This window comes from Pleurodeles waltl, chromosome 1_2 (assembly GCF_031143425.1).
Source record: "Pleurodeles waltl isolate 20211129_DDA chromosome 1_2, aPleWal1.hap1.20221129, whole genome shotgun sequence".
Taxonomy (NCBI): domain Eukaryota; kingdom Metazoa; phylum Chordata; class Amphibia; order Caudata; family Salamandridae; genus Pleurodeles; species Pleurodeles waltl.
Genome location: NC_090437.1, coordinates 44,109,812 through 44,181,900, shown reverse-complemented (window position 1 = coordinate 44,181,900; position 72,089 = coordinate 44,109,812).

The following is a 72,089-nucleotide window of genomic DNA, read 5'->3' as shown; positions in this document are numbered from 1 at the left end:
GTTCAGCGGTGCTCTTCTCCACGGCGGGCCCTGTTCAGCGGTGCTCTTCTGCCCCGCGGGCCCTGTTCAGCGGTGCTCTTCTCCACGGCGGGCCCTGTTCAGCGGTGCTCTTCTTCACCGCGGGCCCTGTTCAGCGGTGCCTATCTTCACGGCGGGCCCTGTTCAGCGGCGCTCTTCTCTACGGCGGGGCCCTGTTCAGCGGTGCCTATCTTCACGGCGGGCCCTGTTCAGCGGTGTTCTTCTCCACGGCGGGCCCTGTTCAGCGGTGCTCTTCTTCACCGCGGGCCCTGTTCAGTGGTGCCTATCTTCACGGCGGGCCCTGTTCAGCGGTGCTCTTCTCCACGGCGGGGCCCTGTTCAGTGGTGCCTATCTTCACGGCGGGCCCTGTTCAGCGGTGCTCTTCTCCACGGCGGGCCCTATTCAGCGGTGCTCTTCTCCACGGCGGGCCCTGTTCAGCGGTGCTCTTCTTCACCGCGGGCCCTGTTCAGCGGTGCCTATCTTCACGGCGGGCCCTGTTCAGCGGTGCTCTTCTCCACGGCGGGCCCTGTTCAGCGGTGCTCGTCTCCACGGCGGGGCCCTGTTCAGCGGTGCTCTTCTCCACGGCGGGCCCTGTTCAGCGGTGCTCTTCTTCACCGCGGGCCCTGTTCAGCGGTGCCTATCTTCACGGCGGGCCCTGTTCAGCGGTGCTCTTCTCCACGGCGGGCCCTGTTCAGCGGTGCTCATCCAGCAGGTTAAGGGAGCCAGACCTGGCCTGGACTCCCTGCTCAGTCGCCCTCGGACCGTGACGTTTCTGGACCCTTCGGGGACGGACTCCTGGCCTCCTTAGTGTCCTCCTTCCCAGCTGGGATGTGGCATGTGGGGTCCACCTTCTCCGCGCTCATGCTGCCCTTCCGCTCCTTTGATGGGGCTCTCGGGCCCTTCCCTCCCCTAGATGGTGTGGGTGGTGAAGTGGCCGCACATTGCTCCTTGGGGGCAGCCCTGTCGGTCCTCGCACGGCGGCCCTTGTTTTTGCGGGTCCTCTTGCCGGGGGGGGGGGGGGGGCTGGACGTATCCTTGCTGCTGATCGATGTGTCACTGCTGGCAAAGGGTGGGCTCCAGAACCCATGCACAACAGTGACACCCGAAGCTGGGTTGGTGGTGGCTGCGGTGCTCTTGGGACTCTTTGAAGATGGATGGGGGAGCTCATCGGGGGGAAAGAGGTCAAGGTTAGCCATGAAAAGTTTTTTAGGGCCAAGGTAAAGGGTAGGAGAACTGGAGATGGAAGTGGAGGTAGAGGAGGTGGTTGTAGGAGAGTCAGGTGTGCTGTCATTGGGTGAAGGTGCTGGTGCTGTAGGCTGTCGTGAGGTGGATGTCTGTTGGGTGGGTGGCTGCCTGCGTTTGTGTGTCTTGGAAGAGGGGGTGACAGACACAGTGGGAGAGGACACAGGGGACGTGTAAATGGCAGTGGGGGTGGTGACTGCACGAGTGTGGACTGTACTGGAGGGTGAGGTGGTGATGGAAGCACTGGCTGATGTTGGGGTGCATGCAGGTGTGAGTGTAGACGTCACAGGGAGGGAGGAGGGAGACGAGGAGGAGGGGGCCACAGGGGTGGCAGTGGCTGTTGGCATGTCTGCATCTGGGTGTTGCTTGGGTGAGTGTTTGTGGGATCTGTGGTGCTTGTGTTTGGATGAGCTGCTCTTGGGTGTGGAGGTGTGTGCAGGCTGGTCTGATGGTGTGGATGGGATAGGCTGAGGAACAGGAGACAGAGAAAGGCTGGAGGCAGTAAGAAGAGGGAGGCTGGAAACAGGGACAATGGCTGCCGTCAGTGCTGAGGCCAGAGCAGTGAACGCTCGTTGATGGGCAGCCTGACCCGAATGAATGCCCTCCAGGTACGCATTGCTCTGTTGCACCTCCCTTTGCACACCCTGGATGGCACTCAAAAGGGTCGTCTGCCCAACAATGAGCGTCCTTACCAGGTCAATGAGCTCCGCACTGAGGGCAGCAGGGGCAACAGGGGCAGGGGCTGAGGTGCCTGGGGCGAAGGAGACGCGCGCCTTCCTGGGCGAACGGGCACGGAGCGAAGACTGAGGGGCTGCTGGGAGGGCGGGGCTGGTGCGCTGGGTGGCGGCTGTACCTGTAGAGGCGGGGGGCACGGATGTTGCCGCCACCGCTAGGGAGCTCCCATCCGAGGACGTGTCGCTTTCGCTGCTCTCACCAGCGGTCCCCGTCGTGGTGCTCCCCTCGCCCTCCGGATCACTGGTGCCCTCGGTGTCTGTTCCTGGGCCCACCGGGGCCTTGTGTCCTGCAGCTCCCTCGTGCTCCGATGCCAAATCTCCTCCGCCTGATGATGCTAATGCACACATGCACAAGAAGATGAAGAGAAAGGGTGGGGGGAGAAAAAAGAAGACCAGGTTGAGTGCATGCAATGTCAACACCGTTGGCGGAGAGGACAGACACAGGAGCCTAATGCACTAAGCCGCGCATTCGGGGTACACTACTCAGTACTACTGACTAGGACAACAGGCCAAGAGACGTCAAACGCGCACATGGGAGATGCTGGACCTTCAATGGCTGTACTTGTCACCCTACCGAGGTGGGGGCCGGGGGCACAGGGCCATGCCTAAGGGAGAGGACTACACTACAGAAAGCGCCCTGGCCTAATGTCACCCACAGCCCTCCTCCCCCACCCAGACGCCTCCACTGCGCAGAAAGATAGGAGAATGTGCTGATACTCACCCCCTTGTGTCTGCTGTGATGTCTTAAAGCGCCCATCCAATTCTGGGGTAGGCCACCGCCAGGATCCGGGACATCAGGGGGGTCATGGTGCGACTGGCACCCCTCCTAGGTTGGGAGGCCATCCCCAGCAGTGTTTCTGCGGTCTTCCTTGTTCCGCGGCGGATGTCCTCCCACCTCTTGCGGCAGTGGTTGCCCCGTCTGTTGTGGACCCCCAAGTTCCGGACTTCCTTGGCGATGGCACACCAAATCTCGATCTTCTGATGGGCGCTGACCTATTTGACATGTGCAGGGTGGAAAGGAGGAAATCATCAATGACCTGCATGTTAGATGTGATTGGCCCCCCCCACCAACTTTGCCCTATGGCACATGCTCTCATCTGTCGTGCGTTGCACTCCTCATTCGCCCCCCACCCCACCAACTTACATCCACCCCAATCCACACAGGCATAGCCCATTCCATGTGCACCCGGTGTACTCACTTGTTGGTCTGGAGGACCGTAGAGTAGCGCATACTGGGGGAGGACGCCATCCACGAGCTTCTCCAACTCTTCAGACGTGAAGGCAGGGGCCCTTTCCCCAGTCGCAGCAGCCATTGTATCTTCCAGACCGAGGTCACAGCAGCACTTGCAGTATAGGTCCTCTCCTGTGGATGATCAGGTCTCGAGATTAAGCAGATAGAAAATGGCGGTCACGCCCGCGGCGGTCCGTACCGCGGCGGTGCGTACCGCGACCGCCGGCGCACTTCGTCATTGGCTCCTGAAACCCATAGGCTTCAATGTTAACCAATGCGGCTTTGCGCCGCGGTCTTCGACCGCCTACCGCCACGGTGTGCCCCGCCAGCGCATTGACCTCACATCCCATTGTCCCACTTCACAGGTCAGGCAGCCGCCATTTCAAGGGCCTACATGGCTTAATTTTGACTGCAACACACAGGCCTAGGCCTTGCATTGCCACACATACACGCCTTTCAACCCATTGCCATTCTTTAACTGTGCAAGCTGTCTGTACGAACCTGTGGTTTGGCTGACTCTGTGCTCCATGTTGTCCTTCCTAGGCACCGTCCGCTGGGACTTGGGATGAGAAGGAGGAATCCTCGCGTGTACCGACCGCTGGTGGACCTGTCGACAATGGAAGAACGCCATATAATACTTCGATACAGACTTGACCGTGCCACTATCCATGACCTGTGTGCCCAGCTGGAGCCAGCCCTGATGTCCCCCTTCCGCCAACCCACAGGGATTCCCCCTCTGGTGCAGGTTTTGTCAGTCCTCCATTTTTTGGCAACTGGGTCATTCCAGACAACAGTGGCCATGTCATCTGGAATGTCTCAGCCTATGTTTTCAAAGATTTTGAGCAGAGTGTTGTCTGCCCTGAAGAAACTCATGCGGAGCTACATCATTTTCCCAGAGGAGGGTGACTTGCCTACAGTGAAGGGTGATTTCTATGCCCTTGGACATATCCCCAACATCATTGGTGCCATTGATGGGACCCATGTGGCTTTGGTACCCCCAAAAGACGATGAGCAGGTGTACCGAAACAGAAAAAGTTATCATTCGATGAATGTCCAGGTGGTCTGTTTGGCTGACCAGTACATCTCCCATGTAAATGCCAAGTTCCCAGGGTCAGTGCATGACGCGTATGTGATGCGAAATAGCAGCATCCCCTATGTGATGGAGCAGCTACAGAGACAACGTGTGTGGCTAATAGGTGACTCTGGTTACCCCAACCTGCCTTGGCTACTGACCCCAGTAAGGAATCCCCGGACCAGGGCAGGGGAACGGTACAATGAGGCCCATGGGCGAACTAGGAGGATCATCGAAAGGACCTTTGGCCTCCTGAAGGCCAGGTTTAGGTGCCTGCATATGACTGGGGGATCCCTGATGTACTCACCAAAGAAGGTGTGCCACATCATCGTGGCCTGCTGTATGCTTCACAATCTGGCATTGCGACGTCAGGTTCCTTTCCTGCAGGAGGATGGTGCAGATGGTGGTGTTGAAGTAGCTGTGGAGCCTGCGGAGAGTGAAGAGGAGGAAGACTCAGAGGACGACACAGACAACAGGGACAGAGTAATAGAACAGTATTTCCAGTAGCACACAGGTAATAATCACCCATGCCATTTTACATTTCCTGAAAGCCTCCTGCATCTCAACTTTGTCGGTTTCCCCCCAGACCTATGAACATGATGTTTGATTTTCCCTTCCCTTTTCTGTGCTGTATGAGCCACTGCGTGACCTCGGCTTGGTTGGCCCATGGACTAATGCTAAGTTACCTCTGTATGTGTAATTCACAATGTTCACAATACGTAATTGATATGTAATGTGTCATACATTTGTAAATAAGACAGGCTGAGTCCTGATTGATTTCAGTGCAATGTGTGATTTATTATTAGTGCATAGATATTGGTACATGATAGTGAAACAGTGATGGGTGGGGGTGGAGTAATGTCCATGGCGGAGTCCAGTTCTCAGTCTCACAGGTGCATTGTCCATATGCCTGTGGCAGGATGGAGCAGGGGCAGTTCAAGGTTTGACAGGGTGGCAATATGGGACAGTGGGAGGACTTCAGGGGGTATGTGATGCTGGCGGGGGACTTGACATCCTACTCTGTCGTTTTTTTTTATCTCAGGCTCCTTTTGCGGGCGGTTGTTGTTCAGCAGGAGGTGGGGTTCTGGTGGGCTGTCGTTGTGGTGGGGCCTCCTGTCCACTAGCGCCGGCGGAGGTGGTAGGCTGTTCCTGTTCCTGGCTAGTGACAGGGGCCCTGTGTGATGCCACATGGTTCCGAAACTTGTCCTCTATGCGGTTCAGGGCCTGGACTATGCTCCCCATAGCGGTTGAGATTTTGCTGAGTTGGTCGCTGAACCCCATGTAGCGTTGCTCCTGCTGTGCCTGGATCTCCTGGAACCTGGCCAGTACCGTCGCCATCGTCTCTTGTGAGTGGTGGTAGGCAGCCATGATGGTGGTGAGGGCCTCTTGGAGAGTGGGTTCCCTGGGCCTCTCCTCCCCCCCCTGTCGCACAGCAGCCCTCCGAGTTGCCCTGTTTCCCTGGGCCTCTGTCCCCTGGACGGTGTGCCCACTCCCACTGCCCCCAGGTCCCTGTTGTTGTTGGGTTGGTGGGTTACCCTGGGGGCCCTGTAGTGGTAGACACACCGCTGCTTGACCTGTCCTAGAGACAGAGGCATGGGCCCGCTGGGTGGGAGCTGTGCTGTTGTTCCCAGAGGGGGTTGGGTCTGCAGTGGCCTGTGTCTGGGTGAGGGGAACCGACTGCCCAGAGGTCCCCGATGGTCCGGGCTGGTCGTCAGGTTCCAGGTCGACAGAGCTGCTGTCATCACTAGTGGCCTGTTCCGGGGGTGGGATGGACATTTCTGGTCCCTCCTGACCGGTGTGTTGTCGTTCGGGTCCTGCATGGGGTAAGAGGGTATAGTTATTGTTTCTGTGTGTGCATTAGCTTGCGTTTTATGGGTGCCCTTGTCCCCCAGTGCTGGCATTCCCTTGGGGGAGGTGTTGTGAGGGTGTTTTGTGGGGGGGGGGGTGATGGGTATGTGCAGTGGTCATGCTTAGGTGATGGGTGTCCATAGTTTGGGGGTGGCATGCAGGGGTTGGTGTTGGGTGGGTTGTGCTGGGGAGACATTCTCAGGGAGGATGTGTGCTGGGGGGTTGGGGGTGAGGGTGGGGGTTAGCATGCTGGGGGGGGGGGGGGTGAAGTGGTTGGCCTTGTACTTACCAGAGTCCATTCCTCTGTGTACTCCAGCGAGGCCATCAGGATGCAGGATGTTGAGTACCTCTTGCTCCCATGTTGTGAATTCGGGTGGAGTGGGTGGGGGTCCCCCGCCAGTCTTCTGCACTGCGATGTTGTGTCGCGAGACCATCGAGCGCACCTTCCCCCGTAGGTCGTTCCATCGTTTGCGGATGTCCTCTCGATTTCTGGGATGCTGTCCCACCGCGTTGACCCTGTCCACGATCCGCTGCCAGAGCTCCGCCTTCCTTGCTATGGTGGTGTGCTGGACCTGTGAGCCGAAGAGCTTGGGTTCCACTCTTATGATCTCCTCCACCATGACCCGGAGTTCTTGGTCCGAAAAGCGTGGGTGCCTTTGTGGTGCCATGGGGTGGTGTGTATGAGGTGTGGGGTGGTGTATGTGATGATGTGTGTGTTGGTGTGTGGTGCTTTGTGCTTCTATGTGGTGTGTGTGATGTTGCGGTGTGCCTCTGTGTGTCTGGCTATCTATTCTCTGATGTGTCTCTCTCTCCTTCGTCTCTGGTTTTTGTTGGTAGGGGTTTGTGGGTGATGTGGGTGTGTGTTTTATATGGTATTGGATGTGTGGGAGTGGTGTGTGTATGTGTTTCAGGTGTGTGCCTTTCAAATTGTCCAATGTGGTAGGGGTTTGTAAAGGTGTGTGTATTTTGACCGCGGCGGTGTGTACCGCCAATGGAATACCGCGGTTGAATGACCGCCGCGTCGATTTGCCGGTCATAATGGGATGGGCGTATTTCTGTTGGCGTGGCGGTGGAGGTTTGGTCTTCTCCAGTTTACCGCTGGCCGCTGATGTGGCGGACTGCAGTGGAGGGTGGATTTTCAGAGGGTTTGCAGTTGTGGGTCAGAATGTCCGTGGCGGCTGACCGCGGCTGCGGCGGTATTGTGGCGGCCTTCTGACCGGCGGTAAGCGGCTTTTACCGCCGAGGTCAGAATGACCCCCTGTATGTCCTGAAAGAGGCTAACAAATAGTCTCACAGTGAAAATCTTCTATACTTATGGTTGCCAAAGATAGTAACCACCACCCAAGCCCTTTCCTACTACGCTAATCTGCGAGATTCTATATACAAAAAATAGTGATCTGTAGAGTTTAATACAGTGTAATAATAATCCATCCTTAGGTTCTTATTGCCTTAAAAACATTGCTTTTCACAACAAATAAGTCAGGCCTCCCACCTTTAGCAAAACGTTTTTCATAATAAACAATCCTACTGTGCTGGACATAAGCGTTTACACAAGGCAACCATCAGGTCGCCCATAAGAAAATTACAACTATGTACACAATTACAGTTGTCAAAACAATATAAATTCCCTCCTATGAGAGTCTAGTAGGGGTTATTGTAGTGCATCTGCTCTATCCACGTGGTTTGTTGGGTGGTCCAACAATGCCAGAATCCTTCCCTCCTGCAGTAATCAGTTAGATTTTATTCAACAAAAAACCTACTCACAGGCTTTAGCGTGGTGAAATAACAATCCCCTCTTAAATGACTATTGCCTTTAACACATGCTTTTCACAAGAAGTAAGTCAGGCCTACTGTCTATGTCATAATGTTTCCAAATAAACAGATCAACCCTATGGAATTTTGCACAACTTTTCACAAGTGAACCAATGAGGCATATAGCGTTTACCATTGGCTTGACACCATAGCCAACATAGGCCTATTCAAATGCACATAAACTGACAATTGTGCATACTGTTATAAAATTACAAACGTAGAAAACTTCACTTTGCAAAACAATATACTACCACTCGCAATATAGGCTAACAAGAATCATCACATTGAAAACACTCAAAGTTTGTCAGAGTGGGAACCTAACACTGAAAGCCTTGACTACTATGATAATCATTGAGATTACATGTAACAAAGACCTGTTTTTAGCCTCTAACATAATGTAACAAAAAGTCATCAGCTTTAATGAAAGATTTTCCACAAAAATAAACCAGGATTCTGTCTCTGTCTTAACATTGCATAATAAGCAAATCAAACCTATGGCATTAGACATATTTCCCAGTGTACCAATCAGCACTATAGGTTGTCACCATACCCAAATCAGGCCTATTGTTTTTAGCATAATCTTTCCTGCATGGCAATCATCAGGCACACAGACATAAAATTACAAAGGTATTCAAAATTACAGTTGAAGAAGCAAAATAATATCTCCCCTAACAAGGGCTCCTTATATGAATTGATGTTAACATATTGTGTTCACAATAAAGAATTCAGGTTTCATTACCTTCCCATAACATTTCTTAACAACCAGATCTGGCCTTTAGCCATGATCATTGCTTGCCACCACAAACAAATGACTTGCTGTATTGAGCATAACCGCGACCACAAGCACTCTTTTAATTGGAAGTACACACCTTTACCCAATCAAATCCTGTACTCAGGTGAACCAACATGTGGGTGAACCTCAGCCCCTCTCTCAGTAGAACTCTAAAAGCTCTTTATTCTCTTTATTGTTGGTGATAAAGGTTAGGCAACAGCTGGTCTGTCACTCCAGTTGTAAAAAATTACCATTTTCCCACGCTCCCTCCTTCTAGAAAGAGCTTTTCTACGTTATGTCTCCTACGGCTGTTTTGAGTGTTTACATGAGGTGTTAATGCCTTTATGTAGGCTTCCAGAATGATAGTAACTAGCTGTTAAATGTCTGATACAGAGAGTGGCCTCGGTGTATCAGATTTCCATACAGTATTTTGGTACCAAATTCCCATACAGTAACCTTTTCTGATGAGCCAGCACCACCTTCTGAAATTCAACCATCCAGCTTACTTTACAAAAATGAAATATTAGCTAACTGAAAATTTGCCATGACATATCTAAAATGTTGGACGTGTCAGATATTAATTCTCTACTTTGGCAAAATCTTTGGCTCTAACTGATGCTATAATAGCAATGTGGACAGAGAATGAATGACATGGTGTATTATTTGCTTAAATGTCTTTTTGAATGACAGCAGGCTCATCTCTTTTGAAGAATTGAGGAACTGAAGCATGACTATGAAATAACTTATTTGTGGCTGCTTAATTAGTGTCAAATTCCATTACCCAACCCTCAATTGAATCCAGTTTTCTCTGTTTTTGTAATGGCTGGCAGAAGATTTCTGTTGATACAAATACAGGAGAGCACTATGCCTATTTCATTAGGGGGTGGATGTTGGGAGGGGGGAAATGAGGCTTCAAATGAGAGGTAGATATCTTGACCATCAAGTGAAGCAAAGAGTTCAACACTAAAGTTACAACCAGTAGCTGCCCTATTGGCTCTAGCTGAATCAATATTTTTACCCGATAACCTACAAACTAAGCGTTAGTAGATTGTCTGCTGGCTATATAAAGCAACACTTAAACCTTTTGAATGAAGGATCAGGGTGACTTAAACAAGTAATAGGCATACCTATATCCCATGATTTAGGCATGTGGTCTACATCCAGAACTTTTTGGACTGAATCATTTACAAATTAATGGGCATGTATGAAATTAATCTATTTATAGTCAACTGCTTGGCCATTGCCTAAGTAGCACACCTTGACACCAGATCAAACCCTTTTAGGTGGAGCATTTTCTCTGAAATGGCTCCCACCATGTTGTCATAAGCACTTCATGTGAAAATGGCCTTAAAAAAAGCAGGGGGTGCTTCTAAAAAGCAAATGTCCCTGACCTTCAGAAAATCTTCTCCCCCTGCATTGGGGACATTGTTTTTATTTTCCTACCCAAGCCATACTGATTTGGGTGGGGAAAAAGAAGACAATCCCTAAAAAGTGCTGGTCATCTGATGTTCAGAAGCCTTCATTTCTGCCTTATGTTGGAGGGGACGCAAACAAAAGGTTTGTGACTGCTTAGCCAGTTTACCCTCCACCATTGAAAACTATGCAGTTCATTCACCTTTCTATGGCTCGGGGAATCTGTGGGTTTGATGGAATAGGAAAACATCTAATTTATAACAAGGGTTGTCCCATTTCCGTCAGACCCTAAATGACTCTCAAAAAATATATTTAGTACCTATACAAGTTGTTTGCTTTGTTCTATGGTTCCATCACATATGTAAATTGTAATCTCTCCTTTCATTAAGAGGCATATCTTATCATCAGGTACTTGTTTTATTGTTTGTACTGTTCTCATTCTTACCTCAATCAAAAAGGTATACCGCTACCCGTATTATGACCCACACATAGAAACCCGCCACTATACAGACACACACACAAGTCCGCCAGACCAAAGATCAGTGATAAACTGGCAGTGCCAAAACCCACAATGTAACGCCAACAGAAATACATCCACAGCATCATGACCCACAAATCACCACGACGGTCATTCAACCGTGGTAAACCATTGGCGGTACACACCGGTGCGCTCAAAATACACACACACTATCAAAACTACACCATATTGGACAATTCAAACTACACACACCTTACACACACCACACCCACACACCCACACCAATATAAAACACACACAGACACTACCCACAACCCTTTACAACCCAAAGCTTTTGGCAAGTGAGAGAGAGACAAGCCAGGAGCACCCACTGAATCTGAGCCACAAAACACCATCACCCATACACCAGCCACGCACCTCACAGCACACATGCCAACACATCACCCCACACACCCTTACACATACCACTCACACTATACCCATGGCACCACAAAGACACCCCAGGTTTTCAGAGGAGGAGCTAAGGGTCATGGTGGAGGAAATTATCCGGGTAGAGCCACAGCTATTCGGATCACAGGTGCAGCAGACACTATTGCAAGGAAGATGGAGCTATGGCGTAGAGTTGTGGACAGTGTCAACGCCGTGGGACAGCACCCAAGAACAAGGGATGACATCAGGAAGAGGTGGAATGACCTACGGGGGAAGGTGCGTTCCGTGGTTGCAAGACACCATATAGTTGTACAGAGGACTGGCGGTGGACCCCCACCTGCTCAACCACAACTAGCAACAGGGGAGGAGCAAGTCTTGGCGATCATGCATCCCGAGGGCCTGGTAGGAGTAGCAGGAGGACTGGACTCTGGTAAGTCAACTCTTTACTACTTTATCCCCCACCCTACCTGCATGCCATAACAAACAACATCCCCTACCCACACCCCATCACCCCATCACCACCACCACCTCACATATACCCCACCATCACAACCCACCCATCCCAATACCAAGCCCTAAATGCAACAACAATGCATGGACATCAATCACAGACCTGCATGGACACCCATCACCACAGCATGCACACTAGTGACAATCACTTAGCCAAACCAATCACAACTCACACAAGCCTAAGCTGCCTTTCCAATGACAACAATAGAGGGAAACATACCCATGCACCAGATGGCACACGCAGAAACAATAACACTGCATTTACATCCCCACAGGACCCCCAATCAACGTCACCGGAGAGGAGGTGCCAGCCACATCCAGTCCACCCCCAGCAGAGGCCCACAGTGATGACAGCAGCTCTCCATGCCTGGATCACGATGACCAACCTGGCCCATCAGGGATCTCTGGACAGTCGGTTACCCAGGCACAGTCCCAACACACCACAGAGCCTCCCCCCTCAGGAAACACCACCACAGCACCCACCCAGCTGGCCCATCCTTCTGTCCCCAGGACACGTCAATCAGCAGTGTGTCCACCACTACAGAGACCCCAGGCAACTCCACAAACACAAGACAATCAGGGAACTGGGGTCAGTGGCAATGGGCACACGGTTCAGGGGACAGAGGCACAGGACAACAGGGAAGCTGGGAGGACTGTTGTGCGACAGGGGGAGGACAGGCCCAGGGAACTGACTCTCCACGAGGCACTTACCAACATCCTGGGAGCATACCACCATTCCCAGATACTGGCCAAGTTGCAGGAGGCCCAACGGCTGCAGGAGGGACAGTATCCGGGAATCAGGGATGACCTGAGGGACATCCACACCACCCTGGTCATCATTGCTGGCAGACATGGCCAACACCATGAGGCAGGCAGTGGCACACCAACGGGCCCCTGACACTAGCCACACAGAAGAACAGCCCTCCACCTCCGCTGACGCTGGTGGACAGGAGGCCCTGCCACAGGAACAATAGGCCACCAGCACCCCACGCCTTGCAGAAGGAGAACCACCACGCAAATGGTCCCTGCGATCCAGGCAGAAGCAAGAGAAGATTGCCAAGACCCCGCCAGGAAATAAGACTCTCCTGATTGTCACCCTTGTGTCCAACTCTGTCACCCTGTCCACCTTGAACTGCCATTGCTCCACTTCCTATGCCCCCTTGGACAATGCACATGTGATACAAAGAGACTGGACTCTATCCTGGACTTTCCACCATCAGCAACCCAGCCCATTGCAATACCCCCTCCACTTATTAGCACCTAAATAAACTCCATTGTAACAAAATCAAATATGGAGTGTCAATTGTTTGACAAATGTATTAGTTTCACAAACTGTAAACATTGCAATTCAATTGTACTGTAATATTTACATAGGTATGACCTGTAGTGGGCAGCAGTAAACACACCAGGAGCCAGAGTGGGGCACAGAGAACTGAAAATAGAGATGCCAAAGGGTACAGTAAGTGGCCATAGAAATAGGGAAATCAGGCTGCCATGTTCAATGTCCAACACAAAACTGCAATGGAAGGTGAAGTTACAGTGTCTTACCTGTGTATCACTGGAAGTACTGTTGAATTAGTGTAGTTCTGTTGTCTACATCTTCTTCCTCTGCCTCCTCTTCGTCACTGTCCACAGGCTCCACCGCTGCCACACGACCATCCCAAGGCTCATCCTCTTGCAGAAAAGGCACCTGGCGTCTCAGGGCCAGGTTGAACTACATGCAACATGCAACATGCAATGATGATCTGGCACACCTTCTTGGGTGAGTAGTACAGGGATCCACCTGTCAGATGGAGGAACCGGAATCTGGCCTTCAGGAGGCCAAAGGTTCGCTCATTTATCCTCCTTGTTCGCCCATGTGCCTCATTGTAACGTTCCTCTGCCCTTGTCCTGGCATTCCTCACTTGTGTCAGTAGCCTTGAGAGGTTGGGGTAACCAGAGTCACTTGCAAAAAATCGAGGGATACCTGTTAGCCACTCACTCACCCTTAGGGCCAAACCCACACCCATATACCTACATCAACTGGGTGGGGACCATGGGCTCACCTATTTGACACACCTGGTGCCTCTGGAGTTGAGACATCACATATGGGATGCTGCTATTCCTCAAGATTAAGGAATCATGCACAGAGCCAGGATACTTGGCATTGACATGCGAGATGTACTGGTACGCCAAAAACACCATCTGCACATTCAGAGAGTGAAAGCTTTTTCTATTTCTGGACACTTGTTCATTTCTCCGGGGGGGGACAAATGCAATATGTGTATCATCAATGGCACCAATGATGTTGGGGATATGTCCCAGTGCATAGAAGTCAGCCTTCACTGTGGCCAAATCCTCCACCTGGGGGAATACGATGTAGCTACGTGTGTGTTTCAGCAGGGCAGACAACACTCTGGTCAGCACGTTTTAGAACATAGGCTGTGACATCCCTGATGCCATGGCCACGGTCGCTTGGAAGGAACCACTTGCCAGGAAATGGAGCACTGACAGGACCTGCATTAGAGGGGGGATACCAGTGGGGTGGCAGATGGCTGAGATCAGATCTGGCTCCATTTGGGCACACAGTTCTTGGATTGTGGCCCTAACAAGTCTGTAGGTCAGGATAACGTGCCTGTCCTCCATTGTCGCCAGGTCCACCAGGGGTCTGTACACAGGGGCATGTCTCCATCTCCTATTCATCCTCAGTGGTTGAACTCTAGGGTGAAAAACGGTGAGCAGAAGGTCATATTCACACATATTTGAACATTAATATGCAATTTTTGCTTTACAGAAACAGTGTGTGAACTCGTAAGTCAGTTGATGTGCCAGTGTCTGCTGTGACGCAGTTAGGTGCCGTGGCCTGTGCCCCCCTGAAATGGCGGATGCCTGACCTGTGAGGAGGGACAAGTGGAAATGAGGTAATTCCACTGGCGTTGTGTGCCATTGCGGTCGGCAGTCAACGACTGCCGCGCAACACCGCATTGGTTATCATTGGGCCCTATGGGTTCCAGGAGTCAATGGCGATATACACCGGCGGTGATGGTATGCACCGCCGCGAACGTGACCGCCATTTTCTATCTGTGCACTCACTTGCTACCTGACCTTCAACAGGAGAGGACCTACACTGCAGGTGCCTCTGTGGCCTGTGTCTGGAAGCGACAATGGCTTGAGTGTCTGATGTTCTGCATCCTGGCGGTGGCCTATCCGGAGTTGGATGGGTGCTTGAAGGCATCACAGCAGCCACAAGGGGGTGAGTACAGATTCAGAATCATGAGTTTGCGTGCATTAAGGTATTACCTGGGTGGGGGATGTGGGCTGTGGGTACCCCTAGGCCATGGCGAAAATGGCAGGGTATGTTCAATGATGGGCAAGCTCAGATGCACTCCAACCCCAATAATGTTAATGGCCATCTACTACTGGGCAGGGGCCTGTGGGTTTCAGGTGTGCAGCTAATGGCGTTAGGCATTGTATCCCATGGGCTGGTGACTAGCATAGTAACTGGTAGTGCATGGCCTAGTGCATAGGGCTGTTCCCTGTGAGTTGTGTACGCTAACAGTAGTGTTGTTGCTGGCATTGACCAAGTGTACCCTCTGTCTCTCCCCCCACTTTTTGTTTTGTCACCCTGTCCTTGTGTGCATTAGCATCATCTGGCGGAGGAGCAGAGGCACCAGCGACCGAGGGAGCTGCATCCCACATGGGCCTGGAGGCTGAATCCACCGACAGTGAGGGCACCAGTGGGATGGAGGGCGAAGGGAGCATCACGATGGAGACAGGAAGGCACAGTACCGACAGCGACACCTCCTCCGATGGAAGCTCCCTGTCGGTGGCAGACACCTCTATGCCCACCCCAACTACAGGTACAGCTGCCACCTCTGTACCAGCACTGCCCTCCCAGCAGCCCCTTAGCATGTTTCCCGTGCCCGCTCACCCAGGAGGGTGGGCATCTCCTTCGCCCCAGGCACTTCAAGCCCTGACGAATCAGCCCTGCTGCCTTCAGTGAGGAGGCTATTGACCTCCTGAGAGCCCTCTCTGTTGGGCAGTCAACCATACTGAATGCCATCCAGGGTGTAGCAGGGCATTTGCAACAAACAAATGCATACCTGGTGGGCATTCACTCTGGTGTAGAGGCCCATCAGAGAGCATTCCAGGCTCTAGCCAACTCACTGATGGCAGCCATTGTCCCTGTCCCCAGCCTCCCCCCTCCAACTTCCTCTACCCAACCCCAATCTCCTCAACCCCAGCTTATCCCAAGCACACCTTCATACCAGCAGTCACCCAAATCAACACACAGAAGTGGCTCAGGCAAACACAAGCACCACACGTCATCTCACAGGCACTCACACAAGCACCATCCACATGCAGACACACCAACGTCCATTGCCTCCACTGTGTCCCCCTCCTCCTCCTCATCCACCTCCCTCCCAGTAGAGTCTCCACTCACACCTGCATGCACTACATCCTCATCCACTACCTCCATCACCAGCACGCCTATCACTACACGCCCCTCACTGGCAGTCACCAACCCAACATCCATGCATACGTCCCCTGTGTCCTCTCCCACTGTGTCTGTGACCCCTCCTCCCAAAGTACACAAACGCAGGCACACAGACACCCAACAGCCATCCACCTCACAACAGCAACCAGCCCATGCATCTGCACCCAAACACAGCAGATTGACACCTGCTACAACCACTCCCTCTTCCTCCACACCCAAACCTTCACCCTCTTCCCGCCCCAGTGTCCCTAAGAAGCTTTTCCTTGCCACCATTGACCTATTCCCTACCCCGGCCCCCTCCCTCATCCTTCACCTCGGGCCAGGGTGGCCAGAACCCAGCCCAGCACCTCAGCCACCCAGTCCAGGCAAACTGTGGTTTCTGCAGCAACTGCAGGTGTGAGAGGCTCCAAGTAGTCACCCGTCAGCCCAGCCAGTGTGCCTGCACCACCTGCAAAGTCCAAGAAGGGTCCACCACCTAGCAAGGACAAGAAGGGGACACCAGCCAGCAAGGGGAAGGAGGCACCACCAGCCAGCAAAGGCAAGAAAAAGACACCAGCTGGCAGAAGCAAGGAGGCACCACCATCTGCCAAGGCCAGGAAGGGGCACTCCAGCCATGGCACTTCAGCCATCCGAGGCCGCAGGTAAAGGCCTGGAGGCTACCACCACCACTGCCAGCACCGCCACCTGCACCGCAGCCAGCACTGCCACATGCACCGCCACCAGCAGCACCACTGCCAGCAGCAGCAGCCCCAGTGGGCAGCAGTCCGAGGCTGCAGGTGAAGGCCTGGAGGCTACCACCATCACTGCCAGCACCGCCACCTGCAGCGCAACTGGCATCCCCTGAGCAGCCGTCACCGCCTGCGAGCGTTGTGTTATGGTCACTACATGGGCTGCAGTACGTACTGGCCCCTGCAACACCTGTCGGTGTGACACTCAGGTGAGAGACTGTGACCTTGCCCCATCCAGGATAAAGCACACTGTGCACAAGGCCCGCTCCAGAACCAGTGGAAGAAGCCATCCACTCAGCCCCTCCTTGCCAGAATGAAGAACACTGGGCACAAGGCCCCCCTCCAGAACCACTTGAGAGACTGTGGCTTTGCACTCCCCAGGACCAAGCAGTGGGCAAACCACCCACTTGAGAGACTGTGGCTTTGCACTCCCCAGGACCAAGCAGTGGGCATGGAATCCCCTCCAGGCCAGTGGCGTTGTACCATCTTCCGGCTGAGGTGCCCCCCCATTCCCTGGCCCCCTGAGGTGCCTGTGTGTTTTCGATCTGATCCCCCTGCAGTGTTCTCTCCGTATTGAGGCAGGAGTCAAGTGTGGCCACGGACATTTTGGAGTGGGCATTGTGCCACCTTTTGTATATATTGTATATATTGTACATACTGTTTATTGTTTAAAGACGTATTTCTCTAAATTTGTACTATTACACTCATTTTACTCACTTCCTTTTGTCCTTGCATTATTCCCGAGGGTTGCGGGGTGTATATGTGATGTTGTTGCATCTGTTTGTGTGTATGGTGTAGGGGGTGAGGGTGGGGGTGGGGGTGTTCCATTTTGCGTGTGTGTGTCACTCTCTTTTTCCTCCGCCGCTCCCTTGTGTGCTAGGTGCAGTACTCACCGTGGTCGTCTTCGCCGGCATTTGTGTTCCTGGTGTATGAGAAGGTACACCTGCTTTGGGAAAAAGTGCAACTCAGGCTCCATGGTGTTGTGGTTCTTCCTTGAGTGTGGAGAGGTGAGTCGTTTCCCTTCAGTGTTCTGTTTTCACCGTGCTTTTAATGGCGTTGGTACTGCCCCGGAAAATCTGGCGGATTGGTGTGTTGTAATGCTGTGGGCGGTACATTGTCTTCCACCTGGCTGTTGGCGGTTACCGCCGTGGTGTTTGTTGCTACCGTGTGGCAGTCGGTGTGTTAAAGTGGCAGTTTTTGTTGGCGGTTTACGCCGTGGTCATGATTCCAATTTTTTTACCTTCGGCCTGTTGGTGGTGGTACCGTCGCTTTATCACCGACCGCCAGGGTTGTAATGAGGGCCTTAATTGACAATTAGCGTTAACACTACTGTCACTTTTTTCTTTTGATCTACATTTAAAACACATATGAATAATCAATTTACAGTGATATTTCACATAGAAACATTTGGGCTAATTATTATAAAGTTTAATAAACATTTCCAATTTTCCCTATACTCTACCCTAAGGAGCCTGAGAGTGGAGTCTTCTTACAGTAATGTGTACGAAAAAGTAAAAAAGCTTTATTTAAATCAAAAAGATTGCAAAAATATTTTATTGTGAAACATAAATATATATGAATTTATATTTTTATTTTAAACATAAAATATAATAAAAAATGTTGCAGCTCTATTATCCTAAATTTGAATTAAATCTGAAATGAACTGAAATATATTAGACAAAATTAAAAATATTTTCTGAAATGTAATTTAAAAATTGATTTTCACCTACAGTAAAACAAAAACGGTGTTTTATTATACATTAATAATCAATAGAAATGATGCACAGAAATAATCTTATGGTACTTAATTATTTTTTAATGAGAAATCATGTTAAACTAATTTAATAATTCAAAACATTTAGTAATTTTATAATAAATATATTTTATCTTTAGTTTTTTAAAGTTTACTTATATATATATATATATATATCTCCACAAACAAAGAATAATCGAAGCCCAAATCAAGTCTTCCCGGGCATTTTATTCAAGATACAGCATGCACTGATACACTCCTAACGCGTTTCGGCGAAATGCCTTGTTCACAGGAAATTGTTTGAAGTCATTGCGTTCAGGTGCTTTTAAGTTCAAATGTCACGTGGCCTACATACATTTCCTGCATGTTCCATAATGCACCGCACTGGTTCTTAATCATTCATATAAACACTGTAGTAACTTCTCATATTGAAAGTGACTCTGACAACTCCTTTTGTATTGCTGAAATAGCGTTTCATGTGTCAGACACTCTCTGATCATTTATAATACTACTTGCAGTGTCTATTAATAAAAGTTCGAAAAGAAGGTGCAAAAACAGCAAATACAAATGGCCTTGTGCAAATGATGATCCCAATCTCATGACGCTGTTCAAAATTAATCATTGCTGCCATCAATTCCAGAATGCCTCGGAAACTAGATAAGCAGAAGGAGAAAGATATCTCCTTCATCCCTTTCTTGTCGTCGTAACATTAAATAACCGGTCAAATACCGTGTTCATTAGACAAGCGGGTCGTCCCCCCATCTCAATAAATCATCAACAGTCTCTCCATCGTCGGGGCTCAACCCTGCAGGGCGGCTTCAGCGGCAGGGACGGAGCATCCTGCCAATAAATCTCCACAAACAAAGAATAATCGAAGCCCAAATCAAGTCTTCCCGGGCATTTTATTCAAGATACAGCATGCACTGATACACTCCTAACGCGTTTCGGCGAAATGCCTTGTTCACAGGAAATTGTTTGAAGTCATTGCGTTCAGGTGCTTTTGAGTTCAAATGTCACGTGGCCTACATACATTTCCTGCATGTTCCATAATGCACCGCACTGGTTCTTAATCATTCATATAAACACTGTAGTAACTTCTCATATTGAAAGTGACTCTGACAACTACTTTTGTATTGCTGAAATAGCGTTTCATGTGTCAGACACTCTCTGATCATTTATAATACTACTTGCAGTGTCTATTAATAAAAGTTCGAAAAGAAGGTGCAAAAACAGCAAATACAAATGGCCTTGTGCAAATGATGATCCCAATCTCATGACGCTGTTCAAAATTAATCATTGCTGCCATGTCTATATATATATATAGGTGTATTTAACTATTTTAAATACTTTAATTTAATTTAACCTTATTTTCTATAGTGTTTCATTTTAAATCCCTAAGGTGCTGCAGTACCAGTGGTTGACCATGTGTGTTGCTGGACTTACACCAGCTCTGACCTAGTGAAATTTACTATAGCTTCGGTCACTTTTTGGCTGTAGTAACTTTAAAAGTGCAGTTAGTGTGTAGCAATGGGTTTACTCTTTTTTGGGCTGGTGCTTGCCCCTCCCTAAACCCACCCTAGAACTCAGTAACCTCTCCTTACTCCCCTCCAAATCCCTGGGTGTAGTAGTAAGTATGCCCCTTTTTTCCACCACTCCCACTGGTCTATCACACATTATTACTAAGTAGCACTACTACGTAGTAAACTTACATGTGTGACGATCCGCCCTTAAAAAAGTTAGGGAAGGTGGAGCTCTACACTCATAGGAGCTTATTCATAAACTGCATTTTGTAGTATGTTCAGTAGTACTATGAATGTACCACTAAAGTGCTACAAAATGTTATGCAAATACCTGGCCACGTGATAGTGTTTATTTTTCAGACAGGCTGCACAACAGAATGCTGCTGTACAACATGGCAAAAAAACACAGTGACATATCAAATAGCCCTGATGTAAGAGAGACCTATTGGCCTTGCCAGCGCTGTTCTCTTTGCTTTCACAGTAAGTCCTGCATTTATAAGAGAAAAAGAAAACTAAAGGGCATAGTTAAAAGAAAGCTGGACTGGAAGAGCCACTCACCTATGGGCAGTTTAAGCAGTCTGAAGTTATACAATATGAAATATCTAAAAGCAGCGCACGTGTCGGGTTTGTCACCCAAGCACCTGAACTCAATGTGTTTCCATTCATCTGAAACGTTGCACGTAACATCCCCCACCTTTTCTTTAATAAAACAAGATGCAATCCCACACGTCCATATGTTTCTACTCATGACCTGGGGAGAAACTGAAGACCTGAGCTGAAACATCGTATTTACTAAAAGGAAAAAATGAATTCAAATGGGTAGATTATGTATGTAACAGACGAGCAACCAAATAATATGCTAAAATATTAGTCTGAGAAATATATGTACTTTATGTGAGATGAGTACAGCTAAAGAATGGCCCATGCGGGACGTGAAAAAATTAATATTTGTTGTGATACAGAGAATAATGGTTATCTCACTGTGCAAGCTTGAAAATGTAACCTATATTGTGATTGGGGCACCAAGCGGGCGGAGGAGGGACGGATAGTGGGATTGTGGGAGCTCATTGATGACATGCTGTGGCCAGATGTTCCCTACACTGAGATCGATGATGCAGACACTCAAGCTTGAGGCAAGCAACGCACATCTTTTTCTGCACGGAAGCCTGAACGAAACTTCAAACCAAATGTTTCTTTTTACAATTAAGAATGCTCAAATCACCATGGGGCAACACATTTACGTAAGGGTCAACAACAAAGGCTCAGTATCTGGTTAGCAAATTGATTAAAATGTATTTAATTATGCAGTCAGCGTGCCCAGCTGACTACTGTGTGTAAATATAATAGGCGTCCACTAGCCCACTTATCACATCTGGCACTCAAAGGCCAGGAAAAAAAAGTAAGTCCGAAAGCACAAGCAGCAGAGGGACAGGAGGCAAGACGCAGTACTTCGGCCATGTTCCAGCAGGTGATGGACAAATACACAAAGAGGAAGTGAAGCCAGTACGTGCTGACCAAAGAGAAGGAAGGAAACAAGAGAGATGAAGAGGTCAACCAATGGTAAGCAATGGGCGAGCTCTAAGCCTCTTGATAGTAAAGAAAATGTCTTGTAAGTAAAAGCGCATGTGCACTCTCCGGTGAGACATAAAAGTGTTACAGCACTATTAGCTTCCATTTGAAACAATCTTTAATTAGCCTAAATACACGAAATTCAAATTCGTTTCTGAAGTTCAGATTAAAAAATAAATTCCACATAAAGTAAAACGATTACATTATTTTATCATGAGTTAATTATTATTAAAAGTGATGTACAGAATCTAGGTATTGATGATATTAGTACTGTGTTGGTTGTATTGGTGGTATTGGTAATGGTGGAGTGGTAATAGAGCTTGATTGGTGGTAATATCATTAGTGGTGGTCGTATTGGCGGTTGTATCGGTGATGGTCTTTTGGTTGTGGTGAATGTGGTATTGATATTGTGGTGGTGGTACTGGTGTTATTGGCATTGCTGGTGCTGGCGTTGCTAAGGGTAATATGTGTGGTGGCTGTATTGGGTGCCGTGTGATAGGTGCTTTTGGTGGTGGTACAGGTATTGTGGTGGTATTATTGCTGGTAACGTGGCTAGGGTACTGGTGGTATTGTTAGTGATGGTACTGATGGCAGGTTGTAGTGTTAGTGGTGGTATCAATGGTGGTGGTAGTGATGATGAATGTGGAGGTGGTGTGTGGTATTGTTGGTACTTGTGGTATTGTTGGGGTATTAGTGGGGTTGGCATTGTTGTGCTGGTACTGGTATTAGTAGTCTGGCATTGGTGGTGTTGGTGGCATTGGTGGTGGTGTGGTAGCAGAGGCACCTTGGTTCTGTAAGTGATGGTTTTTATTGTGTTTGCACTGGTGTTGGTAGTATTGGCTGTGTGTGATATTGAGGGTGTGTGGGATTGGTGGTGGCGGTACTGGTATTGTAGTAATGACACTGATCAAGTGTCGACATACTAACATGCCTACCTCTTGTGAGCCCACATGCTCTTTTTATGATGCAAGGACAAACTGTCCCAGTGATGACCCTCTGATGTGATAAAAAGCTATTTGGAGACCTTGGTAAGGTCAGGTTGGCACTCCAGTCATGATAACGTCATTCAAAATGTGCCTGCTGCAGTAAAAAAATGTACTTTTGTCTTTGCATGTACGAGGCCAAAACTTGAATGTGACTAAAAATGTGATGATTGAGTACACTTTCTAGATGTAAAATAGTCTCTCATATATGGCACTGCGTGCACTGTATAGATGGAAGAATGATGCACCAGTCAATAGCATGACGATGAGAAAGAAATACTGCTTGGGGCCAATCTAAAGAGTGAGTGACAATGTCTCCAGCTAGTGACAGAATGTGAGTGAATAATATGAGCCTGTTGTTGAAGGAGGTTGATCCAACACTATGGCATCACTATGATCCAACACTATGGCATCTATTCTGAGTGTCCTAGCTGTAGATGCGATACTTATCGTACATTTAAGATCAAAGAAAAAGGTGCCACTAGTAATGAGGCCTCTGTATATTGTAAGGTGGGTTGTCACACTAGACTAAAAAGAGTTAGGAAAAGACTTAACATTTGTGTAAATTGCATATTGAATAACTATTTCTGATTCACAAAAATGCAAAAAAAGCCTGGGTACGAATGTGGATGGTTAAAACCACTCTTGCAGAACTCCCAACGGGTATTGCCATAATCTTACATTTAGACTGTATAAAGAGAGTTTTTTCTCAATAGCTAAAACTAAATTAGAAATTATGCATGCAAAAAATGGTGTTATCATGCCAGGTTCACCAGAGTTGTTAATTACAGGCACCATTAGGTGCTGTATTTGAGAGAAAGCTCAAAGATCCCAATGAATGAACCCTTAATAAACACACTACACAACAGAAAGTGGGAGATCCTTAAGACATCTTGATTCACTAGATAAATGCAGGGAACAGTTGAAAGCTTAACTTTAGAGAGGGTGTGAGGTGATTCTGCATAGGTACAATGCAGTGATCAAAGCAGCATTAAAATATAGAGGTCCAAGGGTGTGTGTTCACATTTTTAATAACAGCTGATACATTTTAAAAGTGTTTACAGTACATAGTTCAAATCATTAGAACACATAGAACACAGTAGTAGTAGTATAATGCTTTAATTTGTTCACAGACCATCAAGCAGTGACACAAAATAAATACATGAGTGCAATTGATAAAAAACAGGTTACATTTACAAGATAAAATCACACAAATCATATAAATATAAAACCATACACAGCCCCCAACAATGAGTCACTCCTCTAATCCATGCAGCTGGACCCAAATGGGTCCCAGTTAGCAGCCAATTACAAAAAATAATACATCAATATAATTCACAACTCACAACGCATGGAAAACATTAAAACATGGCACGACCCTCCTCCATACAGCCAGGGAGGGACATGTGAGCCCAGATTCACTGGTCAACCTACTTTAAAATACAATAGGAAGCGCTGCTAATACAGGCAGAACCACCTACAGCTGCCCTTAGGTAATTAATGTCATATCTCTATGTAAGAACAAATCATACTGGACGCTAGGGAAGTCTGCACATGTTCATAAAACAGTCCTCAGCCCCCGCTGCATATTGCCTAGAGCCTTAAATACGATTGCAGTCTTGTATTATAGCGGAAGGCCCAGTCATTTCTGAATCACACCCACAGCTAACAGAAATCTGATCAGACAAAATGCTGTTAATCGGCTTGTGTCAGACCTCAAGATTCGAAATGCTGGTAGGCGGGCCTGGGACCCCAAGTTCCGACAGTAGTGTAGTAGCCATGTTGCTTTAGCAAAGAAATACAATGCGCAACTGACCAGGCCAGGTTCTATACTTTCCACACGATCGGGGCTTAGAGGGCATATTTTTTAACCATTAGTAACAATGATAGTCTGCCAAGCCTAAATTTAATAAAAAGTGTTTTGGCCCACTGTGCCGTGGTCTCATCAAGAAAGGGTTCCAACTGTGGAAAGGATTTTATGGACAGAATCCTGCCAGAAAGGCTATCACTTTCATCATTCTGCGAATAATTAGAGTTTTTGTACCCCACAGAAAGATTTCTTCAGAAGAGCCTTCGAAGAGGAATTATTAATAGAGGGATTAATCCACAACTCACCCAACCCAGGTTGTAACGCCATTTTTTAATGTGTGATAATCAAGGGGTGGACACATTCTTGTCCAGCTAGATAAGTTCACAAAGGCCCGGTCGATATGATTTTAATTCTGGAGTTGCCAGGTCACCAATCCAATTTGAAGCTAAATCGGAATATACAGGAACAAGGGGGATAGCTTGCAGTAGAGAAAGTAGTGATCTTATCAAATAGTTTTCACTAACTGATAATCAATCTGATAGTCTCAGCCCCATCTAGAGTAGCTGACTGAACGACAACCTTATAAACTACTGCAGGGGAAACTACTCTCTGTTTGGAGGCCCTATGCATCCTCCAGATGGTGGCTGCTTTGTGCACAATAGTTGCCTTGCACTTCTCAATATGAGTGGACCATGATAGAGAACTACTGATTCTTATACCCAGATAGTCAATGGATTTAACTTCTTCCAATACTATGTCCCCCATGACTAATTCCCCCCAAAAGATCTATGGGGATTATAGATATAAACTTGTTCTTCATTACATTAATCTCGAACCCTCTCCATTTGCTAAGTCCTGGAATTTGTTTAATAGATTTTGACTTGCAGCAGGGTTCCTTGAATGTCCCCTGCAAAGAACAGGCAGAGTATGTGGGCACCCCCAAGTTTGGGGGCGTAATTAGTGCAAAAAAGAAGCTGGCTGAACACATCATTAATAAACAAAGAAGAGAGGACATGTGCAAGAAAGCATACCTGCCGCACCATGCGTGTAACTTTTATGCTCTCGGTTAACTCCCCATCCTTCCCCCACTGCACTTGAGCAAAGTTATCCTATTGCAGCCTTCATAAGATCCCTACCAGATAAGGCAGAGCCCCCCCTTACCTGATAGAGTTCCACGGACAAGTTTGTGGAACCAAATCAAAAGCAGTTCTCAGGTCAATGAAGGATACTTATAGGTGGTGCTTCAGGATCCTGATACACTACCATAGGAGCCTGAAAAATCTGAGGACTTGATCCACAGGTCCACTTTGGATCTGAACCCAGCTTGAAATGGGGAAAGATTATCTTTATCAGTAATACAATCCTTGAGTTTGTCTAAAACCTGACGGCAGAACAACGGTTGTAAAGTAACAATAAGGCTATAATTGCTAGCATCTGATCTAGCACACTTTTTATAGATCGGTATAGTCACAGCTCCTCTCCAGGAGTCAGGTAGCGGAGCACCAGCCATAACAGTGTATGACTGAATGTTAATGTACGGGGCCCAAATCTCAACCACTGAATGATGCAAGTCACCCGTAATACAGCTAAGTCCGTGAGCTTTCTGGGGCTTCAGGGACATGATTACCACTTTGATGTCTTCTAAATAAAAGGATTCAAACTCTGGCTTCTCAAGGTCACTTTTACCCCCAAGACCAGGATCAATACCACATAATGGCTGTTCTGGATAAGCTGTTGAATATTGATTTGCAAAATGTTGTATCCATGCCTGCTGTTGTATATGGCACACAGTTGAAGAACGAGATTTGAAGCTGCCATTGGCGATTATATCCCAGAAGAAAGAAACATCATTCGTTTTGGAAGACTAGGACAAATCCTGCCAGTTTAGCTTGTCCCATCACTTTTTACTCGCCTCTACCACATTTTTATAATGACATCTGGCTTCACGGATTTGCTGTGGGCTTAAGGATCTGACGGCTACTAACAAACTGGTTTTTGCCCACCTGCAGTCCTTAGTGAACCATAGATCTGCCAGTGAACCAGTGGGGGTCATTTTTCACTACCACAGCCTGCCTCAACCTGAGGAAGACTACCATAGAGCAAAATAGATGGTTGTGAATTTTGAGGATAGTAAAAAAATGCATTACCATATAATATACAATAAACGGATAATGCAGCAATAAGAATGGCAATTTCTTGCAGGTACCAGCTAGCAAGGAAAGTTGATGTTTAACCATTGTGCAATAATGAAACCCAGGGCACTGGTTCAGTTAAATGTTCCAGAGCTTCAATGGTTGTGATGTTTGGAACACACAGAATAGGAAAGACGAAGCACCGACGTAATGCAGTAGAATATGGCGACGAGCGGCTCAGTACAGTCTGTGAAGGCTCGAAACAGGCAGAGTTAGATCACACTCTTCCTGCCACAATGGGTTACTTGGTAACTTCAATAACAATTAAGATTCGGTATGCGACAAGCTTAAAACAACTAAAATAAGGACAAGCGAACCAAAATAAAACACCCTGTCAACTCCAGTGATGTCAACTTGCAAGGAAAGAGGACGGTGACTTTGAGTTAGGTGCTCTGACCTCAGGATGTTTTAGACACAAAGGCCTATGGCTGGGAACACACAGTATTCAGAACTGCTTCCAAAGGCCGCTGGGTGGGCCTAGATGGTCTAGTCAAGTGGGTGCTCTTCCACCGTGCTCTGAAGGCCACAACAATACATTAATTATAAAAATAAGTTAATGGAGAGTGGGATGTGCTCGCCAAAGTCAGCCACCACCATCTCACCTGCACTTGGTGTTGTCAGACTTTCCTGCAGCATGTCGCTGGTGCAGGGGAAGAGGGATTCAGAGGGCATTCGTGAATATCTGAAATTCCAGCAGCCATCCTCTACCTCATAGTGGGGGGTAGAGATGGTTGAGGCTCTCAAGAACCATCAATGGAGGTCAAAAGGGACAAGCGGGTCCACATTCCAAGTTATGTTAGGTGAGCTGATTGGAAGATTCAACTTATATTTACAAAGCTGGGCATCTGGGAGTTCAAAGGTATACCCTATCAGGCTGTGTCAAGTCTTCACTTGTGAGAGAGAACCTGGGGATGCCTATGGCAGCTCTTAAATGGGGGTGTTAGGCTCCACCATGCCTTCTCTTTTGCTTTCTTCCATCTTTCTAATAACAAGTAAACAAAAAGGCAAAACCTGGATTGTCTGTCACTCTGAATAGTGGCTGAAGTGTGAGGGGTTTCTTTTAGCAAGCAGTGATACAAATAAAAGAACATGCTAATGTCTATATTGCTTTTCTGGCTGCATCTGTGTCACGCTGAGAGGGTAGGGCAGCTCTCCGAAGCCAGTCGCTTCTCAGGCACTAATGTGCATTTGCGGCCACTTGATTGAACCATCAATCAACATTTGCTGGGCTGATGATTTTTTCACACTCGGAGGACTACGATGTCATTAGCCGAGCAAAGCCCTCGTCTCCTCAGCTGAAGGACCACTCCTCGGGAACATCGTATGTAAAGTCAGCGCCGGACGCTTCCGGCTTCTGCCCTGCAGCGCCCGTTATATATATGTCAATCACGGGACTTGAGACGTCACACCCCACCCTTTTCCAATATCTTAGAAGGTGGGTGGGGGTGAGCAAGCATCTTGAACCATACCCACCCTGAGAAAAGTTGAGGAGGCTGGAGACAAAGCTGGAAGGAAGTTGATGCTGCAGCCTGCACAATGCATTATCGACGGCCGTGCTGACCTGTGTCACAGAAGCACATCCTAGATGCACCTTGCAGGCTCCTGCTCTGAGCTTCCCTGTGCTGAGTGAGTCGGATATCCGTCCACCACCAGGACCAGACAGGAGAAAAGTGCAGGTGTTTTAAACAGAAGGAAAGGAAGAGCAGGGTCGATCTTGGGAAGTGGCGCTGGAGATGTACTGGGCAGAGACAGGGACAAGAGAGGCTGGGTCCGGGACGGACTGACGTGTCAGGCCTGTTGAAGAAGGCCAGACTGGCCGTACCGGGCATCGGGCGTTTCCATGGGAAGGTTGAAAGGGTGAGGGGCCGCTTTTTTCCAGGGGGTGGAAAGGGAGGGGAGATTTGTAGCACTGCTGCAGTTTGAAAAGCACTGCAAAGATCCTTGTGTTTTCCAACAATTTCAGCCAACACTAAAACTGACAAGATAACTCTGGTGATTAATGCACCAGCTAGGGTGACCACCCATCCTTAATTTTCACAGACTGTCCGCCAATTAACCCCAATGTCCTTGTCTGTAATAAAGTTTTCAACGGATGGCATTTGTTGTACTTTTAGCCTTTATGCTAAAATACCTATGTTGCAGATAAATGCCTCTGCTGAAGTGAAAGCGCTCCTGTGTCGTGATTCCAAGGGAGGGGCAAACATACCAGAAGCAAGCCTTGTCGCCAGGGTGCTGGCTGCCTGAAAAGAAATGCAAATCAGTAAAGTTGGTTAATCTGTAAATGTAAAGGCTGCATGGGAGCCAATAGAGATGGCGTTAATTGATGGTGAGTGTTAGACCTGACATCCTTGGGGTAGTGTTCCCTATCTTTTTTGCCTCTGCTTCCCATGTTTTGACTGTGTGCTATACTCTGTTTTTGCTGGTTTTGGTACTCATGGCACTTTACCACTGCTGACTAGTGCTAAAGTGCAAATGCTCCCTATGTAAGTTGTATGTGTAATTGGCTTTTCCATGATTGGCATATTTGATTTACCAATAAGTCCCTAGTAAAGTGCTCTAGAGGTGTCCATCACCTGTAAATCAAATGCTTCTAGTGGGCCTGTAGCACTGGTTGTGCCCCCCACAAGAGTAGCCCTGTAAACATGGCTCAGACCTGCCACTGGAGTGTCTGTGTGTGCAGTTTTAAACTGCCAATTCGACTTGGCTAGTGTACTCACTTGTCAGGCCCAAGCCTTCCCTTTTTTAATGTAAGACACCCCTAAGGTAGGCCCTAGGTAGCCCCATGGGCAGGGTGAAGTGTTTGTTAAAAGTGGGACATGTACTGGTGTGTTTTACATGTTATAACAGTGAAATACTGCCAAATTTGGTTTTCACTGGTGCAAGGCCTATCTCTCTCATGGATTAACATGGGGGCTGCCTTTAAATAACTTTTAAGTGCAATTTCCCTTTGGGAGCAGATGGAGATATGGAGTTTGGGGTCTTTGAACTCACATTTTATAAAAATACATCTTTTAGTAAAATTGTTTTTTATATTGCCAGTTTGAAAATGCCATTTTTAGAAAGTGGGCTTTTTCTTTCTAAAACCATTCTGTGACTCTGCCTGCTTGTGAATTCCCTTTCTGGGTCAGGCTGACAGTTGGGCTGTTTGTGAATCTCCACTAGACAGCGACACAAAGTGAGCAAGGGTGTGGCCTGCATATCCTGATGGTCCATCTGGGCTAGGGTGGAGGGAGGAGTGGTCACTTACACCTGAAAGGGCTGTGCCTGCCCTCACACAATGCAGTCTCTAAATCACTGATGTGAGTCTGGAGCCAGGTCTGGGCAAGGCAGGATCTTGTGACCAACAGAGACTTTCCTTTGAAGTTTGCCTACTGCAAAGGTAGAAAGGGGTATAAGTAGTGGACCCAAAACCCCAGATTTTGAAATTACTTCTGGAACCAAGAGGTACCTCTGCCAAGGAGAAGAGCTGAAGAGCTGGAGGAGGAGTACTGCCCCTGTAACTGCACTTTGCTGGGTTGGCCTGCAGTTGCTGCTTTTGCCTGAAAGAGGACAAAGACTGGACTTTGTTGTATATTCCTGCTTGTGAAGTGTCTCCAAAGGCTTGGACTGAGCTTTCCTCCTGTTTTGAAGTCTCAGGGCCCTCAAGACTTCCCCTGCCAGCACCTCGACTCTCTGCTGAGACTCCTGCCCTGCCAAGTGGTGCCCTATCCAGTCCCTGGGCCCTTGAAAGGTGAAGCTGGTAGAACCAAGGTGGAAATCCACACACAGGAGCCGTGCGGGGAAAGTTTCGGCCTACCACCTGCAACGCAGCTATAAAAAAGGACGCACCACCTGCATCACAGCTCAGAAACCAACACAGCACCTGCATCGTGACTGGGAAATCAACGCATTACCTGCATTGCGGCTGGAGAAATGACGCAACACCCGCTTGCAGCTGCTAAAAATGACACAACCCCCAAGCAGCGTGGTTTTCCATCACCGTGCGGCCGTATTTCATACGCATCATCACTGGGCATCAAAATTAACGTGAACCTGCGCGGTTCCAAGGTGCCCGTCTGGAAATGGACGCATCGCTCTCTTGCGTGAGAGAAAAATGATGCATCGCCTACCCTACAGGAGAAGAAACGACGCACAACCTCACTTGCGAGTAAGGAATCAACACTTCGCTGACTTTTTCAACGCACTATCACCAGGGCAGCTCTATGTTTTATGAAAACCAAGTACTTTGTGCAACAACACTGTTTCCATTGTTTTCTTAACTTTACTTGTGTTTGTTGGATTTTTGTCATTCTGGTCTTGTTTGATTTAGATAAATATTGGCTATTTTTCTTAACTGGTGTGGTTTCCATTTTGTAGTGTTTTCACTGTATTACTGCGTGTGTTGGTACAAATACTTTACACATTGCTTTTGAGATAAGCCTGACTGTTTGTGCCAAGCTACCAAGGGGGTGAGCAGGTTTATCCAAGTGTGTATCTCCTTTACCCAGGCTAAAGTGAGGGTCCCTGCTTGGACAGAGGGCAAATTGACTGCCAACCAGTGACCCCTTTGCTAACAGACACACTTTAAACCTCCTGAACACAAAGATCTATTCTTTTTTAGAGTTATTGGAGGGGGTGTTTCAAGCTGAGTTGTGGATGTCATGCTTTTAAAATACAGTTGTAAAACTGTTTACACTAGGGACATTCTCCATATTGCTAAAATATACAATTTGAAAGCACTTTTTACATTTTAACCAAATTTTATGTTCACATTTTGTGGCAGCCTATCTTACACTGTGTGTAATGCAAATTTAAAATATTGACTTACCCATTAACAGTACTTTCTGTGGTGGGCAGGAACCTTCTAGCACTAAAAATACACGAGTCACTATTTCTTGCAGAACCAAACAGTATTCAGTACAATGGGCTTCTGTTTGCACACACATACACCTGAAAGGATCACATTAACCAACAGAGGTTTCATAGCATAGATTAGTGTATTTCCCACTGATTTATTTAAACTTGCATTCACTTTTGATTTAAGGTGTGCATTATTTTATATGCAGATACCTGATGATGGAAGCTGAAAAAATAGTCACAGAATATTTTGATATTTTCAGCCATGCCTTTGATTCCGCCTCCACGCTCACTGACCACATCCCTATTGCACTCAGAGTCACAGTATGCATACTTTTTTAAATGCCCTTTGATCACTGAGAAAGCCAGTGATGTTAGCATATGTTGGACCGCAGTCCCTCACCTTTACTAAATGCCTTTTTTTCAGACATTGTGTCAAATTAACCTGTGATGTGTATTTACTTAATACAGTGTACTACTCTTCTGACAGAATTGTACCAATCACCTTCCTCTGGTGATAAAAGGGATTGAAAAAAAATAATCTAGTCAGTTGCTTATTTGCACTATGTGTGGCCAGGAAACTTGGGTTAAAATCTCGATTCAACCACATGACTAAATTGTGTGATTTAAGTCGAATCATGTTAATTCTTTTGTCTAGTTACATGATAGTGACATTTGAGAGCACACTCAAGTAATTCAGCTCAATTTGGATCCTGTGTAAAAAACCTCACTTGTATATGCTTCAAGAGCCTGTAATGTTCCTCCATCCATAAAAATAATATTGCCCAGGACATAAGGGACACCTGACAATTCATGTGCTTTGTTCACTCGTGGCTATGTCAGGATAGAGAGTTAACAAATGTTTGGGAGCTCATGTTTAGAAATTTCCAAATCAAATAAATGTCAGCGCAGTGTTGTGATCTAATATACTACATTGAAACACTTTCATGTGTTAAAGAATCACTTTCTACATTTTAAAGTCTTAATCATGTTCTTATATTTTCTTTGATGTGTAATTTGTATCTCAAATGTTTTGAAGGTTCTGGGTGCTCTTTGGCACTTGGAGATCAGGTAGACCATCGGCACAGGGTTGGCTCAACTGCAGACCTATTTTAGACATGGACATAGTGGTCAATTTCCCAGAGACCAACATTCTAAGGTAGCAGCCCCTACCGCCATCCACAAGCACTGCCAATGGACCATCGCACTGGCAGAGTTTGCCAGGTTGTAAGGGTGCTACTTATTCAACCACTTGACAGTGCCTCTTCTGTTTCTGGCTTCTTTACTGAAGTCTGCAATATTTTCTGGTACTCATGCAGGGCCTTTTTGATTTTAGGAATTCTCCTGCCTTGTTCTTCTTTCTTATGTATCTGGTTCTTAGCAATGACCCTTTGAATCAATTGCTGTGGATCTTCCTTCTGATCTTGACTTCATCCTGCTCTTTAATTCTCTGTCTGGTGGTCGTACTACCAGTTCCAAGATAAATATAGAGTCCCTGATGCACACTCTAATACAGCAGTCGTACCTTCTTGGTGCTGTGAGACCATAGACAGGCTGTGGCTACCTCACATCCTGATATTTGGTGTGAGAGGTGTGAGACTGTCACCAACATCATCTGCTCTGTTTCATTATTTATTTTTAGGTTTGACTTCTAGTGGAGAGTCTGCTGAGCTAGGTGTCTTTGGTAAACTATCAGAAGGTGAAAAAAGTCACTTACCTTAATATTTTCCAAACAGTTTGTCATCCATATTGAAATGTTTACAAAAAATAATATCAACGTATTGCTGTTGTTTTCTCTCCAAGAAAGACTGTGTATATTTGGGTAGGAGTGATGCCCTTAACACCTTGCTCCAGAGCATCAATTTACTATTGGAAAAGGACATAATGCGCCACCTGAATGTAGCATACCTAGAGACAGTCGTATACACAGCACAGTGAATAAGTAGTGCAATATAATAAAAAAATAGTAAATACCTGCATTGCTAAACCAGTGGGGTATGGCTGCTCCTCCTTTTGTCCTGATTTTTCGTCCTCAATTTTGACCCATTGTCCTGATTTTTTGTCCTGCATTTTGACCCCTTGTCCTGAATGTTTTACAGTCCCATCCTGAATTTGACTCCATCCCAGGTGGTCATCCTAGCACCTGCTGGTTAGAGATAGGAGTTTTGTCTAGTGGCAGTTTTGACCCATCTAAAGTAGTGACCCAGGGTTAATATGCCTGCTGCAAAGAATCTGAACTATGCAGCTCACAAAGCAGTGCTTTCTGTGCAATGCTCAGTGTGCTACTGCTTTTGTCATAGGGATCCTTTTGTTACCGTGTACTAAATAAATTACAATCATAATCTAGCACATTGGGCTATGAACTGCCATCAAAGGACTGCACGCAAACTGCATGGTACAGGTTTAAAAAGGGTTGGTTGGGTAGAAATTGTTATTACCAAAGTCAACACTAACCACTGTGTTATCTCATGAATCCTGAGTTTATGTGTCCCCAACCAAGCAAGCACTCTTATAAAATTCCTACAGGTATGGATGAAATGTGAATCCTATACCTTATAATCTCCTTTATCAACATTTTCTTAACACACATATGATTCATTGTCTATGTATGTGTATGTGATGTAATGTGCTCCAACACCCTCCACTGGTAAGAGAGGCGCTTTAAAACAAATTAAATACATGTGAGAGAAGGGCTATGGAGAGATGAGAGGCACTGTTGGAGGGTGATGGTGAGGGAATCATTGAAGAACCCCTGGTTCACTGCAAGAGCATAATTTACTATGCTTTAAAAATGAACACAATTGAATATGTAATGAAAAGTGTGTTGTAGAATGCACTGTTTTTCCCATTTTTTCCACATCTTTTATTGGGGGGGGGGGTGAGGACCCTATTCCCACTTGTAGTGTTCAGGCTCACTCCCTATACACCCAATGGGGACTGGTCTGACAACATTTGGCAATGCTGCTTTGAGTTCCCATTCTGGCCCAGGCTAAACCTCACATATAATGTTTGCAAATAGTTATAGCACCAGTGACAGTGATGTATGCATGTTACTGCAAACAAAAACACGCTCAAATACCAACCATAATGTTCTATGTGGATTGCCTACGATTAGCCAAACATCACCAGATACACTGCAAAGCAGCTTTCTGCCTTGTTGTGGAGTATCTCTGCCACCAACTTACTCAAAGATCAATCCTGTCAATAAAACCTACCAGTGGGTATGCTACGTAGTATGTCCCTGATAGTGCCTGGCCTTTAGAAATAATACCTGGCCCTGCTGCTGTAATTTGATGAAAGACTAAAGCAATGGTCCGAAACAACCAAATGGTGTTGATGCACTGCGTTTTGCCTATTGTGATCCCAGTATGTAAGGCCTTGAGAAAACATCCACTCTGCTAACAGAGCAAGAGGAAAAAGAGGTCAGTAAACAGCAACACCCATTTTGATGCTGAGGCCTACATTACTAATGCTAAAATAAATACAGTTCTCAGCAAAATATCTCAAAATCATTATCTTAATCACATTGTGTTAATACAGTTAAGCTTTTTCATGAAAACTTTGTCACTAGGGTTCTGGCGTTGTCCTAGAATGCCAGCTGCACAGCTTCTTAGAAGTCAGTAAACCTCAGCTTGTCTGCAACAGGTGTCAGACGTGTGTTCACCATCCACATTTTTACTGTGTATGGACCTTCTTTTTCTAGGCTGCACTGCACCTAAGCCCTCCAGGCATCCATGATACAACAACCTCTAGCAGCACAGGAGTGTGAAACTCAGGTGAGATAGCATTCTTGTGTTACACTGTCCTGTGCTCCTGGTGCTGCCAGCAATTCTCAGCAAGGTATTCAGGGCATGCTCATGTGCATCAGGAGTGCCTTTTGATAATGCAGTGTGGGTAGAGTGGCTGCAACCTCAGACACTTCTGAAACAGACACAAAGGTAGAATCACCTACCATGTCACTCGTATCAGTGTGAGGCACTATCAAGGTAAACCAGAAGAAAGCCAATGTGGATGAGGATGCTAGGAGGTATTAGGCATCTTTCTAGGCCTGGCTGGGTGGGGTTGGCAACTGGGGATCACCTTGTGCACTTGCATAAGGGTCCTTGAGCCACAAATGCTGTCAAGATGAATCACTTCTCTTCCAAAATGAGTCATTGTACCGCCACTGGTGCGTGGTGCATGGGTCAGCTTATGGCTCTACTGAAGCATAGGATGTCCGTCATGCAGGTATTGAGTTTTGTATTTTTTAGAAGCACAAACATTCAGTATGTTCTTGAGCATATACAATGCTAGGCCTTACCTATAAGTGCCTACGGATTGCATGCTAGACTTACATTTGTGATGCCTGGAACTGTTAACGCGTCCCGTCTTAGATAATTTACTTGCCTGGGACTTGTTTTAGGCCAATGAATCTTTTGACCCTGATTGAAGACACCTTAGGACGAGACAACTAATCAGCATATAAATCACCAGGTCAATAATTTTCTCAACATTCAATATGTGAAGGTAAACCAATATAGATAAATGCTTCAATAAAGCTTGGACACACCATGACCTTTCAACCATGAATGACCACACAAAGATTAGTAAGATTTACGTTATTTTTATTCCCTATTGGTTACACTCTACTAGCAAGTTTATTAGTCTCAAAACCAGAAAACACATCAGTAATGTCACAATATGGTAACTGGAATAAGATTTCATTAACGCAAAGATCAGAAACATAAGAACAAAACACGACGTCAACATGGATTATCTTTAGCAGGGTATCATTAGCACATTATTGAACAAAGCCTTGGTTCAGTCATTTGTCTATTTGCATCTGTTTTAATGAACTCCTTAACTAACCTCAAATTAGCATTAGCATGTTGGGCTTCATGCAAAACAATTTATCAACACAAATTTAGAAAGCATCTAACTATGGTCCCTATCAAAATGTAGAAGTTGGTACCTAGAAAGGAAAGGCAAACAGACAATTACAACTTCATTATCATATAGTTACCCTCCGTAATGGGTTAGCATACAGAGTCATTCTTCGTCCTCAGGGTATCAGTTGATTCACCATCAGCCAGAAAACACAGCAAAGTCCAGCAAGACAGGCAATACGAGGCACTTCCCTCATAAGGAGGAAAAGTATGAATCGGGGAAGACAAAGATAAGGATGGTTCGAAGAGTTAAACCGCAAAAGTCTTTAAGACAGAGTGACAAAGTGTCTAGGCAATAGCAAAGGCACGTAATGGCTGATTTCTCTTTGTGTCATACGATTATATCAAACTTGTTGTACAGTCCCCTAATTTCCAATTGGGCAAAAGTTTGGTGCACCATTATCTCCATCCAATGATCAGGTAATCACCTCATTAGAATTGTTACTTTAGAACAGTTCTCACGTAGTATATTGGCTCCTATAATTGACGTCTCCAACGGGTAGAATGTCAGGTACAGATTTTTAGTCTCTCAGGCTCAGTCAGTGGTTCCATTGTCTTTACCAGTTCAGGCGACCTTGTACCTGTTGCAAGTTTACACTGTTGCATTCAGCAAGAATGTCTCCTTGAGCAAGTCGAGTCTCATGAGAAAGAATTTACTACGGTTACACACATCTTCTAGCTTCTGGAAAAGTACGGCTACATGTCCTTCAGCAAGTCAGCAGATTGCATTTAGGAAAACACATTTAATATGAGACCGGCAGCTAGGCCCTGACTCATGCTAACCAAGGCCTAGAAATTAATTCAGCAAAAACCTTAACATGTACTTCTTAACGCTAACATAAAATCATACATTAGTACATTAATAATTAATTATTAGTCAATTTCATTACCAATCGTATACATTGGTGGCCACTCCCAGTGGGCACATTTCAAACACACGTTTAGTAAAACACAGCACTACAATTTCTATGCAACATCATTAGGCATTAATTTGCAAACATTACATGTTAATTTTGATTATAATAACTACACTCCAACAATCCCTCCTCTGATGACACTTGTCATCACACAAATCCATTCTTTAACAATCCTTCACCTTCTCAATTCCTTCATTTCAATTTCCTCTTTCTGCTTCGCCTTTTCGTATTTTGCTCTGAACATTTTCTCCCTTTTCTTTTCCTCCCTCCTCACTTTATATTTTGCCCATTTTACTTTACTTCTTTAGCAAATTTTGCTTAGTACCCATAGTCCAAATAAACAAGCCAAAACAATTACTATTCCCTTTATTAGCTTTCCCAAGAACCCATGCCAAAGACCACTAAACCAGCTTCCCACACGCACAAATCCTTCTCTAACCTTTTCCCAGACTCCTGGTTCTTTCAGTTCCTTCAAATCTGCACTATCTCTTGTTAGGCTAGTAAACATACTTCTAATCTCATTACTATTTTCCGGTATGTAGGCACAACAGTGGCGCTCATTAAGAATCTTACAGACTCCGCCACTTTTCGCTAAAAGAATGTCTAAAGCAAGCCTATTTTGAAGAGTCATAGCACTCTCTGTAGCAAGTTCAGTGTCCATCAGGAGTATAGCCCCTGTGAAGTTTGTCAACATGTTATCCACAATAGTAGACAACTTTAGAATCTTTATGGAGTTCAAAACAACTCCCACTGAAGGAATTATTGCTCCAAATATGTCTCCTACTACACCAGCAGCAGTTTCTCTCTTTTGTCTAGCACAAAGTAATTCTGTCACTTTCGGAAATTTCTTTAAATCATCTAGTTGATAAATCTTTGGAAAAACTATTCCCAAATAACATGTCCCATACCATCCCTTTGGAAGACAGTAATAGGCACTAAGGGGGTCATTCTGACCCTGGCGGCCGGTGACCGCCAGGGTCACCGACCACGGGAGCACCGCCAACAGGCTGGCGGTGCTCCCGAGGGCATTCTGACCGCAGCGGTTCAGCCGCGGTCAGAAAGGGTAAACCGGCGGTCTCCCGCCGGTTTACCGCTGCCCCAATGAATCCTCCGCGCTCCGCCGCCATGGGGATTCAGACACCCCCTACCGCCATCCTGTTCATGGCGGGAAACCCGCCATGAACAGGATGGCGGTAGGGGGTGCCGCGGGCCCCCTGGGGGCCCCTGCAGTGCCCATGCCAATGGCATGGGCACTGCAGGGGCCCCCGTAAGAGGGCCCCGCAAAGTATTTCAGTGTCTGCTTTGCAGACACTGAAATACGCGACGGGTGCAACTGCACCCGTCGCACCCCTGCAACTACGCCGGCTCAGTTCTGAGCCGGCGTCCTCGTTGCAGGGGCATTTCTGCTGGGCCGGCGGGAGCTCTTTTGGAGAGCGCCCGCCGGCCCAGCGGAAATGTCTGAATGGCCGCCGCGGTCTTTTGACCGCGGTGCGGTCATTCGGCGGCGGAACCAACTCACTCGACCCCACAAACACAGTGTCATAATATGACTTTGGTCACGTTATACAAAGCCTACCTACATGTTTCGCATCTAAAGCTAGCGTCCCTTGTTCCCTAACCCCATTATTGCTATTACTAAGGAATGATCGTTGCTGTAAGCCTTTTTCTAATTTCCCCTTTAAAACCCTCCTTCTATCTTCAGTGTGATCTAGAAAGCTCTTTTCTACAGGTGTAAGCACGCATGTCAAATTATTGCGGTGCGCATATGAAGCACTAATTGTCGTTCTGGGCTCAAAGAATCCCTTAATCAGCTTTAGAGCATAATACTTAGCTACACTATTCAAATCTTCTATGATAGGCACATAAGAGAACACTAAATCATAATTTGAGTAAAAATATTGCACCTCTTCTTGATTATAGATCCGCGTTAGTAGCAAACTACAACTAATCCTGTAAGTTAATGGCAAGCTGTGATATGTAACTCCTTCTTGGACTGAAAGAGGAATTTGTGTACACACATAACAAGCCTTTGCATCCATAGTGTCAACATACTCACTCAGCAAGTGATAGAAAATGTTAGTAGACAGCTCCCCTTTTGTATTAGTTTCGTCATGCAAGTACTTTGTATCTTGCTCAAACTTATCCCATGGTGTTAGTGTAGCAGTCTCAGAAACTGTAGCATTGTTAGCTTCACTCTCATCCACCAAACGCATTTCCACAAACAAGCTATAATGAATATCACACACACAACACCCAAAGCGATACCCAAATATTTACAACGCTTATTCCCCTCCACGTTATCTCCTGACCTAGGCATGATCTGTAGAGAATCAGACAGTAAAGTACTACAAACGTAATCAACTAATAGGAGGATGGTTAATAACTCTTTTCTCCACAAAGCTTATGCAAAAGTCTTTTTCCAGCAAGTATTTACAGCTTTCTCATTCACTCCCAGGGTCTATTGTCAATCCAGTTAGCAGCTTGTCACAATCAGGTTTTTCAAAAGTCAATTCAGGTTAGCAATGTCACATCCGGTAATGTATCAGTCTCTTTTCTCAGGTTTCCCTTTCTTCAATTTCAGCTTAATGCAGTCTCTTTTATTTATAGCCAACTTCAGGTACCATAATATTGACCTGGAACTTCACGATCAAAACAGAAAGCCAAGAACTCTGTTGCCACTCGGCTGTCGTTGCATAAGCCCACTCAGGACCTGCGTATCTTCTGTTTGCAATTCTCTTTCTTTTCAGCTTGTGGTCACCCTGCAATTCTCCTTCACTCAGATCTTCTTTCCTTGTGGTATCGACCTCTTCCTCTATTGTATCATTAATGACCACTTTCCCTTTCTCAGTTTGCGATTCTGGCCACTTATCTCCTTTCAGTGTCCTTTTACTGTTTGGCTTTTCAGGTTGGTGTTCAATGCCCTCCTCTTGTGCTATGGTGTTTTCTCTTGGTGGATCTGCAGGTGACTCAGGAGGAGTCTGAAAACTTTGATTATCTTCCACCTCAACTCCTTCGCCTTCTGGGTCTGTCAGGGGTTCAACTTCAAACCTGTATCTGTCTGCTTCTGGGAGAACCTCTCTTTGGGTCGGTCCTCCTGTTGCCTCAGTTGAGATAGGCTCACCGTCACCCTTCTGGATCTTGTTTGCTGTTTGAGTGACCAAGCCGTCCTCAACGGGCTCTCCTTCAGTCTCAGTTCCTCTTTGATTACTCTCCAGGCCCTGAGACTTCCTTCTCTGTAGCTGTTAGTTTCGACAACTCAATTTCCTCATCAGTTGGACACGTCACCTTCTTTGTGTGACTGGCATGGATCCAGTTTTGACTTCCCACACATTTCACAGCAGTAGTAGTTGTCAGTATCACTTGATACGGCCCCTTCCAACGTGGCTCCAAACACGACTTCCTCATGTGTTTCTTGACAACAACCCAGTCACCGGCTTTCAGATTGTGATCTGGATCATTTATCGGTGGCAGTGTGGTTGCTTCCACCTGGTGAGAGAAAGAGCGGACCACGTCACCCAGACCCTCGCAGTAGTCCAACACCATATCATCTGTGATATTCACAAGCGCATTTGCAGGCACTGCGGGCAATCTCATAGCTCGGCCCATGAAAATTTCATGAGGAGACAGTCCTGTTTTCTTGTTGGGTGTATTTCTCATTGACATTAGCACTAAGGGCAATGCATTTGGCCATTTCAAATTGGTAGCTGCACACATTTTTGCCATTCTCAACTTCAAGGTACCATTCATCTGCTCCACTAGTCCTGAGGCTTCAGGACGGTAGCTACAATGCAACTTCTGTTCAATGTTCAGTGTGGCACACAAGAGTTTAACCACCTCATTGTTGAAGTGACTTCCTCTATCTGATTCTAAAGAGATCGGGAACCCGAAACGTGGTATCAACTCCCTAAGCAGCAACTTCCCTACTGTGAGACTGTCATTTCTATGTGTAGGGTAAGCTTCAATCCAGTGACTAAAGATGCACACAATCACCAACACGTACCTCAGACCTCCACACACAGGCATCTCAATAAAATCCATCTGCATCCTGCTAAATGGACCTCCAGCTCTCCCAATGTGGCTCAAATTCACCACGGTCCCTTTCCCCGCATTCATCTGCTGACAGATGATGCACCTGTGACAGATTACTTCTGCTGCTTGCCTGAATTTTGGATTGAACCAGTCGACTTCGAACAACCTGATCATGGCGTCTCTCCCAATATGTGCTTGCCCATGGTAAAACCTTGCAAACTGTGACAAAAGACTGTTTGGCAAAACTATTTTCCCTTCATCTGAAGCCCACAAATCATCAGGTGTTTGTACACATTGCATTTTAACCCAAGAACGTTTCTCTTCTCTGCTGGCACTTCCCTGCAACAATTTTAACTCTTCCATGGTGTCAACCACCCTCAATGCATAACCTGTGCATGTTTCATTTTCAGTCTCAGGTAACAATTCCCACTGATCCTTGAACGATATACAGTTCAATCCACAAAACCTTGCGACTTGATCTGCATATCCGTTTCCCATTGATACAAAGTCTTGTGATTTCACATGAGCGCTGCATTTCACCACGGCAATTTCAAGAGGTAACTGAATCGCGTGCAACAACTCCTTAATTTTTTCACAATTTTTCACTGGGGAACCAGAAGAGGTCATGAAACCCCTCTGTGACCATAGCTGGCCAAAATCATGGACAATTCCAAATCCGTATCTGCTGTCAGTATAGATAGTCACTTTTAGTTTGTCAGCGGCATGGCATGGCCTAGTAAGGGCAACCAATCCAGCCACTTGCGCAGAATACACTCTCTCGAGCCAAGATGCTTCCAGGATACCGGTGATTGTACACACAGCGTATCTGGCTCTCAGTACTCCTACTGAGTCCCTCAGGCATGAACCATCAACAAAGATAATGTAATCATTTTCCTCCAATTGAGTATCTTTAATGTCAGGTCTCGGTTTGGTGCACAGTTCTGTTACCTCAAGACAATCATGTTCTACTTCCTCAGCCTCATCAACATCTGTATTTTCATTAGGAAGCAAAGTTGCCGGGTTTAACACGGTACAGCGTTTGAGTGACACATTTGGTGACCCCAGTATAATTGTCTCATACTTGGTCAATCTAGCATTTGTCATGTGCTGGGTCTTGGTTCGGGTCAGTAGTATTTCAACTGAATGTGGGACCATTACTGTTAAGGGATGTCCCATCACTATACCTTCACACTGCGTGAGGCTTTGACCAACTGCTGCAACTGCGCGCAGACAACCCGGTAAGGCTGCTGCGACTGGGTCCAAAGTAGCTGAAAAATATGCTACCGGGTGGTTCGCACCTCCATGGACCTGTGTCAGGACAGCCAAAGAACAAGCATCACGTTCATGACAAAACAGTACAAAAGGTTTTGTGTAGTCAGGCATACCTAAAGCTGGAGCCCTGCACATGCACTCTCTCAGTTCAATGAATGCCCTCATCTCTTTCTCGGACATAGTTAAGGTATCCGGGCCATCCTTAACCTCCTTGACAGTCAACCTCACCAAAGGCTTAGAGATAATTGAGAAGTTGGGAATCCACTGGCAACAGTAGCCTACCATTCCCAAAAACATCCTCACGTCTCTTTTGCATGTTGGGGGACTCATCTGTAATATGGCTGTCACTCCTTCTTTGGATATTCTCCTTGACCCCTTCTCAATCAGGTGGCCTAAGTACTTCACCTCTTTCTGACAGTATTGTAGCTTCTTTGGGGACACTTTGGGGGTGATTCTGACCGCGGCGGACGGCGGTCGCCGCCCGCCAAGCGGTTCCCGCCGAAAGACCGCTCCGCGGTCAAAAGACCGCGGCGGTCATTCTGGCTTTCCCACTGGGCTGGCGGGCGACCGCCGAAAGTCCGCCCGCCAGCCCAGCGGGAAACACCCTTCCCACGAGGAAGCCGGCTCAGAATGGAGCCGGCGGAGTGGGAAGGTGCGACGGGTGCAGTTGCACCCGTCGCGAATTTCAGTGTCTGCAAAGCAGACACTGAAATTCTTTGTGGGGCCCTCTTACGGGCATGGCATGGGCACTGCAGGGGCCCCCAGGGGCCCCACGACACCCCATACCGCCATCCTGTTCACGGCGGGCGAACCGCCAGGAACAGGATGGCGGTATGGGCTGTCAGAATCCCCATGGCGGCGCAGCAAGCTGCGCCGCCATGGCGGATTCCCATGGGCAGTGGAAAGTCGGCGGTACACCGCCGGCTTTCCGCTTCTGGCCGCGGCTGTACCGCTGCGGTCAGAATGCCCGGCGGAGCACCGCCAGCCTGTTGGCGGTGCTACCGCCAACCTCCGCCATGGCGGTAATTACCGCCAGGGTCAGAATGACCCCCTTTATGTCCGTTCTTTACCAAATGATTCAGTAAAGCAATAGTATCATACCTGCAGTCATCTTTCGTTTTGGATGCAATCAACAAATCATCAATGTACTGTACTAGAGTCGAATTAAAAGGCAGTTCTAATGATTCCAAATCCTTCTTCAATATCTGATTAAAGATGGAAGGTGATTCGGAAAACCCTTGAGGAATTCGACACCAACTGTAAACCTTGTCCAAGAATTTGAAACTGAAGAGAAATTGGCTATCCTCGTGAAGAGGCACAGAAAAGAACACTTGAGACAAGTCCATGACTGTGAACCACTCTGCATCACATGAAACCTGAAACATGATCACGGCTGGATTTGGCACTATGGGGCAACATTTTACCACTATCTCATTAATTTTTCTCAGGTCTTGGACAATTCGAACTTTCCCACAAGGCTTTCTCAGTCCCATTATTGGTGAATTACATGGGCTGCTCATCACTTCTTTTAAGACCCCTTGCTTCACAAAGTCTGCAATTATCTGCATCACCTGTATAAGGACGTCTTGTGCCATGTGGTACTGCGGTACCTGGGAAAACACGGCATTTGGCTTCACCTCTACCTTGACTGGTTCCACTTCTTTTATCAGTCCCACTTCCTTTCCTGTCAAGTCCCACACCTTCTCTGTAACTGTTCCCTGTAATTCGGTTGGCAAATCGGTCACTGTGAACATCGGGAAAAAGCTTATCAAAGGTTACTCCTCATCTGTGGTCTCTGTCTCTGGCTCTGAGATCTGACCATCGTCTCCTTGATCGTCACTGTTTGTCTGCACCTCAATCCCTTCATTAGAACAGGTGATTGAACACCTTATCTTATACAGCAAGTCTCTCCCCAGTAGGGACACAGGACTTGAATCACAAACTACAAACCTATGTAATCCCTGGAAGGTACCAATCTCAACTTGGACCGGATCTATAATTGGATTAGTCAGGAGCTGATTTGCTACTCCTACCACCTTTATAGTACGTCCTGAAAGCGGCAATTTCGGAACCTCTGCACTTCTGACTGTAGAGAGTGTAGCTCCTGTGTCAAACAGGAACAAAACCTTGTGATCCATCACCTTTCCCTGAACATAATGTCCCCTCTGATCTACTTCTAGGGACGCTGCAAGCCTGCACTCCTCACTATCTGAACAATCATCACACCATTCATTGTTTACTCCATTCTCACAGTGCAATGGGAACTATTGTACTGTATTATTTTGACTTATTGTTTGACCTGTGACCTGTTGAGGAAGCATCACCTGTTGCTGTCCCATCGGAGCTAAAGGAAACTGCATTTGCTGTCTAGGTACCATGGAAATCTTCTGTTGTATTTGCTGAACCTGCGCTGGCTGAACACGTGGCATTTGCATTTGTTGCATAGGTTGGAGACCCTGCATCTGAACCATATTATTCTGGAAGTTTGGGTTTGAACCCCTCATTCTTGGACCCCTCACATTTCGAAATGTACTGACATCATTGCTTTGTTGAACAACACCATCCTGCACCATCATTGGACACTCCCGCTTCCAGTGTCCCACGCCCCGCACGCATGGCATGGTGACATCTTTTTCATCCCTTGCACGTCATTTTGAACCACAACAGTATTCAAGTCTGGACCACGGTTCACAAAACATCCCCGACCTCTGCCTCTTGTTTGCGGCTGGAACATTCCGTTCCCTTGAGGTTGCTGCTGTACCAGCTGCTGTACTCCATTTCCCTGCATCCCTGCCTGAGCTGCCTTAATTTGCATCACCATCACCTTCTCCTTTAGCTTTCTCTGCTTCAACTCAATCTCATCTCTACAGTATTTTGCATACTGCAACACCTCATCAATCGGTTTTGCTTGCCAACAGATCAAATGATTCTTCATTGTCTGGCTAATCTCTGGCCTTAAGCCTTCAACGAACCTGAACACAAGGTGATTCATGTCTTTCGGTTCTATGACCTCTGTGCCACCATAGTGTTTGAATGCCTTTAACAACCTCTCATAGTAAGCATGTATCGACTCTTTGCCTTCTTGTGCCGTTCGATCAATTTTCTGCCAATCAATATTCTGCGGCGACACCTTCTGCTTCAAAAACTCAATCACCTTATAGTAGTATTTCATCACCTCAGGAGATGGTGCTCTTGTAGCCCTGTCCCTCGCCGGTTCCGTTGTCAGCCAATCTACACTCCTCTTGCACAAGTCAGCTGGAACTGTAATCTCAAACAGGTTATTCAAGTCCTCCCAGAGACACTTTGCAAGCTTCACAAACCTATCCGTTTGCTGATACCACTCTATTGGCTTTTCCCTTAACCTGGGATAATCATTTGTAAATGACAAGATGTCACCTCTAGACCACGGTACATGAACTAAAACCCCTCCAGGTGTCTGTCTCATCGGTAACATCTTTACTGTTCCCTTGTCTGGTGCAGCCTTCGCCTGCTGCGGTTCCAGGCAGTCACTTTTTCTCTTATCTCTCTTCTCTGCCCATCTGCCTTCCCACTTCTCTAATGCTTCTCAAAGTCTAGCCTATAACTCCTCTTCAGATGCTTAGTATTGTCTAAGTCTATGCCGTATTTGTCTGCCACGTTTGCTAACCTCTGGTGCACCTTACTTACTTCTTTGGTTCTTTTCGGGCACAGATATCTTAATTCTGCTTCAGTGTATGATTCTAATCTGTTCACTCCCATGCTCCCTTCTACTAGCTCAGCTGCTTCCACCCCCAACCTCACAAAATTCAGGTATTCCTCTCTTTTTGATCGCTCTGCTGTCGCAGGAGTAGCTTGTGGAGTGTTAAGCTTGTCTAACCACTCAGTAAACTGTTGCGCCGTTAAGCCTTGCAACAAGATATTTCCAGCCTGCACCATCGGGGTTTGTGACGTGTTTGCACTCATTACCTGTGGGGTTAGTATACCCAAATCTGCTTGTCTCATTGTCTCTAAAGGAACAACTCAGCTGTCTGTTCTCCCAGTGTCACCCCTTGGGAGCTTCCTGTGAACCCTTCTCTTATCACCTCTTGAGTCATTACACCTTGGTCACACACACTAGGTTGTGCTTGCACATACAGCGGTACTGGCGGGCCAACGGTAATTGGCAAAGATATAGCAGCTGGTGCCTGTCTATTTCCGAATCCTGGTGGGGCATTAACTCCCACAGCTTGATTCATTACAGGTGCCGTAACTGACTGCGGTCCTGTGAATGAGGTGTAATTCGGGACCACCTGTTGCAGCGGCTGGGGCAGCAATTGTGGAGTTGGCTCAATCTGCACTAACTTTGATCTCGTGTACACTGGATCAGGCAGCACCATCAAACTCGTAGTTGTCTCTAATACTGGGACATCAAGGTAGAGCCTCTGAACTGGTGGTGGTTGCAACCGTATCTGCGTCACGGGTGCAGTGGATACACTAGCACCATTCTGTATCGGAGCTGATGTGGTAGTATTATTTGTCTGTACTGTATTCGCGATCTCCTGATTCTGTGACAAACTTACAGGACCTGCACTAGTACTTGGTCTGTTGTCATTTATGGCATATGGTGGTGGTCGATCATGTAGCAACTGATTGAGAAACTCATCATCATCCGAATCGTCTGCATCTACCCAGGACTTCTGAGTCTCCTTTTGCTTACTAAAGCCCTTGTCTGTTTTGCAAGTGGCCTTTCTTCCCTGTGTTTCGGCCTCTTGAGTTATTGCCGGAAACATCCTAACTCCGTCTATTATTTCCCTTCTCAACATCTTGGTCTCACTATCCCACCTAGCCTCCGCTAGAGTCTTTTCTGCTTTTCTCATTCTCCTCTCGAATTTCTGTTGCCTCTGTCGTACGGCCATTAATTCCAAAATCGCTAACACCTCAAACTGAGCTGGTCTCGGAGGCGGCTTTTGCTCATTTAACGCTTTCCGCAAATTTTCTAGGACCCCTATGTTAAAGGTTCAATTCTCTGGAAACGCCAAACACCCATCTTTCTCTGTTAATTTGCACCATTGCTTTAGCCAAAGACATGGCGCGACTCCCTTCTCCTCCATTACGGCATAAGCCGGAGTATCCTCTGGCGGTGTAGGCTCCCCCACACTCTCGGTAATGTACACATCTCCCCTCAGAGCGCTCTTTAGAGCCTTGAAAAACTTCATTTTTTCATCTTTAATTTTGTTTAGACTCGAATCAGGAAGTGACTTTAGTTCCCAGAACACCCTTCGCCTACCTTCTCAACCAATTGCCTCTCACGGACGGCTGCCTATCCCAGCGCGGCTCCAATGATGTCACACCCGCACACACTGCGGCTGACAAAGTCTTGCGGCTTGTCTACCTCACTCTAAATCCACACAAACTAATGCAATATACTGCGAGCACCTTAACAACAAACTCAAATTTGCCGGCTTACTACAGGAAGGGTAACACAATCGCTTCAGAACTTTACAGAGATTTCACTTGAAGCCTCGGCCGCTACTCTCTCCTTCTCAGATCCCGCACCCGCAAGCAGAATTCGACCCGCAAATTCTACTCTCGACTTGTCAATGGTTCGTTCTAGTGTACTTTAGAACTTACCAAATCTCCATCGAAGGTTTCACTCACACACTTTGACTCAAACTCGACTCGTCAACCACACCCGATTGACCTATTAAACAGCGCAAATTACAACATAACCCAAGTGTCTCATACACTTACCAATATACTCCGGAGTCTTAGACCACGCCTGGTCCGTTCATCACCAACAACCACATGGACAATTTTTACCTCAACTCACTTCAGCAAGCTCCGAGATTCCGGGAAAGTCATTTGGGACTTAGGGGCATGTAGCCGGGCGATCCCGGCGAAGAGCCACCCGGATGACGTATCGGACGGGGCCGATACGTCATTTCCGCGTCTTCCCGTTGCCGGGGAGACGCAGCGAGAGCGAGGCCGGCGGGACGGCGTTTCCCGGGAAACGAGGTCAGTTTCCCGGGCTAGAGAGAGAAAAGGGGCAGACGCGCTGCAGGGAGGGGAGACGAACACGGAGACGGAGACCGGGAGAAAAGAGGAGCACGAGGAGGAACGGAGGGACAGGAGGAGAGAAGAAGACGAGGAGCAGGCGGAGGGAGAGAGGGAAGAGGAGCACCAGAGCCTGGAAAAAGGGGACCACCAGGAGGACCACTACAAAGCCAGCCACGACCCTGGAGGGTCGTGGCTAACCAAGGTACGATCCTTGTGGACAAAAAGAAGGGAAATAAGTAAAAAGGGCACTGGGGAGGGGTCATAGAGGAGGGTTGGAAAGGGAGGTAGAAAGAGGGGCACTACAAATATCACATCAGTGACACGCACTTCTTCACTAAGAATAGATGTGATCACCCCATTCCCTAAAACTCCTCACCGGCACTGCCCCCTCCCTTTGTGTTACCTATTTCCCCAGTCCAGAGATAATAGAGAGAGAAAAACCCCAATTATAAAACAATACTTACCTTAGCGTTTTCCCTTCTGTTTTCGGTATCTCCCTGGATTCCTACAAGCGAGCAAGGCAGATGGGTTACCTGTAAGACAAGAAGTTCAACCATAAAATCATCCATCTGGAAAAAGATACGAAAGAAGAACAGAACGAAGGAGAAAGACAATCGCCCTTTGTATTTTGTTAAAATACTTTATTTCCCGTATAATTAAAATTAAACCACTTACCACTAACAAAACAACGCTTCAGTGGTCTTCATACTGTTCGACCTGCCACAGTGGTGTCAGAAGTGGGATATTGACCCGTGGGACCTCCTCGCAGTAATCGAACAGTATAACAATGAGTGACAAACCCTCGTTGGAAGATATGATAAAGCAATTGGCCGAAGGCCAACGCCATCTACAGCTGGTGTGGGAGGCACACCAGCGAGAAGCTAAAGAGGACAGGGAAGCCTTACAGTCGGCTTTGAAAAGTCAGGCGACCATCCTTGCGAATAATCAACTGGTTCATGAGACGGCCATGAAAAAATTGACTGAGACTATTGCTAGTAGTAAGGTTCATCCCAATGTTCCCAGTTCCGTGTTACAGAAATATCAAGATGGAGAAGACCCCGAAGCCTTTTTTACTAATTTTGAGAGAGTGGCGTCCTCCGCCCAATGGCCTGAGGAGAGATGGGGTCAGTATGTCGCCCCCTTACTTACAGGGGTATTACAAGCAGCATATCAAGCAGCAAACCCGGGTGGAACCACGCCATACCAAGAGATAAAGACTAGCATCTTAGAACGTGTGGGACATGACACGGAATACTATCGGGTCAAATTTAGGAAAATCAAATGGGGACCGAATGAAGATCCCCGAACCTTTTATTATCGGGTAAAGGATTTGGCATTGAAATGGTTGGGTTCTTCCGGAAATAGTAGGGAGGAAGTGATCCAAACAATTGTCCTTGAACAATATCTAGAGTCCCTGCCTACCACCACAAAACACTGGATCCGTCAACATCCAAAGGTGACTACTGACATGGCAATTGACCTAGCATGTGCTTATCATCGCTCAACCGATGTAAGAAGTATATCCCCCCGACCCAGCCTAAAGCCAGGGCCCTCAAATCCTAAACCCACTTCAAGAAACCTTTCCGAGGAACCAGTTCCTCACAGACTGATGGACCATCCACCGATAGCCGGACCCCAATGTTACAACTGTGGGGAATGGGGCCACATTGCCCGAGTGTGCCCCAGAAAACAGGATAGTAGTGAGCCAATGGAGATCGGAGTTACTAGGCGACGGGTACTGTGTACTGGAAGAGGTAACCAGAAGTTTAAACAGACTCTGAAAGTCAACGGAAAAACAGTATGGGCCCTTATTGATTCAGGGTGTAGCCAGTCGGTGGTGAGAAAAGACCTAGTAACCATAGTAGATAAAGGAACAGAGCGATGGGTGAATATTTGTTGTATTCACAGTGACAAAGAGCAATACCCTTTACATGAAATAACAGTGGAATGGGGAACACACCGGGATGTCCTACCGATGGGTATAATGACAGATCTGATTGAGGAGTGTATCATTGGAACTGATTATGAAAATTTCCAAGAAATACTGGATTATGTTCGACAACCCAAACTGACACAAGATTGGTGGAAAGACGCTTCTTTTTCTGATAGCATTATAGAAAGCCCCACAATCCGTAGGAAGTTATCACGCAGAGAGAAACTAATAGAAAAATCGAATTACCTGGGAAAAGAGAGACCAGGACGGAACACAGGCCTTATTGCAGAAACCAATGAAGTCCCTGTCAGTTTTCCCCATCAACAAAGAGAAGATCCTTCTCTCGCCCACGCCTGGAAGTCGGCAAGAGAAGAAGAAACCGAAGAGGTGGGTCCCTACTTCCTCATTAAGAAAAACCTCTTATACCGGATAACCACTACTAGTACCGGGGAACATAAACAACAATTAGTGGTACCCGATCATTATAGAAATCAGGTCCTAACGATGGCTCATTGTCAACCCGGTGGGGGTCATTATGGGAGGGAAAAAACAGAAGAATATCTCCTTAGACGGTTCTATTGGGCGGGAGTTTTCGCCCACATACGTAAATATTGTTCCCAATGTCCCAGGTGCCAACTCACTGACCCGGTAGACCTAAGAAAGCACCCCTGATGCCCCTACCCATCATAGACATTCCATTCAGTAGGATAGGAATGGACCTTATTGGGCCTGTAGTACCATCCACAAAGGGTCACACGTATATCCTAGTCATGGTTGACTATGCCACACGCTACCCTGAGGCCGTTCCACTAAAAAGTATGACTACCAAAACAGTGGCCCAAGCAATGATAAACATGTTTTCTCGAGTTGGGTTCCCGCATGAAATACTCACCGACCAGGGGACGCCTTTTATGTCTACTCTTATGAAGCAAGTATGTAAGACATTAGGTATTTCCCAAATCCGTACGTCAGTATACCATCCCCAGACGGATGGACTAGTGGAACGATATAACCGAACAATAAAAACCTTATTAAAAAAATTAATGGAAGAGTCAGGGAGAGACTGGGATCAAAAATTACCCTTAGTGTTATACGCTATTCGAACACATGAACAGTCCTCCACAGGCCACAGCCCATTTGAGCTTGTGTTCGGAAGACAGCCGAGATCTCTTCTTGACATGGCCATTGAAACATGGGAGGAAGAGGCAGAAGAAGGAGGAAGGCCCCTTCTAGAATATGCCCACAATTTAAGGTCTCAGCTACAAGGTCTATGGGTCACGGTCAAAGTGAATATGGAACAAGCTCAACACACTCAAAAACAATATTATGACCGAGGGAGTAAGTTAAGGGTTTTACAACCAGGAGATCAGGTTTTAATAATGCGTCCAACATCAGAACAAAAACTAATCGCCAAATGGCAGGGCCCCTATAAGATAATAAGAGCAGTTTCTCCTGTCACCTACCTGGTTGAACTATCGAACACTCCCCAGAAATCACAGATTTATCATATAAATCTCCTTAAAAAATGGGAAGAACCAGACAACTCGAACACTTCCGGAGTATTGGCGGGATTCCAATATCCTAGTAACAAGTTAAGTATTGAGTTCTGTCCAACCGAACACAGCACTGAGGAAGGGCTCCCCGAAGTAAATGAAACATTAACAAGATCAGAGAAGGAACAGGTATACTGCTTATTAGAACACTTCCGGGAATTTTTTTCAGTACTACCAGGTAAAACCACCTTGATAACCCATAAAATAAGAACTACACCAGGGAAAATTGTGAGGTCACGGCCGTATCGTATTCCCGAGGCAAGGAAACAGATTATGGAGGCTGAAATACAGAAAATGTTAAAACAAGGAGTGATTGAACCATCAAATAGTCCCTGGTGCTCCCCGGTTGTTCTGGTGCCAAAACCCGATGGTACTATTAGATTCTGTATTGATTTCAGGAAGCTTAACGAAAACTCCATGTTTGACACATATCCTATACCCAGAGTTGATGACGTATTTGAGAAACTAGGAAAAGCCAAATATATGTCTACCTTAGATTTGACAAAAGGGTATTGGCAGATTCCCTTAGCTACAGAGGATAAAGAGAAAACAGCTTTTGCCACTCAGTCCGGTCTTTATCAGTTCACTGTGCTACCATTTGGTCTCCATGGAGCACCAGCTACATTCCAACGGTTAATGGATAAACTCTTAAACCCCTTTCAGTCTTTTGCAGCAGCCTACCTAGACGATGTAGTGATTTTTAGTGAAACCTGGAACGATCATCTAAACCATTTACAACAGGTTTTTCACACTCTCACCACCGCTGGATTAACTGCCAATCCTAAAAAGTGCGTTATAGGAACACCCGACATATCATACTTGGGCTACAAAATTAGTCAAGGGAGCCTAAAACCTCAAACAAAAAAAGTAGATGCCATTCTAAATGCACCTAAACCGACAACAAAGAAAGATTTACGCTCATTCCTAGGGTAGGTAGGCTACTATAGAAGGTTCATACCTGACTATTCTACCCTGGCCGCCCCTCTCACGGACCTTCTGTCTAAGTCCCATCCTAGTAGGTTAGCACCCTTTTCGGATCAACAGAAAGACAGCTTTGAACAACTGAAGTCCTACCTGACCAAAGACCCAATACTCCGGTGCCCGGATTTTTCGAAACCTTTTCATCTCTATACTGATGCCTCGGAGGTGGGTCTAGGGGGAGTACTGGCCCAACCCGACGGGGAAGGTAGGGATCATCCGGTTGTATACGTCAGTAGGAAACTGTTTCCCCGGGAACAACACTATCCAACCATTGAAAAAGAATGTTTGGCCATTAAATGGGCCGTGGATACCTTACAATATTACCTTCTTGGCCGACCCTTTCTACTCTTTACGGATCATGCTCCCCTCACGTGGTTGTCTGCTCATAAGGATACCAATTCACGGATTTTAAGATGGTTCCTTGAACTACAACCATTTTCATTTCAGGTCGGTCACATTCCGGGACACCAACAAGCCCCAGCTGACTATTTATCTCGATTCCCGGACTCTGCTACGGTCCTCGAACAGGACCTTTCATGGGGAGAGGGGTGTAGCCGGGCGATCCCGGCGAAGAGCCACCCGGATGACGTATCGGACGGGGCCGATACGTCATTTCCGCATCTTCCCGTTGCCGGGGAGACACAGCGAGAGCGAGGCGGGCGGGACGGCGTTTCCCGGGAAATGAGGTCCGTTTCCCGGGCTAGAGAGAGAAAAGGGGCAGACGCGCTGCAGGGAGGGGAGACGAACACGGAGACGGAGACCGGGAGAAAAGAGGAGCGCGAGGAGGAACGGAGGGACAGGAGGAGAGAAGAAGACGAGGAGCAGGCGGAGGGAGAGAGGGAAGAGGAGCACCAGAGCCTGGAAAAAGGGGACCACCAGGAGGACCACTACAAAGCCAGCCACGACCCTGGAGGGTCGTGGCTAACCAAGGTACGGTCCTTGTGGACAAAAAGAACGGAAATAAGTAAAAAGGGGACTGGGGAGGGGTCATAGAGGAGGGTTGGAAAGGGAGGTAGAAAGAGGGGCACTACAAATATCACATCAGTGACACGCACTTCTTCACTAAGAATAGATGTGATCACCACATTCCCTAAAACTCCTCACCGGCACTGCCCCCTCCCTTTGTGTTTACCTATTTCCCCAGTCCAGAGATAATAGAGAGAGAAAAACCCCAATTATAAAACAATACTTACCTTAGCGTTTTCCCTTCTGTTTTCGGTATCTCCCTGGATTCCTACGAGCGAGCAAGGCAAATGGGTTACCTGTAAGACAAGAAGTTCAACCATAAAATCATCCATCTGGAAAAAGATACGAAAGAAGAACAGAACGAAGGAGAAAGACAATCGCCCTTTGTATTTTGTTAAAATACTTTATTTCCCGTATAATTAAAATTAAACCACTTACCACTAACAAAACAACGCTTCAGTGGTCTTCATACTGTTCGACCTGCCACAGGGCACATCATACCTCCAATTTGCATTATTTCAAAAATACTTCTAAAACAATAGTCCCTCGTCCGAGGGCCCCAAAGGGCCTAAACCGTCCTCTGCTACCAGAACTGTTAACGCGTCCCGTCTTAGATAATTTACTTTTCTGGGACTCGTTTTAGGCCAATGAATCTTTTGACCCTGATTGAAGACACCTTAGGACGAAACAACTAATCAGCATATAAATCACCAGGTCAATAATTTTCTCAATATTCAATATGTGAAGGTAAACCAATATAGATAAATGCACCAATAAAGTTTGGCCACACCATGACCTTTCAACCATGAATGACCACACAAAGATTAGTAAGATATATGTTATTTTTATTCCCTATTGGTTACACTCTACTAGCAAGTTTATTAGTCTCAAAACCAGAAAACACATCAGTAATGTCACAATATGGCAACTCAAATAAGATTTCATTAATGCAAAGATTATATACATTAGAACAAAACACAACGTCAACATGAATTATCTTTAGCAGGGTATCATTAGCGCATTATTCAACAAAGCCTTGGTTCAGTCATTTGTCTAGTTGCGTCCGTTTTAATGAACTTCTTAACTAACCTCGAATTAGCATTAGCATGTTGGGCTTCATGCAAAACAATTTATCAACACAAATTTAGAAGGCATCTAACTATGGTCCCTATCAAAATGTAGCAGTTGGTACCTAGAAAGGAAAGGCAAACAGACAATTACAAATACATTATCATATAGTTACCCTCCGTAATGGGTCAGCATACAGAGTCAGTCTTCGTCCTCAGGACATCAGTTGATTCACCATCAGCCAGAAAACACAGCAAGGTCCAGCAAGACAGGCAATACGAGGCACTTCCCTCATAAGGAGGAAGAGTATGAATCGGGCAAGACAAAGATAAGGATGGTTCGAAGAGTTAAACCGCAAAGTCTTTAAGACAGAGTGACAAAGTGTCTAGGCAATAGCAAAGGCACGTAATGGCTGATTTCTCTTCGTGTCATACGATTATATCAAACTTGTTGTACAGTCCCCTAATTTCCAATTGGGCAAAAGTTTGCTGCATCATTTTCTCCATCCAATTATCAGGTAATCACCTCATTAGAATTGTTACTTTAGAACAGTTCTCACGTAGTTTATTGGCTCCTGTAATTGACGTCTCCAATGGGTAGAATGTCAGGTACAGATTTTTTGTCTCTCAAGCTCAGTCAGTGGTTCCATTGTCTTTACCAGTTCAGGCGACCTTGTACCTGATGCAAGTTTACACTGTTGCATTCAGCAAGAATGTCTCCTTGAGCAAGTCGGGTCTCGTGAGAAAGAATTTACTACGGTCACACACATCTTCTAGCTTCTGGAAAAGTACGGCTACATGTCCTTCATCAAGTCAGTACATTGCATGTTAGGAAAACACATTTAATATGAGACCGGCAGCTAGGCCCCGACTCATGCTAACTAAGGCCTAGAAATTAATTCAGCTAAAACCTTAACATGTACTTCTTAACGCTAACATAAAATCATACATTAGTACATTAATAATTCATTATTAGTCAATTTCATTACCCATCGTATATATTGGTGGCCACTCCCCGTGGGCACTTTTCAAACACGCGTTTAGTAAAACACAGCAATACAATTTCTATGCAACATCATTAGGCATTCATTTGCAAACATTACATGTTAATTTTGATTATAATAACTACACTCCAGCACAACCCACTGCCTGACAGGCATAATAGCTGGACCTAAGGGCCTCATGGACCGCCAGACTCGCGGTGGTGCTCGGACTGCTGCTGACAGGGGTAGTCTGATCGCCATATTATGACATTGGTGGAGCCGCCATGGCCCGACCGCTGGCACTGCCACTTTGCCGCCAGCCGATGGCCTAGCGGTGCCGGCGGTCTCAATCCACCAGGGCAGCACTGCCCTCCGGATTATGGCCCACGTTTCCACCAGCCTTTGCGGAAAGGGGGTGCCAGGGCCCCGTTGGGGACCAGGCACTGCCCATGCACTTGGCATGGGGAGTGAAGGGGCCCCCATGGACTGCCCTGTCACGATTTTCACTGACAGAATTACGGGCAGTGAAAAGCACGACAGGTGCTATCGCACCCGACGCACCGCAACATTGCTGCCGGCTCTATTACGAACCAGCGTCGATGTTATGGTGTGTTTCCCACTGGGTGGAAATGCTGTTTCTGCCCGCCGGCCCAGCAGGAAACTTTTAATAGGTATCGCGGAGTGACAGCCACATATGCGGTCATCCTGATGCGTGACTTTGGCGGGCAGCCTCCGCCACCCGCCAAAGTCATAATGAGGGCCCAAGTGTTGTACTTTGCTCATTGACAAGTAGCACCGTGACTTAGCGGGAGCCAGCAACTAGGAGACTCTATCATAGCAACAAGAGGCCAACAAGAGAGGAAAATGAGGTAAGGAAGATGGAAACACAAGGAATAAGAGATAGGACAAAAGGGGACACAAAGACAGATTAAGGCCGAGTCATGGAAATTGATACAGTTGTGTGTCACAATATCAATAGCAAAAGTCTGACAATTATTGTGGTCTAAATATTGATAAAAAAAATATTGCTGCTTTTTGTGTATGTTTTATATTAACACCAGCAGGGCATTTTTTTAACAATATTTAGGACATGGAATTGTGTCACACATATTTAGATCCCAATATTATGGTAGCATACCAAAGAGAGGCAGAATCATGGAGACAGGTGGTGGTAGACAGGAATACAGACAGGGACAAGGGTGTGAAGAACCTGAGACAAGGAGCAGTGACAAGAAAACTGGCATGGAGTGTGGGAAATTGGGTTGATGGACACAGACATGGAGAAAGAATGGCAAGGGGGAAAGATGAAGGGACACAATGGCATTGTTATGCATAAATGCATATGTGTTGATAATCACAATTTACATAAATAATTTCCAATGGTAGCAGTCGGGCATACAGCTCCAATGATATAACAAAGTATACAATTTTTCGACCCTGGGAGGATCAGTTTTATAAATTAACTAGAATATTTCTATTTATAAAATAGTTTCAGCTAATCTATTTTCACTAAGTAAAGTTTATCTCTATGCTTAGGCCAAACACGGCATGGATTCTTGTGAATTCTTCTTTTGTTAACTTACACACACTCATGAAGGCGTATTTTTTTACCTTATGGGGAAAATCAATTCTCCATTGATGGTGTTTATGGAAGAATCCATTTTGTGCATTATGTATATAACATATGGCATTCTTGCAAGTGTACACACAAAGTAAAAAAATAAAGAAAACGACTCTAGCATTGTGCAATGCGTGTTGGGATGACTATCCTGCACATTTATAAAAATGTTGTACAATTCAATACAAAATGAAAGCTGAACACTGTAACATATTGTTAGGCCTTGGGGACATACTGACATCACAGAATGGATTTGACCACATCATATTCTCTTCAAGAAGGCAGTGTCCCAAGGCAGGAACAATCAAAGGGCTTCTTGTGCGCAAGTAGAATTAAACGATTATAAACTAAATGTTTTTAACCAATCGAAATCAAATAGCAAATGCTTGAAAGGAGATTATTAGGTTTATATTTACTAGCTCATGTTGCGAGCCAGATTGCGTTTATTGAATCATTTTAAATAAGAAGTTGTTATTTTGGTTTCAATTAGTCTGCATAATTGTGTGCCCTCTCAAAAGAACTGACTAACCTTGACCCGGAAGACTTGCAATGGAAAAGGGAATAAATGAAGAAAATATTCCAGTGCCTGTGGCATTCTGAATGTGTCTAGCTGCTGTGAGCCAGGAGTGGACCCTCTTGTAATATTTTGAAGTGAGGTACTTTTGAAATCATGGCAGACAGCTTTGTTCTCGAAAATGCATAATCAATTCCCCAGCGTGACCCCATCCTTTAAAAGAGTTAGCGCACCCACCCTCTAGCATTCTAAATTAAACGAATTTTTTAATTCGCCTTCTCAATCTGAGCCCGCTGGGGTGTAAAATATATTAAAAAGAGTACCTCATCCCTTACATTTTTTTATCTTTACATTTTGTACTATTCCTGCAGCCATTGACCTTTAATTCCAGGGAGCAATAATCGTGCTTGGTGTCCGCCTTTTCCAGACACAGGCTTCTGTTTTATTTCTGTGCATATTTTAATCTGTTTTTTGAATCTGTTGAATGTTGTCTCATCTGCATCGGACAGTGTTGGCAATGGTTCCATTGCATCACTGGGCGGGGGAGTTCATGCTGCCCGCAAAGGCAGGGTCTTAGTTCCTGGATCATTTATACATTCAGTACTTAATTTGTGCTGGTTGTTTCCGGTGCGGAGCACCAGCACTTATTTTTGAGGGCCGGTACTTATTTTTCTGCCTCAAGCATTTACTGCGAGCAAAAGACACATTGGAAAGACGGAGGAAAAGAAAAACGAAAAAGCGTCAGAATGGGAGAAAGCAGAGAGCTACAAGAGTGAGCCAAAGAAGAAGGGAGTGGCTACAAATGGATTGAAGAGGCCCGAGATGGCTTCAGGATTACGCTACCTCAGTATTCTGTGTTGGCATATTTAATTGCAGCAGCCATATGTATAAGAGGAGGGCGTTGGGCACCAGCACGTTTTTATTTACAAATTAAGCACTGATTAAAATGTTATACCCTACAGGCCAATTCACAAATTGCACTTTGTAAGTGAAGTAGTATTACAGAGGTACTACTCATGTACTAGAAAATGTTATTCACAAATCCATGGACAGAGACCTATGCCTCTCTTTTCTTTTCTGTGCAGAGAGATCTTGCCACAGCAGTTGAGCTCCTCATACACATAGGTGTTATTTTCCAGTACTAAATGTTGTAGGGACAAGGGAGAGTGGCTGCAAAATGGGGAATGCTTACTCTTGAATGAGAATATTTGGGGATTTATAAGGAGGGGCCTCCTAATACAAACACAAAATCACAGAATAATAAGACCATTGCCATTCACAAACTGCACTTGTTTTTTAAACTATTTTTTTAATGGTAGAAGAATGTACTTAAACTCTATATGTGTGTGTGTGGGTGGTTGTGTGTGTATGTATATATATATATATATATATATATATATATATATATATATATATATATATATATATATATATACATTTATATATATACATAAAAAACCTAGTGGCAGTCTTGCGCCCTAGCCATTTACTACTAATTACCCCAGACATTGCAGCGCTAAAGACAACTTTTAGAACATCAATAAAAATATAAATGAAACATTAAAAGTTAAATTATTTAAGAAAAAACTGTGCATGGCAAGGCGCAAGGTATAGTAACCTTAGGCCATGACCTATAGTAATGTGAAATAACTATAACTATAACTGCTGAATTTGTAAGGTTTTGTACGAGTAAATTCAGAACCTAACTCTTACGTCCCTGTAACCTTTGTTTTTTCAAGTGAATATATATATATATATTCATCAAAAAGACCCAAAATACAGAGGCTTAAAAAAGTGGCGGTCCGACCATGGTTTCGGGAAACACCATAAATAAGACAAAAAAAGATTCTTGCAATAACAAGAAAGGTCAGGACACTTCCAGTGAAATTGAAGCTTTTACTCTCATACAGATATTCACAAATGATTCCTCCCAACGCATTTCAGCCGTGGCCTTGTTCACAGATGGGGAATCTTAGCACATTAGCATACAAATGCCTACAATTAACAAAACTAAAGACAGACAAAGAAGTTGAGTGGCATGTTGTCAAGTGTCATACAGTATAGTACAGTGGATTGTGCATCAAGTAAAGTTGAGTGTCATTGAGTGTAGCATAGAGTGGAGTTGCATTCAGTGGAGTACAGTGTCGGACAGTGGAGCTGCATAGAGAAGAGTATAGCACTGTGGCATAGAGTGGGAAAAGTGTAGTACAGTGGAGTACAGTGGAGTGAAGTACACTGGAGTGGGGTAGTGTACTGTGGAGTTCAGTGTCATAGAGTGGAATGGCATATTGTAGACTACAGTAGCATGGAGTGCAGTGGAGTACATACAGTTGAGTAATGTTTCATAAATTGGAGTATCATGTTGTACAGTAGACTGTAGTGGGGTGTCCTACAGTTTTGGAAAGTGATGTGGACTGCAGTAGCGTAGAGTGGCATACAGTCAAGTTGATTTTGTAGAGTTGAGTGGTGTACAGTATAATACAGTGTTGTAGAGTTGGTACAGTGGATTGTCATACAGTGTTATCAAGCACAATGGCAGTGAGTGGGGAAGAGTGAAGTGGCACACAGTGAAGTAGTGGAGTAGAGTGGAGTACTGTGTCAGAGTAGAGTGGAATAAAATGTGTGAAGTGGCATACAGTTTTGTGCAGTGGACTAGAGTATTGTAGAATAAAGTAGGGTAGAGTGTTGTACAGTGGCATACAATATAGTACAGTGATGTACAGTCATGTGAAGGGATATAGATAGGAGTAAAGTGTTGCAGAATGGATTATAGTGTAGTATTTTGTTGTAGAGTGGAGTAGCATAGAGTACAGTAGTGTGTGAAACAGTGGAGCTGTGTTGCATGGATTGTTGTATAGTAGTGCAGAGTTAGGTAAAGTATTGTTCGGTAGAGTAGAGTTGAGTGGAGAGGTGTAACATAGTGTGGAATAAAGTACAATACAGTGTATTGGTGTGTTGTAGCGTGGAGTGGCATGGAGTGGAGTGTACTGGTGCAGTGTAAGTCATAAACTGTTATAAACTGGAGTGGGGAATTGTACAGTAGAGGAGGGTGATGTAGATTGGAGTGCTGTGTCATACAGTGGAGTGGCGCATCGTAGAGAGAAGTTGACTGGCATGTTGTCAAGTGTCATACAGTATAGTACAGTGGATTATGCATCAAGTAAAGTAGAGTGTCATATATTGGAGTACCATGTTGTACAGTAGACTGTAGTGGGGTGTCCTACAGTATTGGAAAGTGATGTGGACTGCAGTAGCGTAGAGTGGCATACAGTCAAGTTGATTTTGTAGAGTTGAATGGTGTACAGTATAATACAGTGTTGTAGAGTTGGTACAGTGGATTGGCATACAGTGTTATCAAGCACAATGGCAGTGAGTGGGGAAGAGTGAAGTGGCACACAGTGAAGTAGTGGAGTAGAGTGGAGTACTGTGTCAGAGTAGAGTGGAATAAAATGTGTGTAGTGGCATACAGTTTTGTGCAGTGGACTAGAGTATTGTAGAATAAAGTAGGGTAGAGTGTTTTACAGTGGCATACAATATAGTACAGTGATGTACAGTCATGTGAAGGGATATAGATAGGAGTAAAGTGTTGCAGAATGGATAATAGTGTAGTAGAGTGTTGTAGAGTGGAGTAGCATAGAGTACAGTCGTGTGTGAAACAGTGGAGCTGTGTTGCATGGATTGTTGTATAGTAGTGCAGAGTTAGGTAAAGAATTGTTCGGTAGAGTAGAGTTGAGTGGAGAGGTGTAACATTGTGTGGAATAAAGTAAAATACAGTGTATTGGTGTGTTGTAGCATGGAGTGGCATGGATTGGAGTGTACTGGTGCAGTGTAAGTCATAAACTGTTATAAACTGGAGTGGGGTATTGTACAGTAGAGGAGGGTGATGTAGATTGAAGTGCCGTGTCATATAGTGGAGTGGCGTATCGTAGAGAGAAGTTGACTGGCATGTTGTCAAGTGTCATACAGTATAGTACAGTGGATTATGCATCAAGTAAAGTAGAGTGTCATAGAGTGTAGCATAGAGTGGAGTTGAATTCAATGGAGTACAGTGTCGGATAGTGGAGCTGCGTAGAGAGGAGTGTAGTACTGTGGCATACAGTGAGAAAATGTGTAGTAGAATGGAGTATAGTGAAGTGAAGTACACTGGAGTGGGGTAGTGTAGAGTGGAGTTCAGTGTCATAGAGTGGAATGGCATGTTGTAGACTATAGTATCATGGAGTGCAGTAGAGTAACATACAGTTGATTAACTTTTCATAAATTGGAGTACCATGTTGTAGAGTAGACTGTAGTGGGGTGTCCTACAGTACTGGAAAGTGATGTGGACTGCAGTAGCATAGAGTGGCATACAGTAAAGTTGATTTTGTAGCGTTGAGTGGTGTACAGTACAATACAGTGTTGTAGAGTATGATACTGTGGATTGGCATACAGTGTTATCAAGTACAATGGCAGTGAGTGGGGAAGAGTGAAGAGGCTCACATCGAAGTAGTGGAGTAGAGTGGAGTACTGTGTCAGAGTAGAGTGGAATATAATGTGGTGAAATGGCATACAGTTTTGTGCAGTGGACTAGAGTATTGTAGAATAAAGTAGGGTAGAGTGTTGTACAGTGGCATACAATATAGTACTGTGATGTACAGTCATGTGAAGGGGTATAGACAGGAGTAAAGTGTTGCAGAGTGGAATACAGTGTAGTAGAGTGTTGTAGAGTGGAGTTGGGTGAAGAGGTGTACAGTGAAATGGCATACAGTGCAGTAGAGCACAGTGGATTAGCGTAGAGTAGGGTGGCATACATTGAAGTGTCATTGCATAGAGTTGAGGAAGCTGTTATACACTGGAGTGGCGTCTCATACAGTAAAGTGGATTGCTGTGTCAGACAGTGTTGCAAACTGTCAGAGTGGAGTCGAGTATTGTACAATAGAGTGTACGAGCATATCGTCAAGTGAAAACTTAGACGGTGGAGTGTACGGTAATAGAGTGGTGTAGAGTCTACTATAGTGGCACAGAGTGTAGTAGAATTTTGTAGAGTGTAGGTATATATAGTGGAGGAGAGTACACTGGAGTGGCGTGGAGAGGAAAGCATACTGTGGAATGCCATAAAGTGGAATAGTCTAGTTCAGAGTGGAATATAATGGAGTGGCATACAATGAAGTGGCATAAAGTGAATTAGCATATAGTGTAGTAGCGTACAGTGGAGTGACATAAAGGGTAATAATGTAGGAGCATACAGTGGAGGTGGAGTAGTGTACACTGAAGTGGTTTAGACTGGAGTGGTGTATTGTGTGGTGAGGAAGACTGTAATAGCATATAGTGGAATGTGGTAGAGTAGAACACCATAGAGTAGAGGGGCAAAGATTGAAGTTGCGTACATGCAATAGCGTAGAATGGAGTGGCGTGTAGTGTAACATCATTGATTGGAGTACAGAGGAGCAGCATAGAGTGGAATAGCGTAGAGTAGAATAGTGCAGAGTGGAGTGGTGTACAGTGGAGTGGTGTGGACTGGAGTAGTGTATAGTGGAGTGGGGTAGAGTGAAGTAGCATTTTGTGGATTGGCATAAAACTGAGTGGTGCAGAGTGGAGTGGCATCTAAGGGACTAACGTATGAGTAGCGTAGAGTGGAGTGGTGAAGTGGCATACAGTGCAGTGACATACAGTGAAGTGGTTTAGACTGGAGTGGTGTACCCTGGAATGGGGTAGAGTGCAATCTCATACAGTGGAGTGGAGTACAGTGAAGTGGCATCCAATGGAATACCATAGAATGGAGGGTGGAAAGAGTTGAGTGGCATACACTGAGTGGCGTATAGTAGAGTAGCAAACAGTGGAGTGGCATAGAGTGGAATAGCATACAGTGAAGTGGCATGCAGTGGAATTGGGTAGAGTGGAATAGCAAATACCGGAGTAGCGTATAGCATACAGTGCAGTGGAATACACCGAAGAGGTGGAGAGAGAGTGGAGTTGCATATTGTGTAATAGCATAGAGTGGACTGACTGGCGTAGAGTGAAGTTCTATATAGTGGAATGGCACTGAGAGTAATGGTGTATAGTGTATAGTGTAGTGGTGTATAATCAAGTGGTCTAGACTGGAATAGCGTACAGTGGAGTGGGGCAGAGTGGCCCTCGATACTTGAACCTATTATTCTGTCTCCCAAAGCAATTGTTCTGGGCGACTTTAACCTTCATTTCGAAGATCAGTCCAATCCAGTTATCAGTGAATTTTTTTGCCTAATGTTGAGTTTGGATTGGCATATTTCAGATTTGGCCCCATCACATTGTGCAGGACATACGCTGGATGGCATCTTTTTTCAGCATGGAAATGGCACCAGGTCAGATAATAGGGCCCTTGATTGGACAGATCATCATCTGCTATCTTTTAAGGTAGTAGGCAAGGAAGTGGCGACTAAAACATCCCGACACCCAGATTTAGGAGACCATGGCATAAGGTACAGTAGACTAATCTGGCCAGGGCTCTCAAGTCAGGCTGGTAAACAGGCTAAAGCCATTGGCCTTTCAAGTTTAGAGACTTAGAGAGAAACTAGAGCCGCCGTCGATACATTAGCTCCTCTGGTTTTAACCGAATTTAAACAAGGGCTCTTTTTATCTGCTCCTTGGTACTCAGAGGAACTTAAAAATTTGCAGAGAATTTATCGTAGACCGGAATGCATATGGCAGCTTAATAGAACCAAGACATAGAGGGATAAACTTAGGAGTTCCCTTGAGAATGATAAATTAGCAACTACATCTGCAAAAATAGAATATTTTTCCTGTATTATTAAAGAAGCACAAAGCGAACCAAAGGAACTTTTTAAAGTAGTACGTTCTCTTACTCTTCCTCCCCCCCCCTCTGGTTTGGAAAATTCCTATACGTTTTGCCAAAAAGTTGCAGATTTAAATATTTAAAAAAAGAAAATCACTCAACTGCAGGCAAAGTTTGTACAAATTATTCTGGAACAAGAACAGGGCATGCAGGAGGATTCTGTACCTCAAGACTCCACTCATAGGCTAAATAGCTTTTTGCCTTTATCGGCCAAAAGGATCTCTGAACTACTAGCTATAGTTAAATCCGGTTCCCCAAATGATCCCTGCCCCCGCAGATTCTTAAGTTAGTTCCCGATCTGATTTCAATGGCCCTGGAGCCAGTATATGCAGACATCTTGCAGGAAGGATCTTTTCCGTATACCTGGAAAGAATCTATTGTGATTCCACTAATTAAGAAGCCAGGCAAGGATTCTAATGATTTAACCAATTTACGACCTATCTCTCTGTTACCCACCCTAGCCAAGATCCTGGAAAGGCACTTGAATATGGAATTGGAGGACTTTCTACAAGCGAGTTGCAGATTTGATTCATCCCAACACGGGTTCCGCCGAGCCCATAGTACGGAATCCGCGCTGATATCCTCGGCAGATATCATCCATAGAAGAGTTGATCAGGGGGATGGTACTATCCTTGTTCTACTTGATCTGTCTGCGGCCTTCAATACTATGGGGCTCATTCCGACCCCGGCGGTCCTTGACCGCCGGGGATGCGGGAGCACCGCCAACAGGCTGGCGGTGCCCCGCAGGGCATTCTGACCGCGGCGGTTTGGCCGCGGTCAGACCAGGAAAACCGGCGGTCTCCCACCGGTTTTCCGCTGCCCTGGGAATCCCCCATGGCGGCGCAGCTTGCTGCGCCGCCATGGGGGATTCCGACCCCCTCACCGCCATCCTGTTCCTGGCGGTTCCGACCGCCAGGAACAGGATGGCGGTGAGGGGTGTCGTGAGGCCCCTGGGCGCCCCTGCAGTGCCCATGCCAATGGCATGGGCACTGCAGGGGCCCCCGTAAGAGGGCCCCACTTTGAATTCCAGTGTCTGCTCAGCAGACACTGGAATTCGCCACGGGTGCAACTGCACCCGTCGCACCTTCCCACTCCGCCGGCTCCATTCGGAGCCGGCTTCCTCGTGGGAAGGGGTTTCCCGCTGGGCTGGCGGGCGGCCTGCTGGCGGTCGCCCGCCAGCCCAGCGGGAAAGCCAGAATGGCCTCCGCGGTCTTTCGACCGCGGAGCGGCCATATGGCGGTTCCCTCCAGACGGGCAGCTCCCGCCGCCCGCCGGGGTCTGAATGACCCCCTATATCTCCGCAATGCCTTATCCAGCAACTTTACCAGGCAGGAGTAAGAGACAAAGCACTTGATATTCTCAAGTCTTTCCTTACCAACAGATCTATTATAGTGGCCTGCGGGGATCATAGGGCAACCCCCTTCCAATTACCTTGTGGGGTTCCCCAGGGGTCTTTCCTCAGCCCTACTCTGTTCAATCTATATGCTGCCCCGTTAGCCGTTTTGGCATTCACATTGTGTCATACGTGGATGATACGCAGCTGATAATCCCGGTCTCTCGTAACTGGGTGGAAACTGCGGACAGATTCCAGCAATGTATGAGAGCAATTAATAGCTGGATGTGTAGCAATTGGCTCAAACTTAACGGAGATAAGACGGAAATCATTTTTTTTGTTTTAGATAGCAAACTTTGGAGTGCAGGTTGGTGGTGGGAGTCTTGTAGTGAGTGCCCGGTTCCGCGCACCTCGGCTAGAAATCTGGGGATTATATTCGACAGCTCCCTTTCATTTGAGCAACAGGTTAACCAGGCTGTCAAGGGTTGCTATTGGGCTATAACATCCCTTAAGAAAATCTTTCAATTTTTACATAAAAATTTGAAAGTGGTGGTGGTCCTAGCGCTGGTTATATCCAGACTGGACTACTGTAAGGCTTTAATGCTAAATATTAGCAAATCGGCTCTTCATAAACTACAACTCATCCAGAACGCGGCGGCCCGCTTGATCTTAGATCTACCACGCTCGGCATCAGCAAGCAGCTGCCTTAAACAGCTTCACTGGCTACCCGTAGATAAAAGGATTAAGTTTAAGTCTCTCTGCTCAACTTATAAGGCCCATCATTTGAGGGCTGTGAATATCTGAGATCAGTTCTTCAACCTTATCCACAGTCTTGGATACTTATACCACCTTCTAGACAACTTATTTTGGTACTCCGTTGTTTTAGGGTTAGGTGGAGGGACAAAGCCTTTTCTGTGGAGGCTGCCAGACTCTAGAACTCCCTACCTCTGATGATCAGACACACAGAGTCATATTTGGGCTTTAGGAAGACATTAAAAACTTGGCTCTTTTCCCATTAGGATGAGATTCCTGGATGATCGTCTTTCTAGGCATGGTATTGGTTCTAATATAGCTCACAAGTACTAGCGCATCGATGCTATGACCGGAATGCGCTCTATAAAAGATCTACAATACAAATCTACAATACAATACAGTGTAATAGCATATAGTGGAGTGGCGTACATTGAAGAGGGGTAAAATCGAATAGCTTACAATGAAGAGGCATAGCGTGGAGTGCCATACTCTTGAGTGGCTTAGAGTAGAGTAGCATAGAGTGGAATAGTACATAGTAGCATATAGTAGAGTGGCAAACAGTGAAGTGGCATAAACTGAAGAGACATAGAGTGGAGTTGCATACAGTGTAATAGCGTAGAGTGGACTGGCATAGAGTGGAGTTGTGTACAGTGGATTGGCATAGAGTGTAATAGCGTTTAGTGGAGTAGTGTACAATGGCATGGCGTATAATGGAGTGGTGTAGACTGGAGTGGCGTACATGCACCATGGTGTAGAGTGTAATAGCATTCAGTGGAGTGGCATACATTGGAATAGCATAGCATGGAGTGCTGTGGAGTAGAGCAGCATACAGTGGAATAGAGTATAGTGGAGTGTCGTACAGTAGAATTGCATAGAATGGAATAGCATATGGTAGGGCTGGATCCAATAAAGTGGAGTAAAGTGGAGTGACGTAGACTGGAGTGGCACACAGTGGTGTTACACCAGTGAAATAGTATACAGGGGAGAGGCGTAGAGTAGAATCACATAAAGTGGAGCGGCATAGAGTGGAGTGGTATACAGTGGAATGGCAAATAGTGGAGTAGCTACAGTGGCATGGCATACGGATGCATGTGACATTTAGCAGCAATGTGAATAATAGTGTGCAGAGTAATGTAAAACAGCTAATTGCACTGCTTGCTTTGCCTTGCATTTCTCCAGTTTTACCAATCAACACAGGGCCACGCATGGTGGCCTTGCATTCCTTTATGAATCTGACTTAATTATTGTAATGCCTATGCAATACCAAGAGTGACGAAAGGGTACTGCAATCCAGTAATACAGCTACGCCTGAGTTATATTTTGGGCCATAGTATACCATGATAACTTTGCAGTATATTGGCAATAAATGGCAATGACAAGCCAATATACAATTGGGAAACGGCAACTTTCAAAGAATGAAAAGGCAGCCAGATTGTTTTTACCACCCTTTGGCTGTGTTAAGTGTTGGGGCCTTAGATGGTAAGTAATAGGTTCCTGCCTATTACATCTTTATTTAAGTGGTAATAAATAGGGAAATGTATTTCTATTTTTCAATATATTTTTAAATAAGGTTGCAGTCATGTACCACAGTAGTTTCACAAACGTTTGCGAAATTCCCACAAAAGTACAGTGATGACAGGTACCACTAAGTTTAAATATCTTATAACTTAAATGTACTTACCTTACTTAACTGCAGTGCCCAAAAAGAATCATCTCTGCACCATGATGTAGAATCCTGATGAATTTCATGTAAATCTATTCAGGCATTTTCAAGCTACATCAAATAAAATAGACTGTGGAAAACTGGAAAATGCACTGGTGGAAAACCATATTTTGGAACACCACTTCTAACTTTGCACTCCCTTAAGGATTCAGCACAAACATTTATATTATCTCAAAATGTAGAAAATGCTATAGGTCTGGAAAGTTTTATAGTGAATCGTCAAACAGATGGAAAGTTATGCAGGACTAATATCCTAGGAATTTCTATCTTTGAGAATGCTTACTACTGTATAACTACAAAGAAGCAATCAGATTTAACATGATTTCTTTCTTTGGTCTATTATATTTATGTATTTGCTTATAGTTTTATATAATGATGTGACCATAAATTTGTCTTTTTGTTGTTTATGTAGTAATTCTGAATCGGTACATATGCAGTCTAATTTTTTGGGCTTCCTTGCTGCTTTTAGTAGGATTGTGCTACGTCTGAAGCCCAAAGTGAATGAAAGCCAATCGCTGTTAGAAAAATTACAATGATTATTTTTTTGCTAATGGCCAATTACCATGTCCTCCATTTAGTAGTTTGTGTAGTACACTGCTAGGTCAGATTTCCATTTTATTGCACAGGAGTAAATAAGGAAGATGGTTTTGCTAGGCTTGTTGGGCACAGTTTTCTGTGAGCCAGAGATTGTGCAAAGAAAACATATGTACAGTAAGATGCATTCTATTAAACATGTATTTGTTTATAGATTTCCATTAGCGTGTGACCGTAAAGGAGTTGCATGTAGCGAATTTGAAATTTCACATATGCAGTCCAGTTAATACTTTGGTCTTCTTTGCTACTTTTAGTAGGTTTGTGCTACATATGAAAGGCAAAGTGAATGAAAGGCAATCATTGTTAAGGTTATGAAAATTGGGATTATTATATTTTTTCCTAGTGGCCAATTGTCATGTCCTCTAAATAGTAGTTTATTGTATTGGATTGTAATAGTATTTATACAGCGCTTACTAACCCCGACGAGGCGTTGAAGCACTTTTCGGCGAGTAGCATGCTACTCCAGAACCTAAAAGGAATTAGTGGTGGATTAGTATAGGGAAATATGAGTACAGTTTTAGTATTGTTATGAGTTAATTTGAGCCGCGGGTATGTGAGTTTGTTAGTTGGATTGACTGGAGTAATGGAGGGGTGAAGGAGGGAAGAATCCAGAAGTGTTAATTGTGAGTTTATGGTAATAGGATTTAGGCTTGGGATGAGTAAAGCGGGATGGAGGAGGGAAGAGTCTGTGGGAAGGGTTAGGGAGATCATAGTAGCAGGAGGGGTTTTGGATGAGTTAAAGGTGAGATAAATGAGGGAGAATTTAGTAGGGTTGTTTGGGAGATCATGGTAGTAAACTTAGGTTTGGGTGCATTAGATGTGGAAGAGGAGGGAAGAGCTTAGGCAGGGCTATTTAGATGAAAGCAGTAGAATGGATTTGGGATGAGTCAGAGTGGGAACGGAGGATAGATTGATAGAGACATGACATATGGTGATGGGTAGACAGAGTAAAGCTTACAAGAGAGTAAAAATATAATATTTTTTATTTATAATTTTTATATATATATATATATATATATATATATATATATTTAGAGATATATGAATATATATATATATATATACATTTTGATCTTTATTTTTATTTTATTTAGTTATTCTTTATCATTATTAATATATATTTGTTTTTTTAGATTTGTTTATAATTAGAAGTTTACTTATAGATTTATTTTTATTTTTATTTACTTTTTTTCTCTAGTACAGTAGGACTAGAGTAATAAATGAATAGATATGCAAGTACATAGTAAGGGAATATATGTCCAAGGAATTTAATAATGGGTATAATATGAGAAGAAAAGTAGTATTGTTTAAACACAGATTTTCAAGATTTGTAATATTTGAAGTAAATTAATAAGTGTACTTTTCTAACATTTATTTATCTTTATTCAATTTTTGAATAGCCAAATACCTATGACAATAATCATTGGATCAGTGTGATATAAAATTGGAGCAGGGATTCATAAGTATCTAATATAACAACTTATCTAGGAGCTTTGTAATGACCTATGAACATGTTGAGCATAGAATAACATACACACACATATATATATATATATACATATATATGTATATATATATATATATATATATATATATATATATATATATATATATATATATACACACAGACATCCATACATACATGAATACACACACATATACACACATATATGTACATACATATACATATTTAAACCATTAGTAAATATACATTAGTTAAACAGGTTTAAGGAGTATGTGTGTAGTTTATTGTTATGACATAGTAGCGATACATATTTTGTAAAGAACTATATATAACTGGAATATACACATAAACAGATAAAAAATATTTATCAACACAGGCATATGCAGTCCATTGCTGTTTGAATATGGAGGTTATGAAGGGAAGAGGAAGACAAGATAGTTATCTGTGGCTCTTATAGGGGGCGTGGCCTGATGCTCATGGAGTGAGCAGCCACGAGGGAGAGCTCCGGTCTGGATCCTCTGATTGCAGCCCATCCTGACTGCATTGCCAGAGATACAGGCCAAATTTCCCGGGTTCCGGGGCCGAGGAGGCAGGGACCGGGGCTTATGAGCGGATCACCTGCTTGAAAAATGAAGTTTGACCGGCAGAGTCGAAAACAACAGCGCGCCGCCTGACTCCAAGATGGCGGTCGCGCTGTGGCAGAAGGACTCGGCTCCTCGACCAGCTTGCATTGGGTGGACCCCTGTTGTTTGGTGAGTCTACCGCCGGCGATCAGACGACCCACGGGCTGCGAGCGGTGATAGTTGGAGGAGGAGGCATCTAGAGCTCAGGACTACCTGACTCTAATATGGCGGACGCGCCGGGCTCATTTGGCTTGGAACGGAGCCCGGCCTAGGGGAAAAGAGACTGCTCTGGGCCGGACACTGCTGTGGGGTGCGCTCTCTGAGGCTGGCTGAGCAGCGCCAAGGCCCTAATTGATCACAACCAGAAGCCTGAGGCGATTGGGACATCGAAGCGCGGAGGGTGTAAACTGAGTTGCTCGGATGGGCGTGCATCCCTGCAGGACTTTCCTCCCCTCCATTACCAACAGGGAGAGGGGCCTGTTCTGGGCTCCCCCCTACTGCCTCGGGCCACGCAGAGCCGGGAGAGACAATAGCTGGAGGGTGCCTGACTGGGCTCTGGGCCTCAGACTGTGACGCCAGACGACAGGACA